Genomic DNA, 72,089 nt, shown 5'->3' with positions numbered 1-72,089 from the left:
TCTTCAGATCATAGATGATAATAATTTCGAGCTTATTTCCGCTGGCAAACTCTCGTCACCAAGTGTGATGCAACGATCAGATACTGATAGTAATGAAAATCATTCTGAAGAAGGTCTCAAATCAAGATTACTTGGAGGATCAGGTAGGCTAGAAGATTACACTTAGATATTTGTGAAATGACTATCAGATCATAACTGTTAACCTGATTTTTTATGTTAATACTGACTAAAATTTGATGGTGATATCTCGATTTTACTACCACCGTATATATATATATATTCTAGGTGGTTCAATTCACTGTAAGTTGCAAAAGTTTTGTGACTGTTAAGTTTTTTGAAAGCAGATATGAACTAAAATGGATTGGGTGTACTACGTATATCAAACTATTCATTATCTTGAAATGTAGAAAAACAACCAGGAGGGATTTAACGTGTTTTTTACTTTAGAAACTTCAGTTTATTCATGCTTACAATATCAAAGATAGCTAGTAAAGATTTACGTCTATGCTCACCAAAACATGGTATCTGTTCATTAACTGTTGGTTTGAGTCATGTTGATAAACTCAGATCATCTGTTTGGTGCCCGTTCAATAACCGCGATCAGCAGTTAGTGACTTTCAGTTATGTTGCTTGTATTCGGTCACAATAGTCTAGGAATATTCACTTCTTGTCATACTGTAGATCTTGAATTCAAGTATTTCTTCATATATACCGTTTTCATTCCTTCTTATCAAACCATATTCTCAATTTTTAGTCTATCTCATTATCATTTTCACTACAGTACTCTAATTCCTTTATTCTGTTATTTTTTTCTTACCATACCAATATGGTGTGACGATCCGAGGTGACTCAAGTTATTACCAGGCTCTTCATTAATTACAACTGACTGAGTCATTTTCCAGAAGACACTGCAGTGTTTTGGTTGTGAGATATACGACTAATATCTATATAATTATCCTGATAATAATCACCATTGAATATTATACCTTTTTTATTTTTACATAAGATGAAGACGACAGTGAGTCGGATTCAGTTGAACTATGGAATCGAAGTCATTTTATTGATAACAACGAAGAGCTAGTCTGTCATTCTGATTCTGAATTGAATGATGAAGGTGTTGTTCTGAAAAATTCCTTAATTAAATCATCTTCAGGAAATAATATTTCTGGTTATTCAGTGTCTAAATCGATGACAGTATTAAATCCTAATGTTGTTGATGATATTACCTCCTCTATGACTGATTATTCTGTATTTGAAACTCATTGGCCAAGAATTCAATGGCCATCAAATTTTTGGCTGTTATTATCCGTGTTTCTAAATAGTGGTTTGGAGACAACATATGCTGGCTTTGTTGCTAGTCTCACTATCCGTTATCTTCTTTGGTCTCCAGTAAGTATTTATGTTATTCATATAACTATTTATATAACTATTATTTTGTATGAAATACACTTGTTATTGAGTTTCAAGTTTAATGGTATGTAGTTGGGTTAGACATTCACCATTTGAACTAGTGAGTTATTATTTTGTAGCCTTCATTTCACTTCTCTCAGTTTAGAGTATTTACTGGAAGTAAATCAATAATTTCTAATTCCTCATATGTCAAGTATGAATCAAAGTTCTGCTTACATGTACCTGTGTTGTTTGCTCATTGACACTCACGCTTTTTTATTTAATCTATTTAATGTTATTTCATGTGTGTCAACTATCATTAACTTTCTGTCTTAAATTGTCATATTATATTGACAATTTGTCACATTAATATGGCTTAGCATAGGGATTAAAACACAAAATTTAAATATAGATTAAATTCGTTGTTTTTATTCAATTAGAGGTTTTATACTATGAGCTGTAGTTTAATGATTAAATCGTTTGAATTTCAACCACCAACTTCTAGATCCCAACCCCTGTACACTTATTTCGGTTTGAGTGGTATCACTAGCCCTCAGATTTAAAATATGTCTCGAGGCCCCCAAATGGTCTGAAAGCTTGTTGAATATCATTTGATTATATATACATGAGTATGCTATGGTCAACATTTTATAGATGTCGTCATTTATACTTTCACAAAATGATATAATGACCAAGAATTAAGCTTGTCAGTCAGATAATAACGTATTGACAACCGAGTAGCCTACAGAGCTATTTCATTTATTTTCTGTGAATAATTTGTTCACATAAATGTTATCTCATTGTATAAAAACTTGTTCTTCTGGTTAACGGTCATGGTCTTTCATTCATTTGAACAATTACAAACTATTAACTTACCAATCCCCCCTTCCGTAAGAGAAGAAAATTGTCATGACTACTAATTTTTAATTCCTTTTGAATTTGATTTAATCTCGAAAGTTCTCCTAAAACTATTCCTAAAGCATAAACCATTATTAATTGAACAGGATAACTATTGGAATTATTAATTATCTACCGGCAAACTAGTTAAGAACATACAATAAAGGCGAAATATTGGTTATTAAGCGATAATCCAATTGGTAAGATAGGTTTGAACCCTACTCCATCTACTTTTGTTTGGAAAAATCGGATGATATCGCTAGCTTTCACATTTTTGAGTATGGCTTAAAGTCAAGTATACAAATCTGTACTTGGTTGATGTGGGGTTATAATTGGTTGTCATCTACAAATTATAATATGTAATGTAACTTATTACATTATCTGGTAAAGGCTTATATACTTGACATCTCTTAAATAAGTATATTTGTGGTGGTTGAATCATATTCGATTGTAGCTCTATGGTGTAAGCAAGCATTCAACTCAACCATCCTGATCACATAGCCGAAAAACTTTTAGTCCATATATAAACCCAATTAGTGAAACTCATTATTATGTATACACAATATGCACATAGTTACTGGGCTTCTGATATCTTTATTTTGTTAACAAAATGATTGTTCGTGTAAATTTATATCAAGTATCGGTACATTCAGTCCAATTTATTTATTTCTTTTAACAAGACATTAGCAATAATTGTGACCAGTTTGTTTTGGCTTGGTAATCTCGTTGGCTTTTTAGTTCGTTTATTGATAATCAATATAAAATGGCCAGATTTACGAGATACTTTACCCGGTATTTCAAACAGTCAGCTATTATCTAAGCGTATATATTCAACTAGAAAACATCGTCGTAATTATGCAAAGTAAGTTATTTTCATATAATTTTATACATTCATATTAAATTATAATTAGTGAATGGTAGTAGATAACGAAAAATGACCTAAATATTGCTTCCTATAGTTTATTTTAAATGAATCCCGTTGGTGATGTGTAGGTAAGTAAGCATTCACAATTAAATACAACTGTGATGATACTCTATTGGCATTTAGCTAGAAACAAACAGCTTGTGATGAATACAGAGAAAATGGTGATACTTGATTCACACATTAAAGTTGTGATAAACAGTACCTATGTATTTAACCTCTCTTGTACTTTGTTCAGAGAAGTTAGATATGATTACCATTGGTCAAATTCATCCTAACACATACTTCTGATAGTTCACTGGTCTGTTATGATCTCCCTTTATATGACCCAGCTAATATATTTTGGACAATTTACTCCACTTGACTAGTGCCCAAATCAGAACAGGGTTGGACAGGAACGTAGTTATATCGAGCTGCAATTTAATGGTTATTGTTTTTTTTTACTAATGAATGTTCCGTAAATTCAATTTTATCTGCTTGTATTGGGGCTTTAGCAGTAGATATGTATAATACACACAAAATGGAAATGATTGTTTAGTTAGCTAATTCGTTTCTGTAATGTAGTTAAAAAAAGTGAAATGCAATCTAACGATTAGTTTTGTTTTCATCAAGAACGAATCCGTCTGGCTCTAAATATAGATTCTGGAATACATAAATCTTTTGAACTCCAGGTACTTCGTAAAACAAGCCTAATCACTTTCTATTATTATTATTATTGTTATTATTATTATTATTGTTATTATTATTATTGTTGTTATTATTATTATTATTATTGTTGTTATTATTATTATTAATATTATTATTATTATTATTATTATTATTATTATTATTATTGAATTGTGAGATTTTTAGCTCAAGTTAATGATTATGCTTCATGGGTTGGGCGGTTTAGTCTTAAGGCTATCATCACCTATCTCGACAACACCAAAAAAACTTCAAATAAAAGTAAACTATTTGGAATCTCCTCCTTCCCATGGGAATAGCAGCTAGTTCTGTTGACCTTGAATTCGATTGACTGTCGACATTTGTCCCGCCAGTATGTACATGTTTTCGATTCCAGACAATGCTAAATGGTAACAACCAATCAGATGCAAGGTTAACAGGACAAACTAGCATTCGTATGTGAGAAAAGATTTCAAATACCTCACTTGCATTTGAAGATGTTGTTGATGTCGCTATCTCGAAAGATGATGATATCTTCACAATTAGACAACTCAGCTAAGAGAACACAACTCCACCAAAAGTTTTATATGTGCCAAAGTTTTGCATTTTCCCGTTGCTAATATTCAGGATTAAATTTGATCAGTTTTTATTTGATGATAATATCAAAATTAACACTAACATATAGGTACATCTAACCGACTAGTTTGAAATAGAACAAAATAAGTATCCTACATTTCACACTGCTAGCCCCCATTATCCAAATATTTAATAAACGTAACCATTTGTTTACTATTTTGTTTTTCCTTTTTTTAAATTCTGTCTCTAGGAATACAAAATCATCAATAATTATTACTATCATACAATTGTGTGGATGTTTTATTTGTGTAACTAGTTCTATTGCATTAACATATTTATCAATGTCAACTGGAAGATGTTCCACAACAACATCATCATCATCATCCCTATTAAACATGAATTCATTATCACATCCTTATATAACATGGTTAATCGGAAGTCTTTGTTTTGGTATTGGTATTGGTTTATCATCTTCTTATACTGGTACATTAATGACTATACATTTAACTACAAATTTATTTTTTTCTAATTCATATCATATTCAATTAGCTACATTTTTTGGTCAATTATTAATGCCAGCATTAATTGCTATGCTTCATCATCAAGCATTATTTTGGCGATATTCATGTGTACATAGTATTAGTGTATTATGTTTAAGTATATTAATGAGTTGTTCATTAATTAGTCATTTTATCATTGAAACTATTGAAAATAAACGTAATAATTTATTGAAATCATCTAAAACTAATCGAAACAATAATCATGATACACATTTACAATATTCTAATGGGAAAATTACAATACCATAATTAGTTTATAAATTCTAATAGGGATAGGTAATAATTATCTTCAAGAAAACTGATGATAACTTCTAATATCGTTATTATTTTGTTTATTGCAAATGTCTTTCATCAAACTTGTCTTCATGTGGTTAATTGCTTTAACCTGTAATAGTTTATTGTAATTATATATGTTATTTGTATAATACTAATACTAACCCTCCTTCTTCTTCCTACTCCCCTTCCCCTCCTCTCTAGTCTGATAATAATGGTATTTTGTTCATTTGATTGCATTTTGTACTGTACCATTTGTATGTGTACTCACCTATATTTTTTTATTACCGCCTTATTTTCATAGGTTATCTGCAAGTTTGATCTGTTGTTATTTTAATATACTTCATTATGTCATGCATTGAATCTATTTGATTTAATACCTTATTTTGTTTATGATATTGAATTATAAATGCAAACAACACATTTTATCAATTGGTTTTTCCTTCAAATAGATAGAACTAATCCTCTGACGTATAGCTTCAGTTTATCGCTTTAAAAATTAGTAGTAATTTAATATAAATTATTCACTAAATACAGATTGATGTATTCCACTTTAAGTCGCTTTATTTGTGTTTGAAGGTCTATGGTACTACCTTAATCACACCTGTTATCCCTAGTGGAGCATTGGTCGCCAACTAGGAGTCTCCGAGCTACTCTGTTCTAGGTTCTCCTTTCCATCTGTCGCCAAGTTCCATTGATTCTTTTGATGTCTGCCTCCAGTTTGTGACCCAACATGTTTTTTTTTCGTCTGCCTCTTTTCTTTTTCCCAATTTATGGCTTACTCTATGAAACCGTCTGATGATTTTCATTACTGAATTCCACTAACCACTATTCTATGCTATGTTTATGAATTTGTAAGGGTATGTAAATGCTGACTAACACTGACAAACAATATCAACAACAGGGTAATTTAAATCCTCCCAAATTAAGTTGAATTAATCCCTCGTTGAAATCTAGACATTATAAAGGAAAAAAAATGAAGTTTATCATAATGGTGTGCTATATGAGCGCTCTTTGATCACACTATAATTTCTGAAGATATTTATTTAAGGAATAAAACGTAAGAAGAACAATGAGAAGGAATTTTATTTTAAGCGTACCAATTATGATATATCAGAAATAAAGTCAATGATACCAGGGTAGGTCTCAATGCAATTATGAAGTATTTTTAGAAAAAAAGTAGGATAGTTATACATTTTCTCATAGGTAATTAAGATTCAACAGATCAGTGCATATGTACGTAACTACTTATCTACAATAATAGATAGGATGTTTTTAGATTGATTTAATAAGTTTTTCTAACATTTAACAGAAACAGATGGATATTTACCATATTCTTTTCTTGACGTTCGTACAGTGTTCCAATTATTCATCTATACGTGCAACCACTTTGGATCGAATATGATGCACATAATGAAATCGATGAACGAAGTGGGATGTAACTCAGTGATTAACATTGCGTTTAGGTTTTCAGTAGGAAATGAATTGCTTTTCCTATACCCTGACCGTGGTTACATAATAGGTTTTGTGGCTTTGAATATCCCACATGCCATCATATTAATGAAATGTAATTAGAGTTCTCTTGATCTAAGTAGGATTCAAGTGTCCTCATCTTGATACAGTTGAATAGCTTAGTCTATCCTAACACCGGTTCTAATAACAGTTCTTACATTTCAAGCATAGTGCAACTATTATGTTAATTTCTTAAGAAACAAAGCACAATACTTTTTTCACTATTATAAGAACTATAGTGAAGTTCATTTTGACAACAAAAAATTGTGGTTCGTGTACACCTAGTTGGTTAACAGGCTTTGTCTTGACCGAATCAGACAATACTAAGAATGACTCATAACATTATTTCATCTATTTGTTGTTGTTTTAATTGGCTTCATCGTTTCTTGAAACATAATTATTTATCTCTTATCAAGCTTTATGATAGAGCATAAATGGTTTTGGTCAATTCATTCATTGCCAATTTATTCACATACGTGGTAAGATGGACAAACCATAATTAAGACACACCTGAAGCGAATTCTAAAGTTAACTCAATTGAGAGCAAAACACACCTAATTTTTAATCGTTAAGCTAGCACAATATCATGCTAAATTTCTTACTATTGCTGTAATTCATTGGATCGATTAAGAAAGAAAAATCGTTTGAGAAAACAGACTTCCGAGTGAACAATTCATTGGTAATGACTGGCTTATTTTACTAATACTGCATAAATATTTTATTTGCGTTTCACTATAATATTGTAATCGTACTGCTTAAACTCTTCAAAACAACTTGAATTTGGTCACAGTAATATAAACGAAATTATATTCCTCTCCAAATCTTGTATATTTTATTGTCTTGGATTTATCTGTTCATTTGCCATCTAGTTGTGGTGTCTGGTACGTATACAGACATATATGAGTAGTATGTATCAAGATTTGAAAGAAGGATTCTTACTGACAGAAGAAGAACATCAGGAGAAGAGAAAGAAAAGCAGAAGCAGTCCGAGTAGCAACATGAATGAAAGAACGATGGAGCTTTCAAGAGACAATTCAAGGAAGATGTGCACATAATATTTTCAATGTATTGTGTTCATATTTTACAAATACAGTGTATGCTTTTGCTTAATACAACAATGGGTTACCTTACCCAGGTCTTCGTTCACTACACGATAAGACTGGTCTTTATTTTACCTGCTTATTTTATGGAGTTCCGTTTGTTTTGATGGTTGTGTTAAGCATGATGAATGAGAACTACTACTGTATAAGATTCTGATATAATGGAGTGGTAATTTCGTCCGATTGTAAGGCCTTGAATCTTTTAGTTGATAAATGGCCTGCGACATCCAAATCAGTTACGCTTTACGTATATTTCAATTGTGTTTATTTTAGGTGAAATATTTTGTAGATAAGTTAGTCGTTGTTTGATATAAAACGACTTGTTTTGCTAACCAGTTACTCAGTTTTCTGATATCCATTCATTGTGTGTTTGTGTTGATGGTCCGGATTTATGTGAATAATCATCACACGACCACAGTAATTTGGAATAATTGATCAATTGTCTCGTAATTTATTCCGTCATTTTGCTGACTATTACATATTTGAAAGTTTTCTGTTTTCCTTTCATATTAATTGTAGTTAAATCATAGATGTACCATCGTATTCATATTTAGTGATCGTAAGTTATCGTGAATGTCATGAATGATTTCATGCAGTTTTGTGGTTGTGTGGTACTGTGGAGTTCAAACTAGGACGAAAAACTATCTACTGTTACTAGGTAGCATTCAATAATTTATTCGTTAACTTATTCCAATTTGGGATGAAGAAACAACCTTAGGTTGTACGCAGTCACTATGAACATATAGGCGTCAATTTGTACGCAATACAATTGACAGATTGGATGCAGCCAGACGATTTGAACTTCACAGATGATCTAGCTTTTCTAACTTATACACACGAACAAATACAAGTCAAACCAACCACTGTAGCAGCAGTTCCTGCACCAGTAGGACTGAACATGCACAAGGGAAAAATCAAGATTCTCAAATACAACACTGAAAGCACCAACTCAATCACAATTGATGAAGAGTCTCTGGAAGAGATGGAAACTTTCACGTATCTGGACAGCATCATCGATGGACAAGGAGGATCTGATGCAGATGTGGAGGTGCTGATTAGCAAAGTAAGGACAGTATTCCTACAGTTGAAGAACATATGGAACTCAAAACAACTGACAATCAATATCAAAGTTACAATCTTCAATATGAACGTCAAGACAGGTCTACTGCACAAAACTGAAACTTGAATAACAACCATACAACCATCATCAAGAACGTACTAGTATTTATAAACAGTTGTTTACACAAGATACTATCAGCAACAGCCTACTATAGGAGAGAACAAACCAGCCTCCAGTCGAAGAGGGATTTAGGAAAAGACTTTGGAGGTGGATAGGACATATACTTCGAAAATCACCAAACTGCATCACGAGGTAAGTGCCAACTTTGAATCCTGAAAGGAAACGAAAAAGAGGAAAGCTAAAGAACACATTGCACCGAGAACTGAAAGCAGACATCAAAATGATCAATAGAAACTGGGAAGGATTACCCAGGACAGATTTAGATGAAGAATGCTGGTGGGCACTCTGTGCTTCTCCATGTTGGGTATCAGGCGCGTTTTTTTGTTTATACACAAACGAAAGCTAAGAGATACTATTCTCATTAGTCTGTATTAATGGAATTCGTTACTTTGATTAACCTTAGAAACTTCAAATATCTCAACATGTATAGCAACTGGTTTAAAAACTCATGGTGATCATTTTTAACACCAAAAACACAAAACTTTGGGCGTTTTCCATGTTATCAAGTCATCGAAATACCATTTGAATTCATCTTAACTAGAATTCAAGCTCTCGCATCTTAATTTAGTTCAACAGCTAAGCTACATATGGTTTAATCTAACAACTATAATGACTAGTTGTTCCTCCCCCCACCTGCTGTCTAAGTCATGCAATCAAATAGCCACTGATCATGCATTTATTAATTGTCATACCCTATGCATTACGCAAATCATCAAAATGAATCACGAGGCAAGCCCTAACTTGAAATCCTGAAGGAAAGCGGAAAAGAGGAAGGTCAAAGAACACATTATGTCGGGAAATGAAATCAGGTATGAAAAGGATGAATCACAACTGGAAAGGATTGCCCAGGACAGGGCTGAATGGAGAATGCTGGTGAGCGGCCTATGCTCCTTCACGAGGAGTAACAGGCATAAGTAAGTATACCCTATACTCACATTTACGTTGGCTAAAATTTTGTAAATAAGTGTAGAAAAAATCAATTTTAACCGATTATATTTTCAGAATTATTCATAAAAAATAGTTTGTTTATTAAGCAGAGTACAAGTAGGATAAAAGCGGATAAAGATCAATGATTCGATCTATTAATATAGATCATTTAAAATTTGTTTTGTAAAATGCTACTTATGTGAAATTGTGTTCAATTTTTTATTACTGGTCTTAAACAAAAATAGATATGAAGGTTGTTTGTATTGAAGTATGAGATTCACCATCATAACATATTATACAGTGACTATTTAGACGTTAAAGTAGATTGACTTCGGAGTAATAGGTCACAGGTTGAAGCCTCGTTCATGTGCTTTGGCCGTTAGACATTACCTATAGATAAGTATTTTTATCAAACGTCATTTTCTTTGAAGATATTAAAGGATGGACGGTTTCCACAGCCTAATTAGGAGTATCAGTTGATGTATAACAAGTCAATGTTGAATGGGCTTTACAAAGATCATTTTGACCTTCAGGTAGTATTTTCCATAAAGTGACTTAAGTTGGTTTTCCATGGTCCCACACCTGAGGTTAAAAAACGTATTCAGTAACATTATGACCGTACTCACTAGTGACCTACTACAAGATGAGTTCCTGAAGTCCTACTGTAAAATATCCGATGGAGTGGAGTCGAAGTACGGAATGATTATTATTTGCATGTTGAATACCATATTACTCTTCGGATATAAGTAGTAATATTTTAATTTCACATAATATTTTCAGGAAATAAGTGATTAAAGCTATCCAAAGAAGTCAAGTAAATATATATACACTTTGTTTAATTATTATTTAGTCACGGCATTTGGATTGAAAAAAATATATCGAACAAATTGTGCGGTCTGAAATGCCCAACTGACATGATTTTACACCACCAGACAGTGGTATTTCATATTGAGAGACTGAAGCCAGTCATTAGATCATAAATAATTGCCTACCGTTTATCTGTCTTCATTTACAAAATATATCCATAGTTTTGAGGAAATATATCTTTATCAGAAGGGGTTTGGGGAGATAATAATCATCTGCTCACTAGTGACTGACTTCAAGAGATACTCCTGGAGTTCTAGTGAGAAGCCGTTACCAGTGGAGTTCAACCGGGTCAGTTGTGAGATATCAACTCACTGAAGACAATGGTATACGGTGTCGCAACTTCGTGGATTGGTTGAAATTAGACATTAACACCGTTGGATGCCGGCTCAGTGGTATAGTTGGTTAAACACCTGGTGCTAGAGTGATAGGTCCTGGGTGCGAATCTCGCGAGGTGCGGGATCGTGGATGCGCACTTCTGAGGAGTCCCATACTAGGACGAAACGGACGTCCAGTACTTCCATGTTTTCAGTGGTGGTCTAGCTTCTATTGACTCATGGTTTCAATCTGTGAAATATATCTTTCTTAATCCATTACCTAAATGTTGTTAGTGCATAGGTTGTTTAGGGAATGTCAACAAATGAAATACTTTAATCGGTTGCAAGTTTCCTCCATAATTTCATTTATTGAGTAATTGATAGAAGAGTATCAAAATTTGAGATGAAATATAAAAACCCTTTGTTAGATTGTGTGTATGTATTATGGATGCTAAATCTCCACTGACTTACTAGTTATTTTGTAAATTTGAATTTCCATTCTTCTTCACCAGAACTTCCTATAAGAACCATCTTTCATTTTTACTACTATTATTTATATTATTTCCTCATTAGCTATTTGTTCTTTTAGCGGACCAAATATTTACCCTATTTTTAGGCAATTTCCAAATATATTTATGCTTATTTATCGTTTAATTAAATCAGTTTTATTTCCTTTCACCTTACAAAAATATCTTTTGTATCATTCTATGTCAAATGAAGATTGTGATATCCAGTCATCTGAATCGAAGCCTAATGCCATCACTACGTGGTCGAAAATATGTCAACATGGTGTACGGACAAAAGTCATGAAGTGAGGAAATAATCATTATTTATCTCTTGACAATAAATCAAACAGAATTTACTATTCATATTCTATGTTCTTTTCATAATCCTTTCAATCTGTGCTATAATGTATACATAAATATGTCCTTAATACTTTATTCCAAGATATATCAAAGAAATAAATGAGAAGTAACTCAATCTATGAAAAAAAGAAAGTAGGTTAATTTTAAGAAGTGATATTCTTTACTTCATACGAAATATTGATTCACTTCTAACAATTTCACTGTCTATTATTTTTCTTTTAACAATTCTCACTAAACTTTCGGATTAACAGTTATCCTATTTTCTATCAAGTTAGATTACATTCATTAATGAGTAAAGAGGTTCAGATATATTAATAGTAATATCTCTCATTGTAATATTGAACAATGTGATTTTGAATCGTTAGTAACTGTTTGGAAGATATTTCTTGATAATTAAATTCAAAAAGGAACAACATTTTGGTTAAGCAGAGCATCTAATTAATTAGAGAGGGGTTTTGTGGATATTATAGTAATTTAATAGTTGAATTCACGAGCTGATTGTTGCTATACCATCATGGAAAGTCTGGAAGCAGTGGACGGCTGTTTCGTCCTATTGTGGGACTCCTCAGCAGTGCGTATCCATGGTCTATCTTCACCTGACTCATGATCTCAAATATTGAAATTACTATAATATCTACAAAAATTTCTTCTGATAGTAATCAGCATATGCTCACTAGTGACTGACTTCAAGAGGTATTTCCTGGAGTTCTAGTGAGAAGCAGTGACCAGTGGAGTTCAGCCGGATCTGTTGTGAAATAGTAACTCAATGAAGACAATGGTGTATGTGTCGCTCAACTTCGTGGATTAGTTGAAGTTAGACATTAACACGAATGGATTCTGGATCAGTGGCCTAGAGGTTAAGCGCTCACTCATGAGACTAATATGTCCTGGGTTCGAATCTTGTGGGGGGTGGGGCTCGTGGATTCACACTGCCGAGGAGTCCGAAGATAGGACGAAACGGCCGTCCAGTTCTTCCAGGTTTCCCATGGCGGCCTAGCTTCAATTGACTCATGAGTTCAACTATTAATTATCTAATTAATTGCTTAGAACTACAAAAAATTAAATCAAGCAATCTCAGTCAAACATAATCAATGTATAAATTGATGTTATAACGGGACTAGGATTGGAAAAGTTGGAACTTTGGGAAGTATTTTTGAGATTATTATTATTTGATTTAGAACAACATATATAAGTGAACAATATTGTTTTCGATTAGATCCTCATCATGCTTTACTCTAATATACAATAACATCCATATGCATATACGAAATTATTAAACCAATCAAAGAAGTTTATGAGTCAATGATAACAGTGGAATAGATTACATAACTAAACATAATAAGCAAGTAAGTACAAATTGATAGTGTGATGATAAGTGTACTAGTTGTGATGTGAATAATAAAGGCTTTAATCAATGTTACATAATGGGAAATATGTCAATGATTAGAAAAATATAGACACTGAAATAACATTCATCAAAGTTATAAAGTTGCGTAATAAGAAGTGTTCAGATAATTGGTCCGTGAAACGTATATTTGAGAGAAAAAAACAAAATCGTAGGAGGGGGTGAAGAAAAATAAATGAAGAGAGATTATGGAAAATAATAATAAATGAAATCATTTGTTGATGCCAAGGTGTGTTACAAATATTTTATGAACACAAAGACTTGGATTGTTGACTCGAATTCCTATAGCTTCTTCTATGTGTAAGAGACGAGATCGAACACCATAAGGAAAACTAGTAGGGATACGTTAAATAAGGTTAAATGACTTATTTCTGTCTACTACATGACCACTATCGATCAAGTGTGATAGAACCGAGCTGTGTATTGTCTTGATAGTACCTTTTCCTAACCACGAATGGAGGTGTTCAGTTGTCTGGTAGTGCGTCCAATATAACTTTCTTGACAGAAGTAGCTAAATTCGTAGATACACATAGAAGTGGCATAACCAGGTCACTTATCCTTTAGTTGAAGAAGACTCATAAACTACCTTGATTGGTTTAATGATTTCGCATATTCATATAGATGTGATGTCAATTATCGTCTTTAGTCATAACAATTAGCACAAATATGCGTTGGCCTAAGTTACCATACCACATTAGCTTGATAAGTCGAATAAATGAAAAAGGAGTTTGAAATGATGTACTCGTAGTGATAATGTGACAGACTAAGTATTTGGGAATTTAGTTTGGAAGAGCGAATGAAATGGTATTTAACAAGAAAAGCTAAAACTCAATATCTGTAAGAGGACAAAAATCGAATGTACCTACGCTTTTGTGACGGATTTTGAGTCATGTTACCTAAACTCTATAACCACTGTTTATGTTGTAACGGGTGACTGCAGGTTATGATAAGCAGCGTTTATATCGATCGATTACAGTGACAGTGACACGTAAACACGTAGTAGACGACCTAGAGTCCTGATTGGTCCCGCTTCCCTGTCTAGCCCAGCCAGCTGAGTCCAGAACACAAGTCACAGCCTCGGAGATATGAATCATTATATTTCAAACATACTTTGTTTATATACCAAGCAAACAACCCACATCGTACCATAAAATAGAAAACAACATTTACACAGTATTTTACAAGTGAAATAAACATCGACCAATAGGCAATGTACACTTAAGGTCCAAGGCCACCACAGACTTAACACGATAATTATTGGTATATTTTTCCGACTATCCTAACAGTTTACAACAATCGCTGAGACCCCAACCAGGTAACCTATATTTACCAACATTGTTCGGATCAACAATCACTGACTCTTTGAACTGATCCCATGATCTACCTATTACTATTATTTTATCTAAAAGATTTATTTAGTGAAATTCTCTCACTACTGGGTGCTAGCTAGGTCAATAATTAATCACTCTCAAATAAACGATTAGTGTGTAATTTTCTAATAATTAATGGTGAATCTGATAAACTGCTGTACTTATCGGTAACAAGCATAAGCTGGACAACGGTACGAATTCAGTAATTATCCTACATGTTTATTTTGTGGAATAATTTATTGAGTAATAATTCATTCATTTATGAAATAGTGTCTTAATTAATGAAATCAAATGAGAAATGATTAAAAGTCTGAAAGTTTACTTTACCTCAATCCTTTAAGAGCCTACAATACTCCATGTACTCGTCTAACCTTTATGCTTTAATAAGGAATCTTCAAGATCTATAACAAAAACTCCTCCATTAAACCATGAAGCAGTAACCCACTGTAAATGATTTTGATCATCTCCAGTTATCCCTAAAGTTTATGTTGACCTGTGATGAAAACTTTAATAAAACCAATTAATTTTCCACAAACTAGTTGGTTAAATAATGGCAACATTAAATATAATACATTAGTTTACCACTTTACCTACCATTCAAAGATTTTCATATCAAACAATATAGACAATATTTTACATTAACTTCAATTATTTATCCTAATAACCTTGTTCGTAAATCAAATTTTAATCTTCAATTTCTTAGATCGCCTGATTAGTTCACATTCATTAGATGTTAATGTAATTCTAATAGTTGAGATCATGAGTCAGTTGAAGTTGGACCACCATGGAAAACCTGGAAGAACTGGACGGCCGTTTCGTCCTATCTTCGGACTCCTCGGCAGTGTGAATCCACGAGCCCCACCCCCCACAAGATTCGAACCCAGGACATATTAGTCTCATGCGTGAGCGCTTAACCTCTAGGCCACTGATCCAGAATCCATTCGTGTTAATGTCTAACTTCAACTAATCCACGAAGTTGAGCGACACATACACCATTGTCTTCATTGAGTTACTATTTCACAACAGATCCGGCTGAACTCCACTGGTCACTGCTTCTCACTAGAACTCCAGGAAATACCTCTTGAAGTCAGTCACTAGTGAGCATATGCTGATTACTATCAGAAGAAATTTTTGTAGATATTATAGTAATTTCAATATTTGAGATCATGAGTCAATTAAAGCTAGACCATCATGGAAATCCTGGAAAATGTTAATGTGTTGAATATTTAACATTTCCTTTAAAAAGGAAGTTGAGAAACCAATCGGTCAATCGAAATAATGTTATACAATTAGTAAATCTTTTAATTAATAAACTTATTGACTGTTAAGCTGCTTATTATACATCTAGTTTGAACAACACATTGTAAATTAATAAAGAAGAAACATTTTATGGGCTGTGGAGATTGTTAAGTTTTTGATTGAGATCATGAACCGTGACCATTGGAGCTAATCCGTGTCGGGTTAAAGCAGGTGTCTACCTCAGTACAATGGAAGATGGTCACGCGATTTCGTGGATTGGTTGAGGTTAAACATTAACGCCATTGGATCCTAGCTCAGTGGTCCAGTAAGTTAGGCGTTCGCGGGCGAGACTGAAGGCCCCGGATTCGAACCTCGCGGGGTAAGGGATCGTGGATGTGCACTGCTAAGGGGTCCCATACTAGGACGAAACGGCCGTCCAGCGCTTCCAGGTTTTCCACGGTGGTCTAGCTTCAATTGATTCATGCTTTCAATCTGTGAAATTTCTAAAATCTTCACAAACTCCTTCTGAGCATAATAAATTGTTGTTTCATTCTAGTTTTAAGACATAATATTAGATCGACAAACTTGGATCGTACTTCCTTGTAAATAATATAAATGTTTAAATGTTTACTGAATGATACGAACATATTATTGAGTAAAGCTAATTTACTTTAACGGGATCAAAGAGATTGTTGAATTTCGTCGGTAACACCAAAGACTGATATCAGTAAAACAACTGCTAAAAACTGGGAAACAGTGGATAGATGCTTCTTTCAAGTATGAAACTTCATAATACTGCCCATCTGCAACACCACTGTAGGTTGAAATCAAGAGCTTCAGATCTTTGTATGGAAAGTCTGCCATTAGATCACTGAACCAAACTCTAATGGTTTATGTGTGTAATATCACTAATTGATTGAAGTTAGATGTATAGACAATTGGAGATTGGTTAAATGATCTAAAGGTTGATTACTCAGCCAGAAACCTAAAGTTCCTGAATTTGACCTTCAGCAGTTTCATAGATAAATACTATTGAGGAGTCCAATACTAAAACGAAACAGCTATCCAGTCCTTAGTAGTTTTCAATAATTATCTAGCTAAAATCAGTCTGTCATCCATATCCAAGTTATTTTATGCTTGTGGTAATCCAGCTATCTTAGTTAACTATAAATCTGAATACAAACAAAGTGATGTGATTAAGTTTTCAATTAATTATCAACTTGCCGACAGAAAAGATAAACAAACAAAGACAACACTTTAAACATTTCTTTTTTCAACAAAAAGACTATTATAAGAACGTGTTTATTAGGTAGAATTAAACGGGGTTTACAATATTAAAACTATCTATGTACAAACTATCCGTTTAAACTTAATTGTAGAAAAATGATATTGTCGAATACGATAACTGTCTATATTAGTTATTTAGGGATAATCACTACAGTTCAACTTAGATTTTATACTTATCGGTGCCCAATAATAAGATAAATATCTTTTGTAGAATGATATATTATTTACCTGTCTTCAATCCATTGGTCGACTAACAAACAGATGGATTCATTGATTGTAAGGTGGTGGTTGGAGGTAGTCTAGGGGAAACTCTGAACCTTGGTTTCATGTTATTTGCCACTGGTCAGCATTGTACCTGTACCTGCGTTACAATTGAGCTATTAAAATTTCTATTGACCTCATACCCCGACCGAAGCTGCTACCTTGACGCGGTGGTCGGGCTTGCCTATCGTGATGACCCAACCGAGCTATATTGGCTGGAACATATGTTCCTGTAGGTTCTACCATACCAGGCAGGTCGATTGGAGAACGGTAAGACTAAAAGCAGCAACTCAAGGTCTGAGGGCGAAGTCGTACTGCTGATTGTAGAGAGGTGTGACAGCAGTAAGGTGTTTCCCTCGGACAACCAGCATGACAGCGATGCTGCCTTCCCACAAGGAGGGGTGGGGTTAGAAAAGGTCGACCCTAAAAATGTCACACCTTACCTCATGGATTTCCGTCTCCGGAGGTAAGGCCCTTTGAAGAACGGAGCTAACACGTCAAAAACCTTCCACAAAAAGGCCTTGCGCGACCAGCCTCAAGCAGTTGTCCCTTGGGCTCTGCGGTCACGCTCCCAGGTCGTCAAGACCAACACTAATCCAATTTCCTTTCCAGGTTCCTCAAGAAATACCCTTCCACGGTGTGGGCAGCCGGGAAGTGATATCAGCCCTCACACCCGTAACAGCACACGAGACCAAGTTGGTCACATTCAAATCCTTCCTACACCTCTTAATACCTCTCTTATCTCCATGACTAACCCTCCTTACGTCTCTTTATCACCTCGCACCGCTAGGGCAAACAACTCGAGTACGTGGAACGCTATTCCTGGTCTCCTGAAACCACGCTCTAAACTACACGTAGGAGCTTTTAACGTACGAACACTTTGCCAAATAGGACAGCAGGCTTCCTTAGCTAAAACTTTAGAATCTCGCGCCATCGATGTGTGCTGCGTCTCGGAAACGCGCATACAGGATCCAAGTAGCGTCATTCATTTGACCTCACCATGCCAAAATAAAGAACCGACTCGATTTACGCTTCGTGTATCTGGAAGCCCTGATTCTGCTTCCCGTGGCCTCGCCGGCGTAGGTATAGCATTGAGTCCTAGGGCAGAACTAGCTCTCTTAGAGTGGATCCCAGTAGACAGTCGTTTGTGCGCTGTCCGACTGAACGGAACAGTAAGAATCCGGAAAGATAGGGACACTCGTCGTTGCCTCTTCGTCGTCTCTGCCTATTCTCCCACTGACTGCAGCTCAGATGATGTGAAAGATGAGTTTTACAGAAAGCTTTCGGACCTTCTCCGAAAAGCTAAGTGCTCGGATGTAGTAATAGTGGCCGGTGACTTTAATGCTCAAGTAGGTAAACTAAGCGATAGGGAAAGACACCTAGGTGGATCTTATGGTGTCGTGGCTCAAAGAACAGATAATGGCGACCGTCTGTTGCAGCTATGCTGAGATAACCGCCTGTTCCTTACAAATACTAACTTTAAGCATAAGGAAAAACATCTTTTAACATGGCGACCCCCTAATTCGTCCCAACGTTGGACCCAAATAGATCACATCGCTATCAGCCACCGATGGAGGGGTTCGATAGAAGACTGTCGCTCATTCTGGAGCACATGCCTAGATTCAGATCATGCTCTAGTGCGAGCGCGTATTTGCTTGCGTCTTACTGGACGTAGGAAAGACGCTGCAAGGAAACCTCTTAGGGTCCTACTTAATGATAGTCAAGCTAAGAGTATATTTCAGGAACAACTAGAAAAACAGTTAGGCAGCCATATATGTGATGCCCACTCCGAGACAGCATGGAATGATATCCAAAAAGCTGTGGAAACAGCAATGATATCTGCTAGTACGGTAACCCGTAAGGTTAGGGAGCAACACTGGATCTCAGCAGCATCTATCGCACTGATAGATGCTCGGAAACTCATTCCACCTGGCTCTGAACATAATGAAGAGCGGAGTCAGCTTAAGCGCAAGCTGAAGAGAAGTCTACGCAATGATCGCGAACAGTGGTGGGTAGCGAAAGCAAGAGAGATGGAAAAGGCAGCGGCAATAGGTAATAGCAGACAATTGTTCAGACTCGTTAAGGAAACGGGAATTAGGAACCCGACCGTTAGCGAAACAATCTCAGAGAAAGATGGACATATTATTCATTCTCAATCCAGGAGATTGGATCGATGGGCAGAACACTTTAGGGATCAGTTCAACTGGCCTTCAGCCACACTTCGGTTTCCCACGATCTCTAGTCAACCTGAATGGCAAGTTAATGTAGGTCCTCCGTCCCTTTACGAAGTTGAAAAAGCCATGGGAAATCTGAAACGAGGGAGAGCAGCAGGCCATGACAGGTTTACTCCTGAGATTTTTAAGGATGGTGGTCCAGTATTAGCAATGAGATTAACCGAGGTCTTAGGTAGGATTTGGGAACTGGACGTAATCCCATCTGACTGGTCTCAATCACTGATTGTGCCAGTCTATAAGAAAGGACAAAAGTCCTCTTGTGACAATCGCAGAGGAATCAGTTTGACTGATATAGTGTCTAAAATATTAGCTTCCATAATACTTCGACGCCTAATCAAAGCTCGTGAAGAGCAGATTAGAGAAAACCAGGCCGGTTTTCGACGTGGGTGTGGTTGTATAGATCAGATATTCACACTAAGCCAAGTTCTAGAACACAGACACATATTCAGACGGGTACTAAGTAAGGATGGCAAGTCGATTGACGAAGTGGTGAAACTTCATTAGTTGAGATGGCTGGGACACGTGTTACGTATGCCCAACAACCGACTGCCTCGACGTGCTATGTTCAGTGGTATAGGAGTAGGTTGGAAGAAAGCTAGAGGCGGCCAAACCAAAACATGGCACAAGTCCATGGAGTCACTGACAAGTGGACTGAGCCATGTTGGTAGGTGTAGACTACCTGGTTGGGGACCACGAGATGATAGCAACCGATGGTTGGAGACCCTGAATGACATGGCTCAAAATCGTTTGCAATGGCGCAGGTGCATCCAGTCTTTGTGTTCTCTCAAATTCTAATCTTCTGAATTGTCTTTGTCCATTATTTTCTTTCTAAATTTATTTCACTGGATTATACTCCTTGAATAACATCTTCAAGCCCTAATGTTTCCGATCACTGCTCATACAATTACTACCTCTACCACTACGGGATTTGAGTCAACAACTGCATCTCTGTGCTAATGTGGTGTGGCAACTCGAACTGATGTACGTGCGTACGAAGTTCTACGTTGTTACTGACTGACTGATTGACCTCATACTGGACTGATTGTTAAAAAGTAACCACTGTCATATTTGTCTAGCTCCCGTTAACTAGTATGGATGATACTATTATTGGATTTGGCTAATCGTTTTCCTCACCAAACTATCACGATTTTGAGAACATTGAAGGATAAGACCCTAAAAATTTAGCCCAAGTTGATAACCCTTGGGAACACCAATGGTAACTTCTGTTTGGCTCGTTGTCCCACTGCACCCTTGGTTGAGTAAATGACTCTCAACTTGTGACAGTTATGAACGTTATTTCAATAATTATGTCTTAATATACATGGCTAATTTAATAAAATATATATACAGATTCACCACTGTAAAAACTAATAAAAAAATTCTTTAGGCACACAGCTCAAATATTCCCTGTTTCAAATTTATCACTATCAATGGTAGTAGTAGTAGTGGTAGTATTAGAAGCTTACTGGATAAATATTGATACATTTGCCGAAAAATTCTGATGGCATTCCGTTAGTTTATTATTTGTCGATATGATGGCGAGAAAAGTCTTTTTTTTTCAATTACTCATTATGAGTTTAGTTCAAGATGATTTCCGTTTTGATTCAGTGTAATGATTACTCAATGTAGTATTTGTTTTATTCTCTCGTTTGATATTTTATTCTACATAGTATACGATATTCTTGTATTCCATTGACACGAACTATGCTCTATATGTGATTTGTTATAACTCTAAGTATGTTTCATATATGTGATTACATTCTAATTATTAATCGAAATGGGTGTACAATCAATACATAAATGAGTGTATTTTCCACTAGCGTTGTCATCGTCATGTTCTGGGTTAATAAATGATCACTTATACCAGTCTTTGTGTTCTTACTTTCGCGTCGTGGGAATTGTAGAGGTCCCTCGTCCCGAGTATAAGTGATAAGCGTTTCCGACATAACAATCAGTGAGGACCAGATACAAAAAGTAGCATTAAAAGAGCCAAGACAATAAGCATTCAAACGACAAATTATAACATTTGTGATATACAATGAACATCAGTTACGTAAATGGCTTGTCGTAAGCAAAAAAGGATCTGTTTTCGTAACAACAGTAATAACAATAATAGTTATTATTATTATCATTACTGTTATTATTATATGGAACTTATGGAGTACAAAAAATAGATGAGAAACAGTTGAAAAATATGAGAAGTATACTTATGACAGTAAAAACTAACTATGCACATGTATATGTAAGGGTTTATATCTTCCTATCATTGATGTTAAGACCTACAATTAATACACATGCACCCGAGCGGATTGCCGTAATATTACCAATCAGTCTTAATTCTCAATAAAGTTTGATTATAGCTAGCAGGAGAATCAACAATACACCTTTTGTCCTTTTCCGTACTTTTAAATGCAAACGTAAATATTGTAACCAAACTGAAATCACATTACATTACACACCATAGTATACCACATTAAACTGTAATTTAACGTTACTTGATAGTTAGCCCATCCGCCATTTGCATGATATTTATCCTATGTTACACGGAAAACAAAATTTTTTTCTAAAAATCGACCTAGTACGAGTGTACCATCCGAGGATATAACAAAAGCAGTTCTCATTAAACCTTTTGGTTTATTAGAATTCCTGAGATTGCCGTTTGGATTAAAGAACGCCACACAGACATCCCAACGATTTATGGATGAAGCTGTAGTGTCGGTTACTATGTTAAGCCCAGATATTCTAGCTTCTGGACAGACCAATTTATTCATTCTTCTTGAGTCACGTTTTGACCCTGTTAATTATTCACTTACCCACCCTGACCATTTTTATGTGAGCGTATGTGTGTGTGCATCTTATCCTACTCATCACATGTCTATAGCTTATTTTTGTGTGACTATACATATTGATTAATGCTTAATTAAATCGAGTTGGCTCACACGGAATCTCCATTGCATGTCATTTCGCTTCGCTCTCTTTGCTTTATTCCTCTGATTGTCTGTTCAAATCTTTGTCTGAAAAATATACTTTTAAAAATCCATTATCTTATTCGACTCATTTAATTCTATTATTCACTAAGGCAGATTAAGTCGATAATTATATACGAGGATTGGTGACATGTATACTTCGATAACAAGCAGAAATGACCAATCTGGAGTCAGATATAGGTCCACGAAAAGGTCACTGAAGGTCTAGATTTCGTTTTCGTGTATACCGACGAGGTATTAACAGCTAGCAGTCCATTCCACGAACATAGTGATCATTCACATCAACTATTGGAATAGTTTCAGAGATTTTGCATAGCTATTAATATATTCAAATGCATTTCTGGAGTCAAGAGATTAGATTTTTTGAGCCACTCGATCAACAAACATAGAATCAAACCATTAAACGAAAAAATTTCCCAAAACCAGTGACATGCATATTCAATTATTTTTGTAATGACAAAATAAAGACATTTTCTTCCTTATATGTACCACTTAATACATAATCGAATTTATATTCAATATCTGTTGTTTCTCTGTATCAATTATAAAAAAGCCGGATATAATTGTTTGATTGTAACAAAAATAATACACACATTACCTCTGTTATTCAAAATAAATGCTATCTCTGTTGTCTGTCCTTCTACTTTATTGGTCAGGGCCTGTGATTGAAGGTTATCAGTGTTATAACATCCTTTTAAGCCATTCTACACAACGTTGGAGTTTTAGCTCGGATGATTATTGAATAATACGATAGGATTTATCTTTCGCAAAACGTACAGCGGAACCTTCGTTAATCAGGTAAACTAATTTATGGTTGTTATCTCAGAAAGAGCTTATAAGTAATATTCATTTCATCAAAATTGTTATAATTTTGTTATTTAATATAACATTTTGTTGTAAGTGTTATTTGTTACCGCTATGTTTTATTCACAAACAGACACTTCGGTTTGTAGTGTTAATATTTTTGGTGTATCATTAGTAACTTAATATGGTTATATCTGGAATCCACCACAATGTACTTACGTACTCTTGTTAGTAACATAGGCAGCCCACCACCATTCACTATCCAACTCTGTCTTGGACAATTCTTTCCAGTTCTTCCCAGTTGTTATTCATCCTTTTGGTCTCTACTTCCAATTTCCGGCACAGTATGCTCCTTGGTCTTCTCTGTTTCCCTTCAGGATCCCAAGTCAGCGCTCACCTCTTGATGCAGTTTGATGATTTCCTAAATGTGTGTCCTATCCACTTCCAACGTCTTTTCTTAATTTCCTCTTCAATCGGAAGCTGGTGTGTTCTCTCCCATAGTATGCTGTTCCTAATGGTATCCGACTAACGGACACCAAGTATCTTGTGTAGACAACTGTTTAAAAATACTAGTACATTTTTGATGATGGTTGTATGGTTGTTATTCAAGTTTCAGTTTCGTACAGTAGAACTGTTTTGACGTTCATATTGAATATTGTAACTTTGATACTGGTTGTCGGTTGTTTTGAGTTCCATATATTCTTCGACTGTAGGAATACTGTCCCTACTTTGCTAATCAGTGCTTGCACATCTGCATCAGACCCTTCTTGTCCATCGATGATGCTGTCCAGATACGTGAAAGTTTCCATCTCTTTCAGAGATTCCCCATCAAGTGTGATTGGGTTGGTGTTCTCCGTGTTGTATTGAAGAATCTTACTTTTTCCCTTGTGTATGTTGAGGCCTACTAGTGCAGAGGCTGGTGTTGGTTTGTTTGTCTTGAGCTTAATTCGTTGGTGTGTATGAGATAGGATGGACAAGTCATCTGAGAAGTCTGAATCGTCTGGTTGCATCTTACTTGGAATGCATCTGTCAATTATCCTCCATGAACGACGTCGCGCTGTATTCCATCATATGAATTCCGTATGATGTTGACGATCTTCTCAGGGACACGATAGTGTCAAAGAAGGTTCCGTGAGATTTTCCTATCCTCACTGTCAAATGCTTTCTCACAATCAAGGAAGTTAATATATAGTGATGAGTTCCATTCAATTGATTGTTCAATGATGATCCGTAGTGTCGCGATTTGGTCTGTGTATGACCGATCCCTACGGAATCCAGCCTGTTGATCTCAAGTTTGGGCGTCTAATGAGTTTTTCATCCGTTTCATCAACACTATGTTGTCAACTTTTCCTGGTACTGACAGTAGTGTGATGCCTCTGTAGCTCTCACATTTGCTCAGATATCCTTTGTTTGGTATCGTGATTAGGTGTCCTTCTTTCCAGTCCATCGGCACTTTTTCTTCCCAAATCTTCCTGAGTAGAATGTGGAGCATGTTTGCAGTTAATTCTGTGTCTGACTTTAGTGATTTGGGTGGTATATTGTCAGGTCCCGCTGCTTTCCCACTCCTGATTTGTCTGATGGCCATCCTGAATTCTTCCGTTGTTGGTAGATTGACACCTATAGAAAGGTCTTCGTGTGCTGCTTCGATGTCCGTTGAGTTCAATGGAGCTGGTTTATTTAAGAGTTCCTCGAAGTGCTCCACACATCTGTTCTTCTCTCCTTAAATTTCAGTGATTGGCTTGTCTTCTTTGTCCTTGATGGGTCTCCATAGATTACTATATTTCTCTGCTAGCTGTCTCATATTTCTTTCTCTTGAAGCTTTTTCCACTGTAGTTACCACGTTTTCCACACACTTCTGCTTGTTAGTTTTAGTGCTCCTCTTCACTTGCTTGTTTGCTTCTGTGTATTCAGCTTGTTCCTTGACTTCCTCTGTTCTTGTTCGGCTGTTGTTAATTGCTATCTTATTGTTCTTCCTTTCTTGAACTTTGCCTAGGGTTTTGGTAAAAATCCATTCCTCATGATGATGCTTGTTGCGGTCTAGAACATCCTGAGACGTTGAAGTTAGTGCTTCTTTGATCCCTTTGCAATCGTCCTCAATAGTAGTTTCTGAATCTTACAGTAGATGTTGTAAGGATTAGAATCTGTTGCTAAGATCCACCTTGAATTTGTATCTCGATGAAAGGCTGTATTGAACCGTTTTAATGCTGTTTGTCCAGTTGTCCAATGCATCTTTAGCTTCAGTTTCATCTTGAAAATCACCAGTTGGTGATCTGAAGCTATTTCAGTCTTTCTCCTGGTCCTCACGTCTTCCATTGACATTTTGAATTTTTTACTAATGCAATTATGATCTATCTGGCTCCCCTTGGTGTGATCCGTGTATCTTTGTATGGGAATATTGAGCCTTTATGACCAATTTGTTGAATGCATATAGATTTGAGAATCTGTCACCATTCTCGTTCCTTTCTCTCAGTCAGTCCATGTCGTCTCATGATATCTTCATACTCCATGTTATCCATTCCGAACTTGACATTTAGAACTCCCATCAGGATTGTCAGGTTGTTTCCTGAGAATTTGGCTGTGATTGATTGCAGCCTCTCGTAGAGCTGATCTTTATCGTCATCGTTACTATCATTGGTGGGTGCATAACATCGCATAACATTCATTGTGATTCCTTTCTTGTTTGTTTTGAAGGATAGTTTGATGATCCTGGATCCATGAGATTCCCACCCAATAAATGCATTTCGTGCTTCTTTGGACAACATCTGAGCAACTTCCTGAGTGTGTGGAGCACTTTCTTCTTCGTGATCAGAGTACTGCAGCATCTCTTCTGAATCTATTCTCTTATTTTCAGCTTGCATCCAGTGGGTTTCACTGATTCCGAGAACCGCCGAGTTGTATCACCTCATTTCTGTAGCTGTTTGACTAGTCCTTCCGGTCTCCCACATTGTCCGGACATTCCATGTACCTATATTAATTGTTTCTCTGGTTGTTAGAAAAGGAATCGGTCTCATGACGTCCGAAGAATCTTGGCTTTCATCGTGAGGTGTCACAACTGTTTCTTCAACTCATTGATTAAAGTATCTAGTACCAGTTTACTGATATTATTGTTGATAATGATAATGTCAATATTATGATAGCACTGACAAATTCACCAAGAATTGATAAATTCGGAAACAAAACCTCAGTTACAAGAATTTATTTTCGTTTATAATTCTTATTTTTACGAGGCCAATTTAGAATCCACACAGTGACAGTTGCAAAGTAATGACAAATATGTGATTATAACAATTGATTTACAGTCTGTCCAACGTACTCGGTGTAAAATCAGAACAAAATTCTTGGGATATCAGAGTTATCCGCCTAAAAATACTCTTTATATGTAATGCAATCATTGTCCCATCTCTGTTTTGATTGTTCAAAATCTCTATAGAAGGTCATTAGAAGTCAGTTTATTCAATTTCTTCATTGTTTCAGGCTTTTTTTAAATTCATTTAATTGTTTGGACAAAACTCTTACTATCAGTTAACATGAATATCTTAGCGAATATGTTTACCTCTGGTGTAATAATATTGATGTCACAATAGGAAGTATGATAAGATAAGGTCTATTTCAAGCCAATTTGTCCTTCAAACAAGATAGTTGTGAATGTACGAGCATTCGGATAGAAATTAAATGTAAGTCAAGTTTATATATGCATATATGAGTCATAATACCTTTATTTAGAAAATATATTCAACCAAAAATGTAATGCTATGATGTCAGTCGTCCAACAAACATACACAACCCATTCATATACCCATTTGTACACAATTTATAATTACCTATATGAATGAATACAAGAGAACGGATAAGATTGGTAATTATACATTCGACTAAATAAACCCTTGTCTCATATCTTTCTAAAACAGAATAACAAAAAAAGAATGAAATGATTAATCTGTCCAAAAATTATAACAAGGTCCATAAAAGGTGTCAGGATCTATTTCAGCACAACTTTAACAGCATTAAACATCATGAAAATCTTCAACTTTAGCTACAAATATTCACCATGTGATTATCAAATCTTTGTTTTGTCAAATTGACATTCATTACATTTAAAAGAAATGAATCGAATAATCATTATGCACATATGCCAATACGCCAATAACAGACTGATCAATTGTAGTCTTAAACCTCAATGGGAAGATACAAGCCAAACAATACCAAGTGAATTCAAATTCACCCCATTGCACAAGCAAGTGGCTATCAGGACTCAGTAGCTGAGTGGATAACGCGATGGCGTTTGAAGCGGATGGTACTGGGTTCGAGTCCCAGAGTGAACATCAAGTCTCTAAGATGCAGGTACATCCAGCTGGCGAGTCCCAAATAGGACGAAACGCGCGTCCTGAATTCCACTGCTAACCAGTATCCATCATTGCTTACAAATAGCTTGTGAATTAAGGTAATATCGAGGCATACGCACAGTGTGCACATATGCCAATAACAGACTGATCAATTGCAGTCTTAGACCTCAATGGGAAGATACAAGCCAAACAATACCAAGTGAATCATTACGAAGGATTTTACCATGACTGTCTATGATTAAGGCATGATCAGACACTAACATTGAAATATTAATCAAATTTTGAAGTTGTGTATATTATGGATAGAAAAATAAAATCTACAATAAATCGTACATAAAACTTCATTTAGTAAACAATACTGTAACATTGTGTTGTATATGACATAAGTAAGCTGATAAATATATCAGATAAAAACATGTAACATGACAACAAAACTAATTTAGGGATATTAGTAACAGTGTAAAACAAAATGATGATTTTAAAAAAAGTGACACGAAACAATTTTCAGAATGGGGATTTGTGGAGATTGTGGTAATTTAACAGTTGAATTCACGAGGTTTTCTAAGCTGGACCACCATTGAAAACCTGGAAGCACTAGATAGCTGTTTCGTTCAGCATGGGACTCTTCGACAGTACATATCCATGACCCCGCATGCGGGATTCAAACGCAGGACCTTAGGTCTTGCGCATGGATGATTAACCTCTGGACGACTGAGCCGATATCCAAGGGTGTTAATGTTTAGTTTCATGATCTTGTGCAACCATTCATCTATTGCCTGAGGTGGATAACTGTCTCACACTCGACACGAATTGGACTCCACTGGTCACAGCTTCTCACTTGAATCCCAATAAATCCATCTTGAAGGTAGTCACTAGTGAGCACATGATTATTATCAGGACGGGGATTTGTGGAAATTGTAGCAATTCTAACAGTTGAATTCAATTTTTACAATCTAAAATATAGATTATGGAAATGTCATCAGTTTTCAAATGTGCATATCTATACATACATGCTCTGTCCTGCAAATACATTAGTAAAGATCATAAAAACATCAATTATTGACAGTTAATAGAATTTATATAGTTTAAATCATGAGTTCGTCTTGGCTAGACCAATAGTGCAAACTAGGGACGAATAGATAGCTATTTATTCCTAGTATGGGACTCATCAGCAGTCCTGATACACAACCCTACTCTAGGGAATACGACCCAGCATCTTCGATCTCTCACATGGGCGCCTAACGTGTAAACTACTGAACCATCATTCAATGATGTTCATATCTAACTTCAATCAATTCGCGGTATTACGCAGTCATTTTTCATTCTATGAGGTGGATAACTGACTTACATTTGAAATGATTGAACTCCACTGGTCACTCTTGTCTCTAAGAATTTCATCCTGAAGCTATTCACAAGGGTCCACATTAATGTAGGTAGGCCTATGGAGTTTATTGAATTTCCATAGTTCAAATCATGAAGTGATTTTAGCTAGACCATTCTACATTCTCCGAAACCATTCCCTCTCTAAGCTGATAAAGGTAATAAAATTATTGACAAGGGAAAAGTATGAATCCTCAAAAGGTGCAATCGATATCATAACCATTGAACAAGCGTTAGTATAGAAAATAACTTTATATTATCTGTAACAGCAAGTAGTGGATCCGAGTTTCAGTGGAAATATTAATGGTGAACGTTATTTATATCCAAATGACCGGTCCTAAACAGAACAGAACACATATCTTTAATCCCATAGTTAATTACTCTGAAAAATATAATCAATTTATGAAGCACAGTGGTGTATGACACTTGTGCTGACTGACATGAGTAGTATGTAACACCAGTCAGAAGTGGAATACCTGGCAGCAAAACGTTGAGAAGATGGAATTGAAGAGAACATGAATGTAAATACAGAGTAACTGTAATAAAGACAGCAATGAAGAAATGATGAAGTTTGTAAGAGACAACTGATGAAAGATGTGCAAACGAAGTATTTAATGTATACTTTTCATATTTTACCAAGACACTGTAATTTTACAATGAACATCAAATTGATTTTCACCACCCAAGTTCTCGTTCATTGCATCACCCGCTCAGTAAAAAAATATAGAACTACGTAACTGATAAACAAAGAGAAAAAAAATTAAAAATTGAATCAATTCAGTCCTAGAAAATTTGTAGTACATTTAAGTTTTAGTTACTGCTTATTTAAAATGTGGGACAAGAGGCAATGTCTAAAAGTAGTTTCTGTAAAGTCAAACATTGTTGGATATTAGGTTATTGGTAAAACAACCCATACGATTGTGAATTTCAGCATCACCAAATAATAATAACAGTAGTAATAATAATAATAACATTATTATTACATAGGGTCAGCCCTAGCAGATAGGGATCCGGATTAGAATTAAAGTTCGGCATTACGGTTAGGAATTAGGAAGGTGGGACTATTATTTGTGGACAAATCAATCAGATTTAAGGTAGCAGGTCTTGGATTTTCAAGCGAAATTCATTCGTTTATATGGCTTGTTATAATGATCGGTTTTACACGTCTACACGAATGGGACGTTAGTTTGACTTAGACAAATATCTACACTAGATCTCCTCCCAGTGTCTATTCTACAAGGCTATAACAACTCAGATCAAGAACACGTGATTAGCCTGACTAGAACGTACATATATTTTCACATCAAAACCAACAACAACCAATAATAACAATAAGGATAGGAGAATATATAACTCATATAATACCTGTCAGACTATCTACAAGTCTGACTAAGCAAACAACCAATCATTATCCTCCTCGCCCACATATTATGGCTAAATAGCATTTTGTCATTTTAGCTTATGTCGGTTCGCGATGAAAACCCTCGCTCTGATTAATAACCGTTACATCCAACTCTGAATCATAATTCGTCAAACTAATTTATAGTCCTCTTCTAACCCTAGTAATTAAGTGAATATTCTCAGGCTCACTTAAGCTTCGCTCAAGAGTTGACCATGAATTGTAGTCTCACCATTTGGTTTATCAGCTGAGGTTAAAGTGGCCGGATACCATTCGGTCACACAAGTACTCTTGACTTAGCGTTGAATTACACTAGGCATTCAGCGCCTATGACCTGACTACATTACAATCAGATCTTAGTGATGTTGATGAAATACAAATCTTATTTTACCTCGTATATATCCTGACGACTAATCTCGTCAATAAAAGCATAGATATAAAAAAATTTGAATATGAAATTATTTAAGGAACGTATACGACCGATAAGAGACGGAGGGATACGTGTATGAACTGAAGTGGCAGAAACGGTCAATTCAGTTCACTATAAAAGCGACTCAACATTTCTAGGCATGAGAAATACAGGGGAGCATACAGACATATAAATACATACTCAAGGTTACGTGGCAAATGACTGAGAAGATTAAAATAATTCATCTGTTCAAACGTAAGGATAAATCGTGTAGGTATGTAACAGTGCTAGTTGCTAGAAGCTAACTCAACGCTTGTTAAGTATTTCCGATTTCACCTAGATCAGGAATAAGTATTTTCCATATTTGAGTTCACATTCTATCACATTTATTTTATGACTTATCAACTTTAAAAGCATTAAGAACTACATATGAACAACTCTTACTTAGTCGTCCATCATTGCACTATGAATTTCTCAAAAACAAAAATCGTTATTTTAAATATGATTGGTTTATCAATATAATTACTTTCATTTAGTATTAAATGAATGTAATGAATATGGAACTCAAAACAACTTTCAACTAATATCAAATTCACAATCTTCAATACGAACGTCAAGGCAGTTCTACTGTACGGAGCTGAAACATGGAGAACTACAACAACCACCATCAAGAAGGTACAAGTATTTAGAAATAGCTGTCTACGCAAGATACTCAACATCTATTGACCGGATACCATCAGCAACAGCCTTTTGTGGGAGAGAACAAACCAGCTTCCAGCTGAAGAGGAAATTAGGAAAATACGATGGAAATGGATAGGACATACATTACGCAAATCGTCAAACTGCATCATGAGACAAGTCCTAACTTGGAATCCTGAAGGGAAGTGAAAAAGAGGAAGGCAAAAGAACACATGACATCGGGAAATAAAAGCAGGTATGGAAAGGATGAATAACAACTGGAAGGAGCTAGAAAGGATTGCTCAGGACAGAGTTGGATGGCGAATGCTAGTGAGAGGCCTATGCTCCTTCACGAGGAGTAACAGGCGTAAGTAAGTAAGGATGTAATGAATCGGATAATGGATTGGTATTCTGAGTTCATTTTGATTAGTCTGTTAAAAAGAATTAGTTGAGAAATAAATCACAACAGCGACGACAACTCTGTACATATATTATTTTACCATATAATTGTTTAGAATTTTTTAAAAAATAGCACATACAATTGTCGGGATCTAGAGGAGACTCAGAGATAACAGTACAAAAAAATGTAAATATCATTTGATATAATTAAGTTCCATGATAGACAAGACATTACACTGGTATGTATATACGTATTTTATCTCGTATTAGGTAAAAGCAACTATGTCCGATAAAAAATAAAATGGTACGGATAGACTGACATCAAATGATTATAATTGAATGACCAACAGAACAGGTTTCCGTTTCAGTGGTCTATAGGTGTTCGCGCGCAAGACCGAATGTCTTGGATCCTATCAACTGCGGCGAGTTGTTGGATGGGCACCGTGTGAGAATTCTTATATTAGAACGAAACAGCTGTCCAGTGATTCTCGGTTTCCAATGTCACTCTGGCAAAGATCAGTCAGTGATGAAAATTACGAAAATTCAACCATTTCAACAAAACTTCGATAGTGATTATAACTAATATAGTTTTTTACACGGGGAATAGTTCAGATTTTGCTTAGTTGTTTTTGCGCTTTTTAGCTTACCATTATAGTTATACACGTGTTAACTCTGTGTAAAATACAAAGAATTTTGTATATCATAGAGACGTGAGTTAAAGTCCCAATCTGACCGTAAGGACCAGTGTAGTGAAACTACTATTCGGAATAATATAATCTCTGTTAATCGGTGCTTGTAGCAGCATCTCTATTATAACTCCTGCACGAGCCTATTTCACCTTTTAGACAGAGTGAGTCACTTAACCATTCTAATAAATATCCTCTTCATAAGCAGTTGTCGCCCTCGATAAATATAGCTCTACTATTCATGTCCTCGCTAATTCTATAATTGTATATCTCATATTGCTTGTGTGTTTCTGTACACTTCTTATCCAATATCTATCTCTTTGCTCATATTATTTAATGTCTGTTTTGAGTTATACGAACGCTTGGGGCGAGTGATACTTTGAGTAGACAGATTGTGCGATCTCTGATTCTTACTTTTTTTATCATCTATCTGTATCGAAGGCTGTATGAATTGTGTTTCCAGGACACTCTGGTATTTCTACCATTTCATTCCGTTATTCACTAATACTAAGAAGTTGGTGAATATAATTTAAGTCAGTTAAGAAACTATATTTTATCATTCGTCGCTGGTGTCAATTAGAGTCAACCAAGCCCATTAAATGTTCATTTGAACTTACTGTTATTCTTATAGTGTTAGATTTCACTATAACTGATCGGTGATGATAACGAAAGCAAAGCAGATTATCTCATTTAACGTTGGAAGTTAAGAAAATTCTATATATTGTTCGTAGACTAATTCAACTCTCATTCTATCTATTGACACCTATCTTATGAAATTCTGTCTATTCTGTGTAAACTTATAACATAGTGACTATATTGAGGCCATCCACAGAGGATATACATATGCCAATTAAGACTAATTAAAATTTTGTTAGAATATCAACAACGAAATTGTAGAAACCATGATAAATTAAATTAATTGTCATTGGTTGATGAGATGTTATTTACTTTGCCCATTGTTTAGTTAGTCCTGCATAAGTCACGTAAACAGCTTCTGAATGATAAGTAACAATGAATTGATGTGACACTCCAGCAAGGGAAACTGTTTACACGTTACATTGGTTGTTTTTTCTTCAGACAGAATCGTATTAGTTTATCTTGCTGATGGAATTGCTTAAAAAGGTATTCAGTGGTTTTACAATAAGTTTATTAACAATTCGGTTTTCATTGCAGACTGAAATTTATTAGATCATTAGAAATCAGGAGCGTGGAGTAACTGTTTTGTTTTAATTATAGGACTCCAGAAATGTCTAACTAAAAATATTCATGGGATTAAATTCAATATCTTTACACCTTACAATAGTGACAAAATTATCAATTTGTTTGTGTTAATCAGTCAGTCAGTCAGCTACAACGTAGGACCAGGCACATATATGAGTCGGTCTAAGTTGCCACACTTCATTAACACAACAAGATGAACACCGGATTCATAAAAGTAGTTAATTCAGAGGTGGTAATATATAAAAGAAAGATTGCATAAAAGGATGTAGTACAGGAAGAAATAAATAGTTCGTAGAAAGAAATATATGAAGTGATTTTAATCTCATAGTTTAAAGGAGGACAGAAAGTGCATACACCGACGCCATTGTGATCGATTCTGAGCCATGTCACATTTTACATAGATTCTTTTGAAAGCCTGATAATTCCTTTTTAGATCTTATGAAATTTGCTTTCATTTTTTACCGATTAGCCTTAGAAACACAGTATATTTCAAAAGGATTAATTGTAACGTAATAAATTAGTTTATTGTATCTATCCTCAAAGAATATATTAATGTAAAAATAATATATACTTAAAACATACATATACATCAAAGGCTGTGGTTATCAACCTATTTTTCAATGTTCAATAAGTAGATTATATCCAGTATTTTCAGGCACCTTGCTGTTCATTTAATGAATAATTGTAATTTCCATTGGAGATTTCATTTCAATGTTAGGAAGTAATACAGTGATATGTATATAACAGATAGATGTGAATAACTTTAGATGTTTAACACAAAATCACCAATGAAAATTGCAATGTTCTATTAAGAACTTGCCCAATGAATGAATGGGAATATGCTATAAATACTGTACTTTAATTGAATACTCGAATAGAATGAAGCATCATTTTATTTACGATTCAATTAACTCAGTGATAATGTATCTGACTATGAAATTGAATGAAATGAGTTTGAATACTACAAAAAAACATCATTTTCATTAAGATTCCAGATACTCTTTACTGATAACTGTCATAGTCTTCCTCTGTAAACTTAACATCAAAATATAGTTTACTGCTTATCAATTCAATTAGACTATCATTTGCTCATATATATATTCAGCCATTAGAATTTACTTATCATTGGTGGTCTAGCTTCAATTTACTCATGATTTCAATTACTAAAATGACTAAAATCTCAACAAAACCCCTTCTGATATCATTGAATTGTAGAAAAATTAGACATTGATTACTGTTCAGTAATCATTCAGACAAACTATTTACACATTAATGACATCATATGTAAATGGTAACTTGGTAATTGTATTTAATTATGATCATATGAGTATAGAAAATCAATGTCAACACAATTGTAACAACATGAATCAGCATGAAAAAATGAAGAAAGAAAAATTATTTTCTCTTCCATTTTAGAAAACAATTAAGAATAAAATTGAAATGACATAATATGATTTGAATTTTAACTAGAGAAATTAACTTCAATAAAATAAACATAAATTTTTAATAGTTGAGATCATGAATCAATTGAAGCTAGATCATCATGGAAAACCTGGAAGGACTGAAAGGTTGTTTCGTCCTAGTATGGGAGTCCTCAGCAGTGTGTGTCCACTATCCTGTCTCGCGCGCGAGCGCTTAAACTTTAGACCACTAAGCCGACATCCAATGGTGTTAATATCTAACTTCAACTAACCCACGAAACATATACATAAATATAATAAATTTGTTGAGGTAGTTTATAATTTGAAAAGAATTTTTAACAACGAATTAATATTACTTGGATTATGATCGAGAAAGAAAAAAATTACCATAGAGAGCTATTTTATCCTGGTTCTGAAATTTTCAGTAATTGACATTTATGATGTAACATAGAATAAAAAACAATAAAACAATCGAAATAATCAATTCACCTGGTATTGTTTACTTGAGTCTTCCTATTGATGTTTAGCACTGCAATTGATCAGTCTCTTGTTGGCATATGTGCATACTGTGTATATTGCCTCGATATTGCTTTAATTTACAAGCATTATAAGGAACAATGGATGGTGACGAGCAGTGAAACCCATGATGCGCTTTTCATCCTATTTGGGACGCGTCAGCTGGATGTACACACAACCTAGATTTAATGCCCACTCTGTGACTGGAAGCCAGTACCGTTCACTTCAAACGCCATCGCGTTATTCACTTAGCTGCTGAGTCCTGGCAGTCACTTGCTTGTTCAATGTAGTGAAGTTGAAATTCACTTGATATTGTTTACTTAAATCTTCCCACTGATGTTTAGGACTGAAATTGATCAGTCTTTTATTGGCATATGTGAGTACTGTGCGTACTGTCTTAATTCACAAGCATTATAAGCAAAGATGGATAGTGCTTGGATAATGGAACATCAACTGTGAGATGCAGGTTCACCCTGCTGACGAGTCCCAAAGAGGACGAAACGCCCGTCCCAGATTTCACTACTAGACACTATCCGTCTTTGCTTACAATCAAAATAATAATTTTTGAGTCTAAGATCAAACAAAATACCAGTTTATTGATTGAGTTAGAATCCAATGATTAAACTTACTTTATTTTGAAATGGATTATTGGATATTCAGTTTAATTCCCGATTTGATGGATCTTGACAAATTATGTCTTCCCATTAAGAACTTCTAGAAATCGATTATGAAGCAAGTAGCCACAGATTATTGGATTAGTAATTTCCCACTCATTTAGTCTATATTTTTGAATAAGTTTCACAGAAATACAAGCCAGAAAGATATTTTCAAAAGTTCAATCGTTTGTCATTACTGTTTTACTGGATTATTGACATTTCGAAATAATCATTAAGTAAACAATCTCAAATTTGTTGAAGAGATCACGAGTAAAAAGCTTCAATCAAATTCATGTATTCAAAACTATATGTAATATTGTCAACATTGTCTTGCCATGATGACCTCAGGTTTTAATAGTTAGTTGCGAGATATCACATTTCAAGCTGTCAATTGAAACTGCTTTCTTCGTGTGCCTTTTGTCGAATCTTGATGTTCACACTGTGAATCAACCTATTTTGTAATTGATATCACGTATCTTACGACATCAGTTTTATATTTTTTAAAACTTGTCTTTTTGTGCTGTTCATGTTTGTTTCCTAGAATATTCGTACGTTAGGAATTGACTATGATTAAATAACCAATAAAAATCAAGGAACTCAGGGTCTTTAAGCCTCGTGGTAAGCATGTCAGCTGCAGACCACTGAGTTGGGATAAAATAATTCATATTCCCAATTTCAGTCAATTCTCAGTGTTTCAAGACCATAATCTGTTGTTAACAGCTATGCCTGTCTAATCCCAGACGTGGATAATCTGTATTGAATATGGATTCGCACTTGAGCCTTCGGAATAGTTTCCTGTATTGTTCCAGCTCAAGTCAGTCCGTGATATAAACTGCAAAATGAACAATATTCTTAAACCGCTTTTGCAAATACTAAATAGACAAATGGTTCGTAAAAACTTAATTATCCCATAGTTGTGTTATGGGTTTTATCAGGCTTATTCATTTTTGTATTCCTGTTGACAGTTTTGTTCTGCTGACCTCCTGCCACATGATTGATTGACAGATTTTTATAAGTTGGTAAATAGTGTCCATGTCGATATACCTAACGCTTTACCTGAAAAAATCCCAAGTTTATTTTCCTAGATTTACAACTTTGGACTCTGCTTAATTGAATTCTAATCCGTGGTTGTTCGTGTACATCGATATAAGTAATGAAATTTCATGCTGTTTTACTGTCATTTTATGTTCATGCATAAGCAGATGAAGAGGTTATCCTCTTTGTCCAATGTAATGTTCTTCATGGTTGAAGGAATTTTTCGTGTGGATGATATTGGATTTATCTTTTTCCTCAATTTTGTCTTTTGATTTACATAGAATCCAATTAAGTGCTTCTGTTGGCTTATTATTATTCTGAAATTAATCTTCCCTACAAAGTGATATCTTCTGATGAAAAGTTGAAAACTAGAAATTACCAGTCTATTTTGTGTTTATTAAAGTTTAAATATACAAGTTGAGTCTTTTTTGAAACCTTGCGAATCATCTAACTCTTCACGATTGTTGACTGAATTTTATCATTATCCCTTGAAAGAACTTATTAATAGGGTTATCAGTTAGATATCTCCTTTATTTTCACATCAGATTAACAGTAAAATACATCGTAAATGAACTTGGTAATGAATTACTGATAAATGAAGAATTTAACGAATTAAACTGATGGGAAATTATTGAAAAGAACGTCTTTCGTCCATACAATAGTGTTCTAATATAATGGGAATTCCTCAGCGAATAATCGACTTGCTTTTCAACAATCTATTGAAAATCTACTCATTATGTTGTAAAATCTCACCAACCATGATCAGTCAGTCTCGTGTTTTATTTATTTTTTGGTTTTTTTTTGCATTGACGACTGAACACTGAAATGGGTTATCCAATCAACCGTTGTACAAATAAAATATGATTTCAATGATTCCGTGTTTTTTTTTGTTCCGATTTCCTTCGAGTAAACCGACCTTTAATTATCACACATGTAAGAAACATAAATTAGAATCTATGGTAATTGTGATATTGTTATCCTTTCTTGTACAAATTGATTTAAATTACTTTGTTCTAGATAATTCTCATCCATATCACATGAAATAAAATCCAACTATTTATACTATATAGCAGTAAATTCTGGTTACAATTTCAAAAGGAATAGAGGAATGATTTTAAAGATGAATTGATATATTTTTATCACATATTATAATACGGGTGAAAAAAGGTAGTCAAATAACGATAATTTATTCCACTGACACTAATTTGATTGTTTTTGCTTTTTCTAAAACATGAAATGAATTTAAGAGACTCAACTTAAGTTTGAAAAATAATCTTATTTTTAACTGAAGACAGTTAGAGAAAACCGATCTCAGATGTTTGATTCACGTTACAAATTCTTGTAAATCAGTAGAACTGCACCTTAAAGAGAATATCTTATGAAGATCCATAAAGTAAAGTTTGATATCTACTGTTTATCATATTCCTTAGTTTAATAGAGTATAAAGCTTTCCATTGAACAGACAATGGGACGCAATCAGGCTAATCTTTTGAATGGAAATTGATAACCACAACTAGCCAAATAGTTTAGCAGTCTTATCACATGAACAGCTGAATGAAAAATATAATTTCATCGCTGTTCTCACAAAAATCGATTTTAACATCACTAAAGTTGAGATCAATACCATCAAGTTTGATAAGGCAAATGCCTATCCATTTTACCTTGATTGAAAAGGATTGTAGGAGTTAGTTTAATTTACCTAGTCAATGTTATCGGTATGTGTAGAAAACTGAAAAAATTTTTATACTTCAACCTTGTATTCTTAGTGCCTTATACACAGAAAGTAGTCAATATTTACAAACAAAAATGAACTAACTTTTGGAAGTCATTTATTACCCTTTGTATCAAATAAGTGAAAGTGTGTGATTCGTCCAGGGTAATTGAACATTAATTTCAAACCAGTGCATACAATTTTCAGGACTTAAATTGATAAAGTAAATGAAGAGTCTCTTCTAACTATCACACTTAGTGAATGAACTCGATGCCTGGCCATTGTATGGAGGAAATTTCCTCCAAGACAACAATTTACTTTAAAAGTACAACAAACCTCATAGTTTGTGACAAAATGAGATTAGACTATTTTTGGAAGTCCTGATTATATAATTTCAAAGCGTAGTCAAAGAATAAACACTAATGCATAGCACTGTAACCATTTTCGTGTGATATAGTGTTTTATTTGCAAAAACTACACTCATATTGGCTGATAATGTGAGTTTCCGCTTGACAGCATCTTAAATGGTAGATTTTTGTCGGAACACATTTCGGTTGCATAAGCCGGGGCAGTTAGGGTCACGGACCTTGTAATGAATTCTAAAGAAGGATGCTTAGACTTTTCCACAACAGTGATATTTGTCAGCCCAATCCAAATGATTTACGGATCCAATCCTTCTATAACCTGAATCTATATGATTATGTTACTGTTTAGAAGTGGTTTTGTGGAGAATACTTTTGGTTTCAAATTGGTAATAATTACAGATTGATCTCAGCCGGACTATCATTACATAAAAATAGGACTGAATAGCATTTCGTCCCAGTACAGGACTTCCTATAAGTGTGGTCCCAAAACGCAACCAGGAATAAGCTCTAGGAATTTAGATTTCACAGAGAGTGGCCAACACATTATTTCATGTTGAGCAATCGATAAGACATTTGATCAGATTAATACTTATATCTCTGGAAATCTTACTGAGGGGTGTGAACCGCAGATGAATAGCTAAACGTAGCAACGGTTCAAGGTTAACAGTTGTCAGCAGAACCGCGTCACTGGTCACGGTATAGGGCATTAGTCTACAGAGAAGTCATACTTAGTGTAAAGACTTGTAACTTGGATTCTTATTGGCAAACTTTATCTAACAATCGATTAGGGGACGTAGAAAAAAACCCAAGTACCACAAAAGTAGTAGCCAGTTGTTTCGTCCTATTATAAGACTCTACGGAAGTGCGCAGCTACATCATCGAGAAGCGAGTACTAGTCCTTAAATTCTTACGGCCATCGCTTGGAGATTAGACCACGGAGACAGAATCTCATGCTCTATGGGTCTAAATACAAACAATGAGATACTGTGAAAATATAACCCATTACCTGAGGTGGATAATTGCCTCAAATTTGATATGGTCGAACACCATTGATCGTGAATTCCTACAGGAACTCTAGAAAATATCTTTTGAGGTTAGACAGTAGTGGGCTTATGATCTACATTACTATAAAGTTTGGCTGAGATTATATATATACCTTTGAATAAAACGTAACTTTTCCCATTGTATACTTTTGTTTAATTCATATCACATGGAATAATGTGAACACTACAAGACAGAACTAATCAAGTAAGAAGGAATCAATTAGACAACAATAAAAATGAACATATTCCGATAAATAAAGACAACAAAATTGCAATAATAATCATTATTTATTATCAAATCATGTGAAATGCCTAAACATCAGTAGGAATTCAGTTACTATTTAATAAGAGAATTCACATGGCTTACACAAGAGAGTATGAAAAAGGCGATTAAATATAGATATGCTGAGCGAAAATAATTGACCAGAAAGTTGTGCACATACACGTAGTATATATGTCAGTATGTGTGGAGACCATGCACTACTTAAAAATGTTTTCATTGCAAATTGTCTTGAGCCGGAGATCTATTACAAATTGAACACAATGAAAGACATTTTGTCCTCGTATTTTGATAGTTTCATGCACCTTTTATGGAAACTACGTAGCCTTTCCGATAGCAAAGCTCATTTAATGAGTTACACATGTCACCTATATGATACTTCAACATATGCCGTCAGTTTGTCCACCATTGACAACTTTATACTAAGTGAATCTATTTTTACAATGGACTTTGAACAATCATTAGTATTTTATTTTCAAATCATTTCATTTAGGCTTATGATTTCCGTCTAAATTTAGATCATACACTCTTTCAGAAAGAATGAACTTGAATCAGTAACTGCCAGTTTTGTATCAAGCCGGTGATGCCTGTAGACTAGTGTACATTCTGTGCTAATTTTCAGAAAGGATGACTGTTATTAGTTTGAAAAATTATCACTAGGTGTAGACTTGTTGATTATGGATATGGAATAAAACCGAGGAGATACAGACAGCGTGCAGAGCATGATACCATAAAAACTAATATACGCCTGTAAAGTCGATCAAATTAGGAATGAGACGGTAGTTTAGGGATCACAAAAAATATGATTGAAATAATGATTCACTTATCAAAATGCATCGTATTCAGAGTGGTCATTGGTTTAACCACACATGGATTTTTGGTCAATTTTTGTATAGCAGATATCATATCGTAATGACGAATACTTTTCACATAACTGAATAAAGGAATTTTTATTGGTAAATTGTTAGATATAAGCGAATAAGTGGAACTTTGGGAACTATTTTGGACGGTTAATATCTTAGTTGAAGACTGTGAAGAAAAACTTGACAGTAGTCATTTTCATATTGTAAAAACAAATTATCGATATTCTTGAGAAAACACTTCCTCAATTTACAAAGTATAGCTGACCTATAAGACAGATTTGTGATAGTACATATAAAAATTGAAAGACAATATGTGAAGCAAATCTTTGCACAACAAACTAAAATCATCCACTTATAATCCTTCACATGAAGGATAAAATAATATGACTGATTAATTCAGTGTGTCTAAACTAGTTCAGCTTATATTCTAGAGTTGCATATATAATTCACTCATCAAACTAACTTCCTCATTTCATTCGAGTGAATCACCTAGTAAAGACCAACATAAATCAATTATGCTTATTGTTATGCAACATTTAGTAAAAACAAAATAATTGTGCAAAATACTTCGAAAGAAATAAATTTGTTATCTTTATATTTATTTTTAAAAGAGAAGCATATTTAAAATAATAAAAGTGATATTAAGAAAGGTAATTTTTTTAATGTACAAGATCATAATGAGTAATTTGGAATCCAACCTATATGTATATAAGACACGAAGACAGATTAACAGATATTACTATGGATACACCAGAGCAAACAACATTTAATCCTCTGATTTCTCGTGTTGATTTATCCATGATTGATGGTCAGCAATCAATAATTAATGTATTTATTATTATTATTGTTTTCAAACCGTCATTCAAGTGCATAATAACCAAAAACAAAATACAAATAAACAAAAACTCACCACATAACACGTCTGAAAATGTAGAAGAAGAAGAGGAAATACTCAACAACAAAAAATACACACACTCACGCGTGCACTTACGCACATACATACACACAGAACTGAATTTAGAACATTCGACCAAAAATTATTCACACACACACATATACATACATACAAGCACAAGCGCATACAAACAGACAAACTAGACAATAAACATTATACAAAACAAGGTGGCAGCATTATTATGATTACACACAGATAAAAGAAAAATAAGTCTGAGACACTCGTTGACAAAGACAACAACATTTCGGGCGGACAGACAGAAATAGATAGATAGATATAAATTGTTTATCTGATTCGGCAAACAACTGGACAAAGCAAATTTGAATTAACTGGGATAATTATGAACAGAAAGTTTTAGAAAACTGCATTCTGTGAATAATGTAAAACATGTAGAAAAATTCAAAGTGGTATTATTGATTGTGTTTTTAGTAGCCTAATTCAAAGTGAAAAGATTCGGACCCACTTGTATGTGTTTTTTTTGTTTCAAAAAAAATCGTTGTTATTATCGTTGACGACTTTTGAGGCTGTGTATTCAAAAAGTACGATTTTCATCTTTATTTTTATCTGTAAAGAATTTTGTGCATTTTGATGTGTGTGTAACGAAAGTCATATTTAAGGAGCAAGTAAGTAAAAACCAGGAAAGAAATTAAATGAGTTCAAAAATTAAAACTTACAATGAGATAAGATAAACACAGAGGTCGATGACCGGGATTTTTCAATATAAACATATGACTGAACGATGACTGTGTAAAGTAGGATGGGACGGTAAACAGATGCATAATCGTAAGGTTACAACTGAAAATGACAATTAGGCAATATAGTAATCATCATCATTGTCCTAACAATAGTACTTCATGAAAACAGGGATTAAAGAGATAGAAAGACTGATTTTTTTCGTATAACCATAACTTTCCACGTAGCACTGTACACACGCATATATATATATATATATATATATATATATATATATATATATGACTTGTAAGTTGTACTGATCTTACATAAAAAAGCAACGATTAAACGTCACAAGGGAAATATTATAACACACTATAAAATTTCTGGGTATTTATTTACTCAGGCTACTATCCATTACTGTCAATGGCTAGGTAACCTGAGCGAAATAAAATTGGAGAATTAAACTAGAAGACAATACAACCAAATTGGCAATTTGGTCACGAGAACGAGAGAGGTGTGAATGGTTAAATAGACAAATTAACATAAAAAGTTATATTATGCGACAACACCGACAATAACGACGTCGTCTTGCAAAAGTCAATGCAGGCGGAGTACCAGGAGCGAAATAGGCATGAATTTGAAGTTGAGGATAATGTAACTATAAAATTAGGAATAAAAAATATAAATAATTAGTTGATTAAAGACAAAAATCACTTCATTATTACGATTGAAATTGTACGCAGATGTATTCGCAACTTATCGCTGACCAGTTAAAGAACCAATACAGTAAATTATACTTGCATTTACTGGCTTAAGTCATGGACTAAATCAATCATCATTGAAATAGACCTAGGCACAAATGTGTGTTGGTTCAAATCACCATACCATCATTACTTAGACGAGGTGGAATTATTAAGAAAAATAACAAAACAGACAGAACCAATGTAGTGGAAGTGAAAATGATCAAAAACCTACAACCTAAATATGTTTTCTGTTTAAAATGGCTATATATCAAAGCCATAAAGTAATCAAAAGAGTACTGATGCACGGTATATACATTTTGGATGGTCAGAAGGACACCTCACCTACGTCACAAGCGATGTAAATTCGTAGAAGGGAAATGCACTTTCTGAATCCGTACTGATATTTCACCAGAAAACAACCAATCCACCAGATTTGATTAGACTTTCAAAAAAATTGTAATGGTCAATGCACTCAACTACGTAATTACATTAAATTCCATGCACGCAAGCATAAGTATAAAAGTTCTATAATACCTTACCTAGCAAATATACTCTGTGACGAACAGGTTGTTAGAATCAACCTAGTCAACAACCTGTATTCATAAACATGTCTCTAATTTGAAAAGTTGTACAGTTTCAGACTTTTTTTCAACTTTTTCCTTTCTTTTTTTGTTTTTTTCGTAAAAGAAACTTGTTGAAATACCTCGTGCTGAGAATTCTATATTGTACCAAAATATAATATTGAATAAAGTCATTAATTAACCACTTTACTAGCTATCACTTATTGAGGTATTAACCCAGAATAATCCCTGAAACAATATTTTGCATTTAAAAGAGAAACATATCCCAAATATGTTAGCATTGTTCCAAAAGATTATCGACGGATTTTAGTTAGACAGCTATTCCATTGTCCCCAATTGTGTTCCCGTTCACTACAAAGTGATAAAGGCAGTCGGCAGAAAGGCCTGAATTCAGGTTTTTCGTCAACTGATATTTGATACCAAGCTGTAATTTGATCCAACAATTATATTCAGAAACACTACAACTGAATTATTCCAGTTGCGACTAACTTTTAAGACTGAGAGACACTTCAACAGAAATAATTCCATGTTTATCTAGTCCGTACTGCTTTTCCATTAACACGAATCAAGTTACAATATGGACACTCTCCTAAGTGATTTGACATCACCTATGTTTATGGGGCTTTATGATGTGTGCCTCTAAACAACTCACATCAAAAAGTTGTGCAAGGGATGTTGAGTCATCTAGACTAGTGGAAAAATATAATTTGGTTGGAGTAATTTTATTAACCAATTTATTAGTTAATATAAAATTACAGAAAGTCTTCATCAAAGGCGAAAATCGTTCATTAAGTACGTCATTAGCACATCTTCCATCAATCGTCACTTGCAAACTTTATCGTTCCTTCATTCATGATGCTATTACGATTACTCTGTTTACATCCCTGTTCTCTTTAATTGGATCTTCTCAACCTTCCGCTGCCAGGCATTCCACTTCTGATTGGTGTTATATACTACTTATATCTGTCGACATTTCTAAATATGTCTCAATGAAATACAGAATCTAAACGAAATGTTTTCAAACAGTTCAATCACTTGTCATTTTTTGCTGGATTATTGACATTTCAAAATAATCATTAAGTAAACAATTTCAAATTTGTTGAAGAGATCACGAGTAAAAAGCTTCAATCAAATTCATGTATTCAAAACTATATGTAATATTGTCAACATTGTCTTGCCATGATGACCTCAGGTTTTAATAGTTAGTTGCGAGATATCACATTTCAAGCTGTTAATTGAAACTGCTTTCTTCATGTGTTTTTTGTCCAGTCTTGATTTGATATTTACCCTTTGAATCAACCTATTTTGTAATTGATATCACGTATCTTACGACATCAGTTTTATTTTTTAGGACTTGTGTTTTTATATGTCTCATCTAGAAATAATAATCTTAGCGATGTCTATAATCCTACCAACTTGTGTAGTTTATACAATAGAATGACTTTAGCTGGACAACTAGTGAGAATTAGCGACTACTGGAAAGTTATTTTATAGTTGTATGAGACTACTTGACACTGGGTATCTACGAACTTTATATCTTGTACCAGGTGTTTAACCTTCAAACCACTGAGTTAATATCCAATGATTTATATTTCTTAACAACAGTCAATTTACGATGGTGCGCAACCATCATTCATTTATATCACTGTCGATATGGTTGAATTACACTGGTTACGATTTTACATTAAAATTACTTCGCGAAATTAATCATTAATGAGTACATTGGTTTATTTATTTTAACACATAGATATTAGTACAAAGAGGCACCAAATACATATGCGCCACACAAATCTCATTCGACATGTGTGAGGGCTGTGATACTGCCCGGGTGCCCAAACCGAAGCAGGTGGTTTTATTAGAGGGCCACACCCGGAGCCTTCGACCTGAAGGTCTGATTCACAAGGCAGTAGAGCAACGTAAGGAGATGAATTCCCATGGTAGCCGGTGACCAACAATAGGTTCACACGCCATTTGTTCCCGCAGGATACTGGAGCATATGTACACCATTGGTTTGGAATCAGAGTTTCCCAACTCCCCTAGGTGGACTCTCCGTGTCTACCAATCCGGTTAAAGCGCCGGACATTCGCTTTTCATCCTCTTATTTTCGTAAACAACACCCCAGCCACGAGAAGGCAGTGAGTAGGTTAGTATTGATTTTTTATATGAAAAATCCACCTCTAGGTCAATGTTAAATTTAATGAAGATTGTAAATCGGATAAAATAAACAATCCATATATTGTTACTAGTAATAATTAATACAAACATGTTTTTTTAAGGTTGTAAGCAGTTTCGAAACAAGTCTATAAGGAGGAAAAATAGAAATTATCTTGTTTTTTCCCCAATTTTTATTCGTGGTTTGTTGACATTTAAATCAAGATAATAATGCTCTTAGCAAAGCAATTACTATTATGACTGAAAATTCACTGTTTTTTTCTCTACAATATTTTAAAGTAGACACTCAGTAATTTACATTAATTTGCTTAATACTATTACTTAAGAACTTGTTATATTTATATATTTAAGATATAGTACGGGCTTATGAATACTTTTGAAATTAAGAACGATTGTACTACTTCTCATACAATCAGATTTTGTGTGCAAATTGAAAACAACAATCATCACACAACATTTAGAATATTTGGTCGTTAAAACAAAGAAAAAATATATTCTAGGAAAACATCATATTCTAAGTAGAACAATCACAACAAAAATGATATGAAATGTGTTATACAACGGTAATCAATTCATTTGTTAGGTGCACATTGATGTAGTTGGCTTCGAGCTACACTTTATGTATGACGTTTGTAATAACATCTAGTTTTTCAAGCCAAACGTGGCTGAAAATCGGATGCCTTAAGTATTGAACCATTATCATTAGACTAGGTTATACTGTTAGCTAGTAAAGAATCGGAAAGTTTTTATCAAAATGTTAAGTAAAAATAAATGAAACGAATATTAGTGATAGTCAAAATTATGAAGTGACTATCTTTTTAAAAAAGCACATCCCTACATTAGATATATGCTGAAATATAAACATGATAATGTATTACATTTTCTAGATCCTATCATTAGGTGCAATAAAATGGCTGGTTAGAAACATATTTATCAATAGGACATATGAAAAGGTCCATACTTGAACTTCAATAACTTCTGTTCAATAAATCACAAAAAGCTTTAGTTAGAACGCTATTCAACTGTCGAAGATTATAGTCAGAAAATAAAAGTGAAGTGATTGACTGTAGTTGAACGGTTATCCGCAAAAGTCCATAAATAAAAAGGTTTGGAAAACCTAGAATGAAGGAAATGTAGTACGTTATGGTGGAGAAAAAGCCTATCGTAAGACTTGAACTCAAACGTGAAGCGATTGAAGAGATTGGTTTTAGATTAAAAGATATATAAAAAGGAGACATCCATTCACTTGGTTGATCTCTCTGTATCGAATGAAATCTTAATTGTGATAGTCAAATACACACAAATCCTCGCCTTATGTCAACTCCAATTGCGTTTACATATATGTGAAATACATGTACTTTGAAAGAACAGAAGGGAGGGTTAGTGTTTATATATTTCGGCACATTCCGCAGCAGCAGAGATTAAAAGGACAGTATGAATTCGTTATAAAATGGACAGGTTGGATGCAACTAGACGATTCGAACTTCACAGGTGACCTGGCCATCCTATCCTATATACACCAAAAAATGCAGGCCGAGACAACTGCAGCAGCCTCTGCACCAGTAGGCCCCAACATACACAAGGGAAAAAGCAAGATCCTCAAATACAACACTGAAAGCACCAACCCAATCACAATTGATGGAGAAACTCGGGAAGAGATGGAAACTTTCACGTATCTGGACAGCATCATCGATGAACAAGGAGGATCTGATGCAGATGTGAGGGCGAGGACAGCATTTGTCAAGTCGAAGAACATATGGAATTCAAAACAACCGACAACCAGTATCAAAGTCACAATCTTCAATATGAACGTCAAAACAGTTCTACTGTACGAAACTGAAACTTGGATAACAACCTTACAACCATCTTCAGAAACGTACTAGTATTTTTAAACAGTTGTCTACACAAGATACTTGATGTCCGTTGGTCGGATACCACTAGCAACATCATACTATGAGAGAGAACACACCAGCTTCCAAATGGTGAGGAAATTAAGAAAAGACGTTGGAAGTGGATAGGACACACATTTAGGAAGTCATCAAACTGCATCATGAGGTAAGTGCTAACTTGGAATCCTGAAGAGAGACCAAGGAACATACTGTACCGGAAATTGGAAGTAGAGACCAAAAGGATGAATAACAACTGGGAAGAACTGAAAAGAATTGTTCAGGATAGAGTTGGATCGAGAATGGTAGTGAGCTATATATGCTGATCGATGAGGGGCGAAAGGCATATTTAAGTAATACAATCGCTAGTCATATGATTGACAACGGACATAATGCTGATGTTTTAAAATCTTTTAAGATAAGTAAATTCCTCCTGGACACAGAAAGATTTAATAAGAAAAATTCCGTTAGCTTCATTCATAACTTACTCGGGAAACTGAATGGCATACAATAAATCACTTGAAAAGCTGGCGCGATTATACTTTATGGACGACCTTTGAACGACACTAAAGTGAACTTGAATAATTTTAACCACTTACTGGGGTCAAAATATAGCTATACACTAGTGTAAGAATTTAAGATGAAGAGACAAAGAGTCAGGGTTGGGAATTACAGTCAGTTTTTATCACGAACTTATATTAGCTATCATTGTCAAAATGCTATTAATCCGTATGGATAAATGAATTTCGTGCATAAATTGTAGCCCAGATGTGAAAAGTTTTGTTCAAGTCAACTCAATATCTAGTATCATATGCTGAGTATTTTATTAAAACGCCATTGAATCTGTTGCACAGGAACAGATGAAAAAAAGGACTTGTTATTCCTGTAGAACTTGGAAATGTAAAAGTCAAATCACCAAGATCAGTGCATGACACATAGTCGACAGTCATTTAGTCAGTATTAAAATGTTTTCTATAATTTCTTTAAAAAAACATACCTTTTCCAACTAAAATATCATTGTCATATGTTGTTAAATAGGAAAAAGGATTCAATCGACAATTTAACCAAATTAGATAATGTATCCAGATCCACATTTGATCTGTTTCAGATAAGACACCACCTATATCACACCTGTCTATCTATCTAACTATTAACATATGAAAGCATGTTCTATATAGAATCAACTTTGACCTGAATAACAGCATAAGAGTACCGTATGATCGGGCTTGTTTTAATTTCAATTAAGTATTTAATCTGATTAATTCCTTGTGTAACACTGAAACATGTAATAATATGAAAAACCTAGTTATTTTCTGAAGAACTGACTTAATCACAAACCGAAAAATATCGGAAAAAACTTTTCGATGCACTCTGATATTCATTATAAATATCTAATTTTAATTACCATAAAAAGTAATTTACAGAAATGGTATAATTTTCTATAATTTAAATAACGAACTAGACCACCACTGAAAAATGGAAGCACTGGATAGTCAATGCATCCTGGTATGGGACTCCTCGGTGGTTCCCATACACGACCTCGTAGGGGATCGAACCCAAAACTTTCAGTCTCAGGCGCGAACGCCCAACTTATAGACCACTGAGTCGTCATTCAATGGTGTACATGTCTAATTTTAATCAATTTTTATGATATCACGTAGTTATCTGCCATATTCGGAAGCGAACGACTGTCTTACACTCGACACAGTTGAACTGTACTGGTCGCAGCTTTTCACCAGAACTCCAGGAGTCGAATCTTGGAGCTATTCACTAGTTGAATGCATTATTACTAATATAGGGGAAATTGTGGAGACTGTAGAAAGTTCAAATCACAAACTGATCCAGAGGCCAAGTGTTCGGGTGCAAAACTGAACTGTCCTGGATTTGATCCCGGGGTACGGAGTCGTAGATATGCACTTCCAAGGAGTCTCATACTAAGACTAAATGCCTGTCTAATATCACCAAGTTTTCAATGGTGGTTTAGCTAAGATCATTATATGATTTAGACTATGAAAATAATATAATTCTCATTAAAAGTACACAAATAAATTTATTCAAACATAAAAAAGCATGAAGTCTGAAGCATGATTGAACATCTGTTAATTGTCTTACCTCTAAACTGTTGATTCCTTGTTTCGTTATCAATTGACAATCGTATAAATCCAACTGTCGAAGTTTACGGCAATTACTGCCCAGATGTTCTAAAGCAGCATCTGTTAATAATGGACAATTATCCATAGCCAATGTTTGCAGTTGGTCAGGACCACAAAGGCCTTCAGCTAGACGTGCAATACCTTCATCAGTCACTTGATCACAATGTGATAATACTAGTGTATTTAAACGTGGACAATGTACAGCTAACTGAGCTAAAGTTGAATCAGTCACTAACGCACAGTCTTCTAGATCCAACTTTTCAAGCTGTTCAAAACAGAAGATAACAACAAACAACCATCAGTAGTAGCAATGGTGAGTAAGAAATTATAGTTGACTAAATATTTTAAAACGGAGAAAATTATTGCTGTATCTCTTTAACATAATTACTTTTGCATTAATAGTACTCGTAACTAAAAACACTGAAATTAGATATTATATATCAAATAATGTGACAATGGTATGAAGATATCAATGTATAGTGATAAATATAGGAATCCGCCGCCCGGAACTACCGAGACTATATTTTAGTTCTGAGAACTTATCAGTCAGTCAGCTACAACGTAGAACTTGTCGAATTTTATCGGCTAAAACTAAATAGTAGTTTTACTAATGTAAGCAGTTGGGGAACACAATAACTTTCCCGGTTAAAACAGAAGCCTTATGATCACGAAGGGATCATCTATTTATTCGATTTTGTACAGACCTTCATGGAATCATAGTTAGAACTCGTGACTACTCATTGTTTGGAAGTCGAATACTTGACTCAATTAGGAATACAACTTTCAAACCAAAATACAAGTATAGGAGGTAAGTGTATACAACACACACAAACCTTGTTAAACGGAGCTGCTATGTTTGAAGAGATTACGAGATCGCCTAAATCGACGAACGGAACGAAGACACAACAACACTATGACAAGACGGCTAAATTATTCAAATGCGTCCCAGCCCCGCTAACTGGGAGGAGAAATCCAGGTTCACATAAGGGAAAGTGTATTCCACAAGCAGCCACAATCACAACTCAAGCGTAAATATACAGCATAAAAATGCCCTTGGGAAACGTCACAAAATAGTAACATTTAGAGTCCTTCTCAGTGGAACATAAAATCTGAATGGAAAAATGGGCGCTTTTGGCGCAAAAACAAGAAATTCAAATTAAAAAATAAGACATTTCCAAGTAAGTCCTGGGGATCTAGCATCCCTAACACGAGCACAGGAAATCCCAGTAATGAAAATTAACAAAAAACTTTGTCACAACATGGAAAAGATCAGGAATACAAAAATGTTAATATAATCATTTGTACCATACATCAATTATTTACTTCGAATCTAACACCCCTTATTTTTGAAGGTCCAAATCCATAAAATTTTTAAGGATTCAACTCAAAACCTTCAAATTTCCCATAGAGTAATGCGTAGTCTTTAAATTGACTAATTGGACCCAAATGATTGAGACTAACTGAAAAACAGATTATTAATTCTGAGAATTGTGAAACACTGACAATACCTACATACACACCAATACCACTGTACAAAATCCTGTTTTAAACGAATATACCCATAGTTTAATGAATAATAAATAAGCAAATTTATTTCAGATTAAATTTAGTATTCTTCATACACACAGTTCCATTCATTATCTTAAAAAGAACAAGAACGAAGACTGCACCAATCTTCTTTCTTGCTCTCTTTAGGATAATAAAGGGAACTATGTGTATGGAATTTCTCAAAATGCGTCTCTTTGTACAGTCATTCAAGTCACTGAATCGCCTGGTGACAATACGCTGCAGAACATCGAGAGGAATGACTCGACTTAAATTTCTTGATGAATGTCTCAAATCATGCCGTTTCCCACGTCAACTCTTAAAATCTTTCAGTCAGTCAGTCAGCTACAACGTAGGACCAGGCACATATATGCATCGGTCCAAGTTGCCATGCCTCATTAGCACAGCAAGATGGACACCAGATTCATAGGAGTGGTTAAGTCAATGGTGGTAATATATAAAAGAAAGATTGCATATAAGGACACAGTACAGGCAGAAAGAATTATTTCGTAGAAAGATATGAAGCGATTTTATTCTCCCAGTTTAAAGAAAGACAGAGAGTGCATACACCGACGCCATTGTGATCGATTCTGAGCCATATCACCCGGAGTCTCCAATCATTGGTTACGATAGTCACGCGGACCCCAACCAAGTAGTCTGAATCTACCAACATGGCTCAGATTAGAAGTTAGTGACTTCAATGACTGATACTCATGTAAACTCCTGCCTTCTCTCAAAAATCTTCCGTGCATCACAAAATCTCATATAGAATCAACAAAATTATTGGTTGAAAGTTTGAGGGCACAAACTAATGTCTTTGATGAACTAGTCAACGATCTAATTATCGTATGTCGCATAAAATTTATCGACTTTATCCAAGGTCTGTAAAGCAAAATATGCAAGAATTTCGATGTAAATTTGTCAAAGACACTGTCAAAGGAACACTTATGCTTTGGTTTTCCGGAAAACCCCGAAGAAATTTCTCGATAATCTATCAACAGTGAAGCTAAATCAAATTGAAACAGAAGCTTTGTCGCTTGGATTTAAATTTCATATCCAAAAAATACATGTCAATAGAATCGACAAAGAAACTCGATTTGAGAATTTATTTGAACAAATTAAAGAATTGCACTCAGTTAGTGAAGAGAAGAAAGGCTGGTTTAAATCTAAACTAGTTGATATCGCAAACTAATATCTCGTTTCACCCACACCCCAGTCTAAGCTTTTATCCAAAGATCACCTAACAGCATTACGAAATATTAAGCGAAATGATCATATAATGATATTACGGTCAGATAAGGGTTCAAGTAATGTTCAAATGAACACGACGGATTATGTCTCTAAGATAAAGTCCATTTTGAGTGACCACATGAGATTCAAGTTAGATAAAAGTAACAAGGACTTAACTGATTCCACTGAGAAAAAACTGCACCAATCTTCGCTCTTGCTCTCTAGTATTTTTAATGATACATTTAATGTTTTATTCCACAAATGTTAAAGTTGTAAGTTAAGGTAGATAAATTAATTCACTTTTAATTAATGAACTGTACATGAGTTCAAAACACACTACCTATTTCAATTTTGACAACAGAATAGTACAGTACTAAATCCTTAAGCAGAAAATATGTTGCTCAAAGTTGAGCACATGAATCTTTACTTCTTTTCAAAACAAAAACAATCAAATAATAATAATAATAATAACAATAATAATAATAATAATAATATTTTAAATACAAATTGTGTTGAACGTATCATATGTGAATGGATGTAATAAGATAGAAGTGGCGTGAAACAGATAACACCAAAAAATAGGTTATAAATTTGATTATAGTTAAACTTTGTAGTATATATCTCTTTTTTTAATATTAATAATTAGATTAATTATTACCATTTCTATCGTATAAGGTAAGTATATGAGAGATAAAAGTTGATTGTTTTATTTTAAATAAAACACTAGTCACTGACATAATAATCAATGAATATTAGTTGGACTTTTCTTCGGAAAGAAATTATAGTTTAGACATATGTTACGTAAGCCTAACCCACTGTCTACGTTGATAGATGAAATAAACTGGTGTGGGAATAGTTTAAACGAAAGCTAAAGATGTTCAAATCAAAATGTGATGTAGGTTTATAAAATTATTAACTGATGAAATAAACCAAGTTAGTAAGTGCTAACTACATGATTGAAATTCGCGCATTAACTATGATCAATGGTTGGAGATGTTGGACTAAAAATGACTCAGAATCGGTAACAATGGCTCAGATGTATTCACTTTTTATCTTACTCAATATATTGGTTCCTAGTATCTCTTTATATACATCTTTTCACTCCATATTCTCAATATTTAGTCTCTTCTAACAATATTGTTACTGCACTGTTTTAACTCCTTTGCTATTCATCTTAATTTTTTCTTATTGTGCCGATGCATTATGACAACTTGGATTGGACATATTTGTAGTGACCTACTTTTACCAAGAGAACGCGATTGGTTTAATGGAAACAATCATTATTATAACCAATTGTACCAACGATTGTTTTACTGTGCTCGTTTGCTTAACTGTGCTAAAGACAGCCATATTACTACTCCATTACTTTCCTGTGGACAGTGACCTTGTACGCTTATACTCTCGCCCACTAATTCCGCTTGTATTCCTTTTAGCACGATCTCGGTATTCGTTCGATACTACGAGATCGCCAACGAAATAAATCTGGTTACGTTCCATCTTTGTCTTCTGGTTTCTCTGGTACGCGCTTCCTTGTGGTGGTGTTCATAGTCAATCGCGACTCGACACCACGCTACACATTTACGCCAGGCTCTATGCTGATTATTGTCATATCCGAGCGAAGATTAAATCACGAGTAACTTCTCAGACATATTAGTTAACTAATATTATATATACATTCTGATGGTATAACTATTCAATAATTAGATTATGTATATTTATATTCCTCTTATTATAAGCTTTATTTTGAGCTATAATTTATTATTATACAATTTAATGTTCGTAAGCTATGTTCAGTTTATTGACTACTGCCTCCCATGTTCACAATCACTTTTTGGCTTTATTGTGTATAAATGTTATTTCCTATTTTATGGTGCGTTGCGATCTGTTTGGTTGATATATAAACCCAGTATGTCTGAAATAAATGATTCGATTCGATTCACATAGTGGGAGCTGCTATCGGTGTTCTGGACCCAAGTGGACGGGCTAGGCGGACACAGGACCAATAAGAACGCTAGGCTTCCCATACCGGTCGAACGTCATTGATTCGGCACAGTGCTAAGATCGTATAAGTCGTATTTTGATTGATGGATAAATTACTTGATAACTAGCCGGACATAAAAACATAACAATTATGACTGATTAACAATTATAAGTTATACATCAAAGACAACTTGCTTTATTGCAAACACGTGCGATTGCCGATAGGCCAATATCTGTGATAGCTGAACAACGAGCCACTTCTAAAGTTGTTAAGCTAACACATCCAACTGGAATCAATGTTATCTTATTAGAATCATCAGTTTTTTGGCGTCGATTATTATCTCGATCTCCATGATTATTAACATTACCGTTTGGTGATGAAGCATCTTGATTATTAACGCTTCCATTGCTTGTTACTACCGGAAGAATTAAAGGGATCCCATTTTGCTGACTGGTAGATGTAGCTTGTCCAACGATAGCTGCTGCTGCAGCTGGCGATAATGTGCCAGCAATTGCACGAAGACCTTGGTCAGTTATTGAACAATGTGATACAGCTAGTACACGTAGATCAGGACAACCAATGGAAAGATGAACCATAGCTTCATCTGTGACACCCTATATAAATTTGAAATAAAAATGACAACATATAAAATGTATAGATGGCATTACAAGTTTACAGTTAGTGTAATGTATACTTATCTTCGAAATATGATATTCCTGAGGAAGTAAGACCAAAACAGATTGATTAGATTTCAGTCCTGAATATCAACTACGAAATAACTCAAGCCATTTTTAATAATGGCACAAACATCGTACCCGGTAAACTAATTAGTGTTCATTTAGACTCATCAGATCGGTGAATATATTAGCTTTTTAAGTGAAAGGTACTAGATTCGAGGTTCAATGCAGGACATCTAACTGACGAGTACCAAAGAGGACAAAACCCGCACTTTGAACTTCACTGGTAGTTACAGTCTAACTATATTACGAAACTCTTAATAAAACTCGTTTTGAATTTTGAGATGTTCTCGAATGCAAAAGAAGACACAAAGCAGAGCTTGTACTATTGTGGTGTGCTTCTTGTTTGGACAGATATTAGTATGTAGCAGTAATAGGAAGTGAAATGTTGAACAGCGGAAGATTGAAAAGAGAACAGGAAGGAAAATGGAGAGAAATCGGAATAACAACTGGTTTGGATGATGAAGTATGTAAAGGACAACTGAAGGAAGATGTGCAAATGATGTATAATGTATGATTTCCATATTTAACAAAGGCAATGTGCGATTTCGCGTACAATGAATGGTTAATTTTCCTCATGTAGTCCTTTTTCATTATACTATGAAAGCACTATTGATGCTGTGTCACAGAAGCATTTTTCTCACAAGTGAAAAAATGAAGACGGAAGACCGGAATTATATTTTAAAGCAGAGACTTTAGAATACTGAAGTAAATAGACTTTATATCAATTTTCATAAGTAACTGACTGTTGTTCCTTTCCATTTAAATATAAAATGTTGCTTCAGGACTGGTTCGCATCAACCTCAGAACTAGTAATAGGCAGTGAAGAGTTGATTGTGTTGACCGTCACATATCAAAGAAGTCTCATCATCTCTGGTGGGTTAGTTGGCTTTGCCAACTTGCGTTAATCGTGCAGTAGATGAGATATCCATCTGCTAACTAAAGGACGATTATATTGAGCACCAGTTCGCCCCTTTCTACTTTAAGTGATATGGCTCAGAATCATTCGTAATGACACAGGTGCACTAACCTTTTGTTCTGCCTTAGATCCTAAATTTCGAGATTCCCCACAATTATTGTTTTCTTATTTTTATCACATTGATCCTTTTATTGAATCGTATCTTCAGTGTCTAGGCTTTTCTACCATAACTAGTACTGTTACTATTTCCTTAACAATTCTATCTTACTATGATAATAGTGTACGGGAACTTAAATCGATACACACATGTACCACGTTCTACGTTGCGTGTGACTGACTTATAAAGCATTTTTAATGTTACTAATACCAATGAAATAATCGATTTAAATGCTCTGAAGAATCCTAAAATACCACTTTTACTTTGATCAGTACAATAATATGAATATTAAAGCAAAGAAAAAATATAGTGGTAATAATCAAGCACAGCGAATCATAACAAAGATAGAATCTTTCGAAACGTTCCTACTTTTAACACATGACACAGTGTTCAGTACAAAGACGGGAAAACATTCTCGCTTCAGTTCTGAAAACTATCTGAGAAATGCACTAGATACAGTTGAGCGTCATTTCTAATCGACTTAAAGATAACTTACATTAACCATACTATAGAGTTTGAATATTACATTTAACTATATCATTTAGGAAATTCTGACGATATTGTTTTGTATTGGAGGAAATATATGACAGGCATATCTGTCAAAACAAACAAGTGTGAATGTTTATTATAGGTTGAGGCTCGATATTTTGATGACTTTATCATGAATTTGTTGTGGAATTGCAAGTCAAAACCAAATGTTTAGGATGGAATTAGCGCCTGCTTACTTCCAGATATCAATATTAAACTAATCTGATTGAGAGAGTATGGACGGGTAAATGATTGGGCTCATCAGTTGCCAGAGACGGGTAACATGGCTTCAAATCGAACAAAATAACGGAGATGAGTTCTTGCTCTCGGTCAGTCAGCTACAACGTAGGACCAGGCACATATGTGCATCGGTCCAGGTTGCCATACCGCATCAGCACAACAAGATGAACACCGGATTCATAGCAGTGGTTAGATCAAAGGTGGTAATAAATAAGAGGAAGATTGCATATAGAGATATAGTACAAGAAGAAACAATTGGTTCGTAGAAAGAAAGATATGAAGTGATTTTAATCTCTTAGTTTAAGGGAAGACAGGGAGTGTATACACCGACGCCACTGTGATCGATTCTGAGCCATGTCACCAAGAGTCTCCAATCATTGGTTACGAAAGTCACGCGGACCCCAACCAAGTAGTCTGCATCTACCAACATGGCTCAGACTAGAAGTTAGTGTCTTCAAGCACTGATGCCACGTTTTGGTTTGGCCGCCCCTAACTTTCTTCCAACCATCTCCAATACCGGATAGCATTGCACGTCGTGGTAATCGGTGTTCAGGCATACGTAATACGTGGCCCGACCATCTCAGTCGATGAAGATTCATAACCTCATCAACTGACTTACCATCATTTCCTAATACCCTGCGTCTTGCTCTATCGTATATTAAACTTTCACCTGTTTTGTAGTTTTAATATTTGTCCTTCCAGATTATTTTATTACAATTTTTATTTCTATGAACACCTTTGATATAATCCTCCTTTGCTTAAAAATGAGAAAACGATTTTCTGAATATTTTGCTATTGTACGCAACAGTTAATTTTGAAGAATTAATTAGGTGTTATCTGTTATTACCCCACTGTTCACTACTATAATCCTTAGGATAGAGCACCTTGTTATAACTTGTCGTTTGAATGCTTATTGTCTTTGGCTCTTTTAATGCTACTTTTTGTATCTGGTCCTCACTGATTGTTATGTCGGAAACGCTTATCACTTATACTCGGAACGAGGGACCTCTGCAATTCCCACGACGCGAAAGTAAGAACACAAAGACTGGTATAAGTGATCATTTATTAACTCAGAACATGACGATGACAACGCTAGTGGAAAATACACTCATTTATGTATTGATTGTACACCCATTTCGATTAATAATTAGAATGTAATCACATATATGAAACATACTTAGAGTTATAACAAATCACATATAGAGCATAGTTCATGTCAATGGAATACAAGAATACCGCATATTATACAGAATAAAATTGACTTTTCTTTCCATCATATCACACCTATTAGTTACTAAATGTCTACCCATGATTTTGGTCCTGTCAGTTAGCAAGTGGTCAGCAATTCAAACACTACTCTTCTCGATCGAGTGTGGACAAACAAGTAATAAACAGAGAAAATGATTTTTTCTATTATTAATATGTGTGGTTTAGTAGTCAGATAATTAGGATTTGCACCACTAAAGCATAAACTTCAACCCCGCCCCACCTAGTTCGGTTTGTGGTCAGGTAGTATTACTAGCTATCATACGACAAAATCGTGGTTAAGAACAGAATGCATAAACCTGTACATGATAAGTTAATTATTTATATTACTATTATAACTATATTTGGAATCTGCACTTAAATGGTGTATTTTTGCATATACACACAAGGATTACACAGAAAACGTTTTTACTATTAATTTACGAGAATTGGATATTTGTAACATTTATGGCTTAAATACTTTTAACCTTTCTATCGCGTTGATTTTCCGCTGTCAACTGGGGACGTTTAGAGTGATCCAACCACCATCTTATCCCAACATAGTGCACGCAATGTTGAGTTAACTAAACTAGTGGCCACACATCAACTTGGTCGGTAGGATTCGATCTGTACTAAGAAGGACCTCACATACATGATATTGATCATCACCCAGTGATCAATCAATTGTAAGTGATCCAATATCTTTGGAGACTCTATGTTGTTTTGTTTACTAGTTAAATGGGTGATTCTACTTATTAAGAAACTGGATTCCCAAAGTTAATAGTAAGACGAGTAACGATCTAACAGGTAATACATTTTTTCATTACAGAATAGCCGTCCTGATTTCTTCCAATTCTATTTCTATACTTTTATAATGAGAGCAATTTTTAGATTACTTACATTTCTAAAGAGCAAATACAAATGTGATTGCTAAATCAATATTCATCAATAAATACCTATTTTCAATCAACCAATGTAGCCAATGTCATATTAAGTCAACTAGATTAAAAGTCATAGTAATTGAGTTAGGGTCAATGCTACTACTTGTTTGTGTATATTTTATTACGAATAGCAGAGTTCGAACATTTGACTTACAAATTGAGAGAACCTACTAAGAGATAATTAGTTCTAAATATTATATTAGTGATCAGTGGGGTGGCTCAGTGAATACATTCTAACCATGACACACAGATTGAAATATACATACCTGTCCACAATAATTCAAGTTTAACAGCAATAAACCATGGCAGTGACGTGCTAATTGTTCCACACCACGACTTGTTATCTCTTGACAACCTATAGCACGAAATCTTTGTAAATTTTTACATCCTCTGGCGATAGCGGTTAGCCCACGATCTCCAACACTACACCATGACACATCCAAACATGTTAGATTTGAACACCAGCTAGTGTGTGGAAAACCGAGATTTAAACAGACAGAACAGAATCTCAACAAATTTCGAATACAATTTATTTTGAAATGGAATGTGTTAGGTTAAACAGTACATTTCTAGGTTATTCAAATGTATCAAGGTGTGGGAGTCTAGATTCTAGTTCAAGTGAGATCCAATTGTTTCAATGACTTCAGGAAATTTGGATACCCACAGTCAATAAAACAACAAACAAATCGAGACTGTGGTTGGATGATTCAGAGAAACATTCCTTGACTTTAGTTTGAAATTGGAACTCATTGATAGAAGCAAACATAAAAACTATCATAACATGGAAGATACTAGTGTTCTACAGCTAATTAACCTGAAATTGGATATGTCTGGCAGGTTGTGTTGGTGGCTTGAAGAAAATTAAACATTATTAAGAATGTGACATACCCGACTGAGAGATAATGATACAGAAACCTCTACATATAAATCCATAGATGTACCAAACCTAGAAAGATATAATATAGCTAATGTAGCTGTAAATACCTACAGTTCCTGTTGTAATAATTTTATGGTGGACCTATTCTACGGTTAAACAACGTTATAACAAAAATGAATTTATTACGGTTTACAATAATTAGCTACCAGTACCACTACATAGTTTTAACAGAATTACATATAAATTCCATAGTGAGATAAGTAAACAGAAAATCATGTAAAGGTACATATTAGTTCATGCTGACGTATTCTGCAATAATATAGTGAAAATACTAAAATGATCAGAAGCTTAAATATTATGAAATAAGCAAGATTTTCAATACTTCAAGGACCATTAAATGTAGACCAATTGTCATATCGTACGCAATCATTTTTTAACTTAGATTCAGATATTATTGGTAGGCGATGTTTCAGCATGTGTAACTTCCACAGTCAACTGAGACCCGAATAATATTGTGCAAAACCAAAGACATTAGTTTCGTGCGACTAGGTAATGAATATATTTTCCTTTCTTAAGATAAATTAAATACCCAGCAACCCAAAGCAATTACTAGTGAATATATTGATAGCTTTTGCGATTGCCTCATCCACCAATGAACTGATTTAAGAAAAAAATGTTCACCTGACACAAAGAATGATGAATCGACTTCGTTATTATGACGGTTGGTGCACTAAGATGTAAACTGCATGTAGAAACAATAAGAATGATTATCCGAGTGAGCAAAAGGGAAATCGTTAAGAGTTTCGGACACTTGACCATACACAGTAAAATAAAATAAAAGTGATGAGATAATCAATTAACGGCAAGAGGTTTATTCGGTCACTAATCTGACATCACTCAATACAATCAGTCAGTCAGTCAGTCAGTAACAACGTAGAACTTTGTACGTACGTACATCAGTTCGAGTTGCCACACCACATTAGCACAGAGATGCAGTTGTCGATTCAAATCCCGTAGTGGTAGAGGTAATAAGAGTATAAGCAGTAATCGGAAAGATTAGGGTTTGGAGATGTTATTTAAAGAGTATAATCCAGTGAAATAAATTTGGAAAGAGGAAAAAAGGGACATGGATTCAGAAGATTAGAATTTGGGAGAACACAGAGAGTGGATGCACCTGCGCCATTGCAAACGATTTTGAGCCATGTCATTCAGGGTCTCTAACCATCGGTTGCTATCATCTCGCGGTCCCCAACCAGGTAGTCTACACCTACCAACATGACTCAGTTCACTTGTCAGTGACTTCATGGACTTGTGCCATGTTTTGGTTTGGCCGCCCCTAGCTTTCTTCCAACCTACTCCTATACCACTGAGCATAGCACGTCGAGGCAGTCGGTTGTTGGGCATACGTAACACATGTCCCAGCCATCTCAACTGATGAAGTTTCACTACTTCATCAACCGATTTGCCATCCTTACCTAGTACCCGTTTCCTAACAACTGTGTTACTTACTCGATGGTCCTATGATATATGAGCAATGTTTCGAAGACACCTATGATCAAATACTAGTAGCCTGCGGATATCCTCTACTCTTACCGGCCATGTTTCACTGCCATAAAGTAGGACGGAACGAACTGTTGCGCAGTAAACCCGTCCTTTGGTTGATAGACGGATATCTCGCCTACGCCATAAATGACGCAAGTTGGCAAAAGCTAGTCGAGCCTTCTGTATCCGTGCTGAGATTTCGTCACACACTAAACCACAAGGGCTGATGAGACTTCCAAGATAAGTGAAGCGGTCGACACTCTCAACTACTTCACTCCCTATCACTAGTTCGGGTGTCGATGCAACCCAATCCTGAAGCAATATTTTGCATTTCGAGGGAGAGAATCGCATCCCGAACATGCTTGCATTGTTGCTTAGAGTGGTCAGAAGACTCTGCATTTTGTCAGCGTCTTCACCAAATAAAACTGTCATCTGCATATTCTAAGTCAACAAGTGAACCTCCCGGTAGAAGTTCAACCCCTGGAAATTTAGATGAGGAGAGTGTTATCTCTAAAAGTACGTCAATGACAAAGTTGAACAAGAATGGGGAGAGTGGACAGCCCTGACGAACACCACTTGAGGTAATCAATTCTGATGACAGTTCGCCATAAGCTCTCACTCTACCAGTTGTGTTCGAGTAGAGAGCCTTTATAAGGTTAATGTACTTCTTTGGTACTCCTTTCAGTGACAAACACTGCCATAGAACCTCACGATCAACAGAGTCGAATGCCGCCTTAAGGTCGAGAAATACTACCATTGTGGGGCGTCTGAATGTGTGTCTATGTTCTAGGACCTGACGTAGTGTGAATATATGGTCTATACAACCACGTCCAGGTCGGAAACCAGCCTAGTTTTCTCTAGTGTGTTCTTCACGAGCTTTGGTTAGGCGTCGAAGTATTATTGAAGCTAATATTTTAGACACTATATTAGTCAAACTGATTCCTCTGTGATTGTCACAAGAGGACTTTTGTCCTTTCTTATAGACTGGCACAATCAGTGATTGAGACCAGTCAGATGGGATTACGTCCAGTTCCCAAATCCTACCTAAGACCTCGGTTAATCTCATTGCTAATACTGGACCACCATCCTTAAAAATCTCAGGAGTAAACCTGTCATGGCCTGCTGCTCTCCCTCGTTTCAGATTTCCCATGGCTTTTTCAACTTCGTAAAGGGACGGAGGACCTACATTAACTTGCCATTCAGGTTGACTAGAGATCGTGGGAAACCGAAGTGTGGCTGAAGGCCAGTTGAACTGATCCCTAAAGTGTTCTGCCCATCGATCCAATCTCCTGGATTGAGAATGAATAATATGTCCATCTTTCTCTGAGATTGTTTCGCTAACGGTCGGGTTCCTAATTCCCGTTTCCTTAACGAGTCTGAACAATTGTCTGCTATTACCTATTGCCGCTGCCTTTTCCATCTCTCTTGCTTTCGCTACCCACCACTGTTCGCGATCATTGCGTAGACTTCTCTTCAGCTTGCGCTTAAGCTGACTCCGCTCTTCATTATGTTCAGAGCCAGGTGGAATGAGTTTCCGAGCATCTATCAGTACGATAGATGCTGCTGAGATCCAGTGTTGCTCCCTAACCTTCTGGTTTACCTTACTAGCAGATATCACTGCTGTTTCCACAGCTTTTCCGATATCATTCCATACTGCATCGGGGTGGGCATCACATACATGGCTGCCTAACTGTTTTCCTAGTTGTTCCTGAAATATACTCTTAGCTTGACTATCATTAAGTAGGACCCTAAGAGGTTTCCTTGCAGCGTCTTTCCTACGTCCAGTAAGACGCAAGCAAATACGCGCTCGCACTAGAGCATGATCTGAATCTAGGCATGTGCTCCAGAATGAGCGACAGTCTTCTATCGAACCCCTCCATCGGTGGCTGATAGCAATGTGATCTATTTGGGTCCAACGTTGGGACGAATTAGGGGTCGCCATGTTAAAAGATGTTTTTCCTTATGCTTAAAGTTAGTATTTGCAAGGAACAGGCGGTTGTCTGAGCATAGCTGCAACAGATGGTCGCCATTATCTGTTCTTTGAGCCACGACACCATAAGATCCACCTAGGTGTCTTTCCCTATCGCTTAGTTTACCTACTTGAGCATTAAAGTCACCGGCCACTATTACTACATCCGAGCACTTAGCTTTTCGGAGAAGGTCCGAAAGCTTTCTGTAAAACTCATCTTTCACATCATCTGAGCTGCAGTCAGTGGGAGAATAGGCAGAGACGACGAAGAGGCAACGACGAGTGTCCCTATCTTTCCGGATTCTTACTGTTCCGTTCAGTCGGACAGCGCACAAACGACTGTCTACTGGGATCCACTCTAAGAGAGCTAGTTCTGCCCTAGGACTCAATGCTATACCTACGCCGGCGAGGCCACGGGAAGCAGAATCAGGGCTTCCAGATACACGAAGCGTAAATCGAGTCGGTTCTTTATTTTGGCATGGTGAGGTCAAATGAATGACGCTACTTGGATCCTGTATGCGCGTTTCCGAGACGCAGCACACATCGATGGCGCGAGATTCTAAAGTTTTAGCTAAGGAAGCCTGCTGTCCTATTTGGCAAAGTGTTCGTACGTTAAAAGCTCCTACGTGTAGTTTAGAGCGTGGTTTCAGGAGACCAGGAATAGCGTTCCACGTACTCGAGTTGTTTGCCCTAGCGGTGCGAGGTGATAAAGAGACGTGAGGAGGGTTAGTCATGGAGATAAGAGAGGTATTAGGAGGTGTAGGAAGGATTTGAATGTGACCAACTTGGTCTCTTGTGCTGTTACGGGTATGCAATAAAACCTGGTGTATTAGTAGGTGCCATGACATGGAAAGGAAAATTTGTAAACTATATGCAGAAACAACGAGTGCATGACGGAAAAAATATTTGCTGACTAAGGAGAAAATCTTTAATACACTTACCTTAGCATTTCTAATCCGGCATCATCTATACGAGAGCAACTTTCCAAGGACAAAGTAGTCAGAAGAGAACAATTTTTCCCTAAATAATCGCAAGTTCCATTCGTCAAGTTTTGACATCCCGATAAGTCCAAACTTTCAATCATATGACAAAGTTCAGTAAAACATCTATAACAAGAAGACAAGAAGGTTAGTCACCAGATGGTGCTCGTTAAAAGTCTTTACGAACATGATGTATCTTGCTTTGTTTTTGACAGACTTAATAGAGATGTGTGTAAACTTTCAACTAAACAGAACAAACGAAACCAGTCATCCGTCGAACTACAATAACCAGCCACAAGAATGACTGATGTAATACAGAGTTAACAGTAGTCTAGTAGGAAATTTTGTAGCAGGATTTAAAATACCAGGTGAGGACAATCACTAAATAGTAACCTGTCTGCTTATAAACTTCACGAGTTGACTAAAAACTGCATGTAAAAGTACTCCGTTTTGATAAAGGATGTGCTCGAGAATGTCAATGGAGAGATGACGTACAATAGCTCTTTCACCTTGAAAATAAAAAACCGTCACTGCAATTTTGACCAGATTTCGGGGAAGAAGGTTGTCCAAAGTCGATCGTTTTACTGCTTTCGATAGACTGAATCAGGTGTTGATTCTGAGTGCAACAAATATCGAAAACTGGTAGAAGGAAAGCCGATCCTTACACCTAGCCAAGCTTTTTCATCAATATTCTGAATACAATACCTTAAGACTCGATGGACACAACAGATATTTTAAGTAGACACCGACCCTTCAAATAATGGAATCCTAGTATTTACAAATTAAAATGGCCAAACCCCACATAAATTATAGATGGAATAATCAAGAGGACGGACTTTTATCTAAAAGTTCATAAAACCCCTATCAGTTAATTTTGATACAGGACAACGACTAACCATTTGAACGATGTGAATAAAATATCAACAAACTAGTTTTTCTCTACATGAATAACGTTAATGTTTTTATAATGTACACAGACAATCATTCAGTTGAAAGTGTACTTAAGACAAGTGTATGAAAAACCAATAACAACATAGGAAGTTAACATATAAGCAGTACAATTCGTGGGCAAAGATAAAATATCAATCGGACTCACTTTAGAGCCTCATCAGTAACATTTCGGCAGCCTTTCAACCTCAACTCACGGAGGAAGCCGCGACTTCTCTGGGCAATTTTTTCAACTACTTTGGGCTATTTATGTTGAGTTAGTTGGACGATAGAAATTACCTGCACATATCGCTGGAAGTCAAATAAATTAATACTCTTCCAGTTGCTCCCATCGAAAGCACATTCATACCAAAACTATCAAAAGGCTGGTGAAAAAAGGCAGCTTACTTTACAAACTTGAGAGCATTTGCATAGAGTAGTGATATCTAAGTAAGAAAAAACCCTGGATTCAGATTTAGAAAGTTGGCAATCCTACTCACCTGATGATTAACTCTTTCGGTAAACTGTCGTTGATGCACACATCGCTTTTGTGGTATGAATGAGTCTGCAGGGCAGTGATATATATATGGATGAACTTACCTTTCCATTAGCCACGACCGTACCATTAGTATTAAAATAATTAGAAAAGTTTTCCATTTTAGATAACTTTAATATCTACAATACCACACAACGCGAGGACCCCATTGTGAAGCTTTATCGGAAGGTGTTTAGAGGATAGGAAACTGCATATCAGTCAGATTATTATCGGTCCTGGAAACAAGTGAAATACCATACTTCAAACCAATCAGCTGACTAGATGCTTTGAAACCTCAACAAAGAGTACGGTAAAACACACGATGTTCAATAACCCTTAATATAGTCTTTTCTGTTTAGCTCGGACCTAATGGGTTTTACTTTTTTTCAAACACCATCATACCGTATCTTCTTGTCTGTGCAGCTATTTGACTGTTCAAACAGTCTACCATACTGTCCGGAATTTCCATGTGCATATATTAGTTGATGCCGTGATAGTTAAGAGGGATATTGACCTCGTGGCTTCCGCAAAATTTCATCGCTCAGCATGGAGTGACATATTTCTTTTAAATGGAGATCCTTCAACTCTAAGACAGAGTCCAAATGGTCTGGATTGTTTTTTTCTGGCTGGCTTTTTCAGCAAGGTTGGCTTATACGGGGAGTTGCTGATTTCATGCCCAAACCTCCTTCTGTATCCCGGCCTCGAACAGCCAGTAAACCCAGAAGGGATTGAGGCGGAATGTAGTGGGTGACAATGGAGCCAACGTAGACAGCAATTCCCCTTTGACAAACCAAGCACTTTTTCGTATCATTATGTACTATGGTTCAGAATTATGCATAGGGGTAATATAATTACTATATAGTGATAATTAATAATAATGATAGCTCTAGCTTGATTGCAGATGAGATGAAAGATAGTGTAGCGGTAAATAAATCCCCAAAATAAATAGCACTAAGTTTTCGACATTGGATGCTGACCATATGTTTTAGTGGACTCATCTAGCTGAAGGCGCTCGGTCAGGCATCTGCACCAGATCACGTGTGGTAACGCCGTGCTCAACATCAACCGCAATCGCTAGCCAGATTAGATCAGAGAATTCCGATATATTGGTCATCGCCAAATATACTCTTCCGATCTCCTCGACTCTGTCTTTTGATTTCTCTTGGTGGGAACGAAATATATTAGAAGGTGTTACTGGTAGAAGCGTTGTCAAACACTGAATACCTGTGACATCATCATTGGTGAACCCAACGTGATCTGGTACACCTAATTGCAACTGTGAGTCTGTTCTTTTTTGGGATTTTTATATATCATTGCCTTATTTTTTACTTTTTTTAAACATTGTGATTTTTTTTTCGTGTTTTTTCTTGGATATATATATATTTTCCCCTCGTTCATTATCGTACTTCATACTTCATCATGACTGAACAGACACCTAAAGTACTCAAGCTTAAGACTTTGTCCCCACCTTCGTTTCAACTGATGCCTTTCTGGCCCGACAACATCGAAGCCTGGTTTTGCTACGCAGAAGCCGACTTCTCCGAGCACGGCGTGATCGACACACGTGCACAATTCCTCGCAGTAGTCAAGGCACTACCGCGCGAATTCAACAGGTACGTAACACCTAGTATGTTTACTAGCGATGTTTCCGATCCTTACGAAATCTTAAAACGCTCGATTCTTAAACGAGGAGATCTAACCGATCGACAAAGGTTAGATCAACTCTTCAATAACATCGACCTGCAACACGGTTCTGCGACAGACATGTTGCAACGGATGAGAGAGGTTATAGGCCTAAGAACTTTCGACGAAGGTCTATTCAAACAACTCTTCTTGTCAAAACTTCCCCAACAGGTGCAAGCAGTTCTGGTCTCGTTCCAGAACAACGGCTTAGACGAGCTAGCTGCATCTGCCGACCGCATTCTAGAAATCACAAAATCTTCTAATACCGAGGTATTTTCAGTCAAAGAAAGGCCTCACACGACTCAGAATGATATAACCGACTTATGTCACACACTCACGCGTTATCTTAGTCTTCGTACCGACCGTAAGAGATCGCGCACACCACGTAGAAGCATTTCTCGTAAGCGATCTGTCTCTAGACCACGAGAGACAGATAACCCCGACTGGTGCTGGTATCATAACCAGTATGGAAAGCTTTCCAGAAATTGCAGAAAACCCTGCAATTTTCCCAACACGAAACCGACTGATTCGAAAAACAATTCGGGAAACTTCCAAGCCGGCACGCGTTAACGGCAACCGTAGCCGGCGAACAAAGCCGTCTGTTATTCGTCACAGATGTGACAACGAGAGTTCGCTACCTCGTCGACACTGGCGCAGAAGTTAGCGTTCTCCCAGCAAATCCTAACGACCGACTACACGAATCGACCCTAAACTTACAGGCGGCAAACGGAAAACCGATCGCTACATATGGTAAAAGGTACGTTTACCTTAACGTGGGTTTACGCAAACCCATACACTGGATTTTCGTTGTTGCAGATGTTTCTATGCCAATCATTGGTATGGACCTTCTACAACACCACAATCTGATCATCGATACGCGCAAACGGAGGCTAGTAGACGGGAACACTAATTTGTCCGTTTGCGCAACTTCTTTTACTGGTTGTAGAGTATCCCCAGTCACAGTTAAACATATGATAGACCCACTCTATCAACCACTACTCGATAAGTACCCTGGGATACAACAAACTCAACCGAAACTACCGTGTGTAACCAGCAACGTTACACATCACATCACGACTACAGGACCACCTGTATTCTCTAAAGCACGACGACTAGCTCCTGAAAAGCTAAGGTTAGCGAAAAACGAATTCGATCACATGATGGACTTAGGAATCATACGACCGTCAAGTAGCCCATATGCATCTCCGTTGCACATGGTCCCTAAAAAGGACAGCAACGATTGGCGTCCAACTGGTGACTATCGGCGATTGAACGCGAAAACCATTCCCGATCGTTACCCGTTGCCTCACATTCACGATTTGACAGCTACCTTGAAAGGTACAACTGTCTTTTCGAAAATCGACTTGGTTAAAGCGTATAACCAAATCCCTATGGCTACTGACGACATACCGAAAACAGCTATCATAACTCCTTTCGGACTCTATGAATTTTTGCGAATGCCTTTCGGTCTAAGGAATGCTGCTCAAACATTCCAAAGATTCATAGACGACGTTTTTCGAGGTCTCAACTTCGTACACGCGTATGTTGATGACTGTCTAATCGCAAGTCCGGACAGAGAAACACATCTCAAGCATCTGGATCTTGTTTTCGAACGACTTCAAAAACATGGCATTACTGTAAACGTTCAGAAATGCCAATTCGGAACCGACTCGTTAGACTTTCTGGGACACACTATCGATGCTCAAGGCATTCGACCTCTTAGGACCAAAGTGGCGGCCATTCTGGATTACCCAGAACCGACCACCGTCAAGCAATTACGCACGTTCAACGGCCTCGTAAGTTTCTATAGACGTTTCATACCCAAATGCGCATTACTTATGAAACCTCTGACCGACCAACTTCGTGGAAATGCGAAATCCATTAATTTGGACGACACCGCACGAAAAGCATTCTCCACAGTTAAGGAACTGATTGCTAAAGCAACAATGCTCGCACATCAGGACACCTGAGCACCCATTAGCATCGCAGTAGACGCATCCGACTCAGCAATCGGAGGAGTCTTACAACAATGGGTTAACAACTCCTGGCAACCCTTGGCATTTTTCTCTAGAAGGTTGCTAGTCACCGAATCGAGGTACAGCACATTCGGTAGGGAACTCCTAGCTATGTATTGTGCTGTACGGCATTTCCAACACTACATCGAAGGTCGTGAATTCACTCTTTTCACGGACCATAAACCGCTCACTTTCTCGTTAAGCTCTCCTTCTGACAAGTACTCTCCCCGTGAGTCTCGACAACTGGACTACATTTCGCAGTTTACTTCAGATATTCAACACATCTCTGGAGCAAACAATGTAGTTGCAGACGCTTTATCTCGTATAACTTCCTTGAACAGTTTCCAAGGAATCGACCTTCTTAAACTCGCCGAGCTTCAAAAAGAAGACAGTGATCTTCAGCACGAGTTATCGTCTACAACCCTTAAACTACGCATCAAACAGATGGGAACAGGTAAAGAAACCTTACTTTGTGACACATCTACAGGTAGGGATCGCCCAATCGTGCCGAAACATTATCGACGCAATGTCTTCAACACATTGCACAAACTTTCGCATCCAGGTGTTCGTGCAACCATCAAGCTTATAGCAGAAAGGTTTTGCTGGCCTGGAATGAATAAAGACGTGAGGGAGTGGGCACGCTCCTGTGTAAGCTGCCAAAAATCTAAGGTTATCAGACACAATAAATGTCCCTTAGGCTCGTTTAAAACTCCCGATGCCCGTTTCGACCATGTTCATCTGGATTTGGTAGGACCTTTACCAGATTCAAATGGAT

General features: G+C 35.7%; 4 protein-coding genes across 4 annotated transcripts in view; 2 read left to right on the top strand and 2 right to left on the bottom strand.

The window, feature by feature from the left end:
* The window catches only part of MS3_00007303 (uncharacterized protein), a 15,554-nt gene extending 5,973 nt beyond the window's left edge, over window positions 1-9,581 (top strand). The window contains exons 4-8 of the mRNA XM_012937935.3: window positions 1-143; window positions 1,007-1,389; window positions 2,967-3,148; window positions 4,698-7,471; window positions 7,662-9,581. The exon at window positions 1-143 is cut by the window's left edge and continues 1,312 nt beyond it. Coding sequence (XP_012793389.3) covers window positions 1-143; window positions 1,007-1,389; window positions 2,967-3,148; window positions 4,698-5,256 — 1,267 coding nt within the window. The 3' untranslated portion in view covers window positions 5,257-7,471; window positions 7,662-9,581. The remainder of the gene's footprint in view (window positions 144-1,006; window positions 1,390-2,966; window positions 3,149-4,697; window positions 7,472-7,661) is intronic.
* Window positions 9,582-24,090: 14,509 nt separating this feature from the next.
* MS3_00007302 (uncharacterized protein) lies at window positions 24,091-26,946 on the bottom strand. The gene has a single exon (XM_051215557.1). The coding sequence runs from the start codon at window positions 26,549-26,551 to the stop codon at window positions 26,138-26,140; it is 414 nt and encodes a 137-aa protein (XP_051066090.1). The 5' UTR covers window positions 26,552-26,946; the 3' UTR covers window positions 24,091-26,137.
* Window positions 26,947-42,677: 15,731 nt separating this feature from the next.
* On the bottom strand, window positions 42,678-67,895 carry FBXL20 (F-box/LRR-repeat protein 20). Its single transcript, XM_051219306.1, has 10 exons — window positions 67,682-67,895; window positions 67,582-67,646; window positions 67,490-67,544; window positions 67,382-67,456; window positions 67,251-67,345; window positions 66,116-66,280; window positions 61,053-61,251; window positions 56,214-56,633; window positions 51,223-51,528; window positions 42,678-44,386 (listed from the first exon to the last, which is right to left on the bottom strand). The coding sequence occupies exons 1-10, from the start codon at window positions 67,736-67,738 to the stop codon at window positions 44,279-44,281; spliced, it is 1,545 nt and encodes a 514-aa protein (XP_051066089.1). The 5' UTR covers window positions 67,739-67,895; the 3' UTR covers window positions 42,678-44,278.
* A 717-nt stretch (window positions 67,896-68,612) lies between these two features.
* On the top strand, window positions 68,613-70,403 carry MS3_00007300 (uncharacterized protein). Its single transcript, XM_051215556.1, has one exon. The coding sequence runs from the start codon at window positions 69,036-69,038 to the stop codon at window positions 69,867-69,869; it is 834 nt and encodes a 277-aa protein (XP_051066088.1). The 5' UTR covers window positions 68,613-69,035; the 3' UTR covers window positions 69,870-70,403.
* Window positions 70,404-72,089: the final 1,686 nt, after the last annotated feature.

The sequence above is a fragment of the Schistosoma haematobium genome, chromosome 4 (assembly GCF_000699445.3).
Source record: "Schistosoma haematobium chromosome 4, whole genome shotgun sequence".
NCBI lineage: Eukaryota > Metazoa > Platyhelminthes > Trematoda > Strigeidida > Schistosomatidae > Schistosoma > Schistosoma haematobium.
Note: the sequence above shows the minus strand (reverse complement) of the source record. Positions and strands in the feature narration are given on the sequence as shown.

Coding starts and splice junctions, on each gene's coding strand:
- MS3_00007300 (XM_051215556.1), top strand. CDS start 69,036: ATGACTGAACAGACACCTAAAGTACTCAAGCTTAAGACTTTGTCCCCA.
- MS3_00007302 (XM_051215557.1), bottom strand. CDS start 26,551: ATGCAAGCTGAAAATAAGAGAATAGATTCAGAAGAGATGCTGCAGTAC.
- FBXL20 (XM_051219306.1), bottom strand. CDS start 67,738: ATGGAAAACTTTTCTAATTATTTTAATACTAATGGTACGGTCGTGGCT. Junction 67,346..67,381: donor ACTTCCAGCGATATGTGCAG/GTAATTTCTATC, acceptor CAACATAAATAG/CCCAAAGTAGTTGAAAAAAT. Junction 56,634..61,052: donor ACTTGAATTATTGTGGACAG/GTATGTATATTT, acceptor AAATTTATATAG/GGTGTCACAGATGAAGCTAT.